The sequence below is a fragment of the Papilio xuthus genome, unplaced genomic scaffold (assembly GCF_000836235.2).
Source record: "Papilio xuthus unplaced genomic scaffold, Pxut_1.1 DF828142.1, whole genome shotgun sequence".
Lineage (NCBI taxonomy): Eukaryota > Metazoa > Arthropoda > Insecta > Lepidoptera > Papilionidae > Papilio > Papilio xuthus.
The window spans coordinates 2,943,338-3,015,426 of NW_013530507.1; the positions used below are offsets into that span (position 1 = coordinate 2,943,338).

A 72,089-nucleotide genomic window follows, 5' to 3' on the forward strand; every position below is an offset into this window, starting at 1 on the left:
AAACAGTGACCTGTATAAAAAGGTAGGTATCTCAGTTTTTGATAATGAGAAATACGACGATATGTTTTTAAATGCGTTTTTATGCAATGAAAACGCACGGTTATATTGACCTGAACTTCTCCATGTGATCAATAAAGCTGAAGTTGGAAGTGTGTGTACTCGATATTCATATTTATTGCGTTTAGTAGAATATTATTAAATAACTTGAAATATTATTCGTTTAATATTGAATTTTTCAATACAGTATCGTACAATTGCAATATAGAAATATTTGCTATACTTCAATGTATATTGCATACTTTTTAAAAGATTGATTTAGGCGTGTTGTATATTTTTTTGTATGTAATTTTTATAATAAACCCCTAAAGCCTAGATGACTGAAAACATTTTGACGAGTGAGGTGTCATTTTGTTCATTCTACCCCGGAGTGTCATTTGTTGCATACGAACGGATAGTCATTATGTCTTGCATACGAAGCTTTGCTTTTTCCGCAATGCAATCCACATCTTGAATTCTATTTAAAAAGAGAATGTTTTGTAGAAAATTTTACGTTACTATGAACATTTAATTCGTTTTATGATAAAACTATATTTATTTATTTATTTACACAATTTGCATTTTTCGGGCGTTGTGGCATTTAATTATCTCATAACAAAATCCTTAGACAAACATATTATACAACAATAAAAAAAAACACAAATAAAAAACACTAACATAATGTTCTTATTAGGTTTTAGTTGAAGGATATATTTAATATTTTTAATTTCGAAAGTATTTCAACTTATATGAATACATAGCATTATAACGTTTGCTTTGATCCCTACTATGATATATCAACTACTGTGACATGATTGGTTTACAAAATATTATAACAATGGAGTCTAAAGTATGAAGTACACATAGAGTAGCTATAGTTATAGAAGCGATACAAAGAAAGAAATCGCCAGTGGTGGGTTATCTGTCGGGCGTCCCGGAGTCTTTACAACGACGTTCATACAATCTGTTGATATGTAGTTTCTTATTGTGTCTTGTGTTAAACTTCAATGTGTTAATAAAAGTGTATGTAAGTACATTTTTTATCACGTGTGTTGTCTTCTTCATAATAATCAATTCAATTATTGCCCAATAGGGCAATATCAAACACTTATACACGTTGTAAATAACACGAAGAAAATAACAGAAAACAAGCATTAATTTTATAGCATGGAGATTCATTGTAGTCGTCGACATTGCGCGCAAATTTGTCTATCCATCCAACTTCAACATAATAGGCGGAATGCCACACGAACGTGGAAGAGAATGTCTAAAGTTTTAACTATGTGTTGAACGGATCATCGTTTTATTGCCGATCGATATCCATTAGTATTCGAACCCACTTTTTCATCTCACGATTTTGCAAACAATGATCTTAGAGCAAGCGAATTATCTTGATTATTTGCAACATTTTGCTCTTTGTATTCGAATGCATGCAACAACGTCAAAAACATTTCTCTTAAATTAAGTAGTTATTACAAAACAATATTAAGTAATACTAATTGTATTATAGTAACGTTAGCTAGACAAAGATAAATAAGATGTATAATAGTAACTCATAATCCACATTTAGCTTTTACGATTTATGCATGATCGTTTCAAAGATTTAGTGGCTGTTAAAACCATTTTTGGGTGAATTTATGAAGCAATTATGTGATATAACATTTAGTCGCCACGCCTTTTAACGTACTACCTACTTTACGAGTATTTAATGTATACTGCTAAAAATAATATTGCAGAAGATTTTAGAGAAATTAGGTAAAAGGCCAATAGATTGATCTTTAATTGAGTCTAGGCTCATTCATGTTACAGGGGTGCTTAACCTTTTCTTATTGTTAAAACCCTTTGAATTTCAAATTTGATATTTTAATACTGTTGTATTCACTGACAATGTTTTCGTTGCCAACATGAATTATAATTAGTCAGTGTTCTATAATCATGTTATGATTATAGAACACAGATATTTATAGAAATACGGTAGATAGGTTTGTTATTTGGAAATGACAGCTATTCTCTCGCTCTCAATTAAACGTCAATTTAATTTACTAGTCTGCTAATTATATCTCTTAGTTCGAGTTACAATCAGTGCTACCAACTCCTAAAATATGCGCTAAAATGGCGAGAATTAAATAGGTTAAAAGTTTCGCCTGTCCAGTGGAAAAGACAGTTAAAGATTGACGGGATTGATGGTGATTTTGACAATGTGTTATAATTACAATATTATACTTTTCTTTTATAACTGTTTTTTTTTATGATTTTATCTAGACATGGAAAAGAACTTTAATTAGATTGTGGTTTGAGTAAAATGCCTTAGCTCTGACCTCTTAAATTGCATGAATATTTCCTTTGTTCTGAACAGCATTTTTAAGCATCTTTGTTAGCCACATTAAAGACTTTGTTATGAATAAAATATGAATTTAGTTTTCTTTCGATATCGAGCATTAATTTGCGTAAAACATGAACGTTTGTTTGCATACGCACAGACTTTTTATCTGGGAACAAATAATACATTGCAAATAAGACTTGTCTGGTCTCATTTATCTTTGTGTACTTTTGCTTTTATTATTCGTATAACGAATCAATAATGGGAAACATGTAGTAAGTAATTGGAAAATTAATTAACCATAATGACTATTATATTATGAATTTATCTTTATATATATATAATTCTTCTGTGAGTGTGTATGTCACTGAACTTCTCTCAAACGACTGGACCGATTTTGATGAAATTTTTTGTGTGTGTTCAAGGGGATCTGGAAAGGTTTAGATTCAAAATGTTCATCAAATATTAACTTCAGATTAATTTATTCAAATTAAAGACGTGTAGACAGGACAACGTCTGTCGGGTCCGCTAGTATATGATATATAATTCATATAACATGAAGGAGAATGCCATCCAAATGACACCTGACATTTCAAAATCGGTCAAGTATTTTAAGCAGCAGAAACAGCTAGTAGGACTAATGTGTTGGAACATTCATTCAAGCTTGAGTTTTCACTGCATTGAAACACACAATACACTATCATCGCAATAATTTTCTTTGAATAAAGGTAAGAGTGAGCAACGCCGACACTATTTAAGTTCCTCATGTACTCGATATAACATTTTTGTATGCCACATTAGGATTTTTAATTATTATGTTACCAAATTTTCTATTTTTCGACAATTTTTTCGAAAATTTACAAAATGAAATGTTTTGAAAGTTTATTCTTAGTTTTAACATTTTATCGTACAAGTACTGAAGGCATCATGATTGGAGAGGTAGCATATGCAAAATAAATAACACTACGCCATCTTTTTAAAAAAAATTAAAGCAATATACTTAGAATAGTTTTGAAATATTAGTTATATACAATAATTTGGAGCCCCTTCTGATGGAACTGTTACTAGACAAATGACGCGTTGATTGTAATTCATCAATACTAAATGACCATTTCCACTGACCGAGAGATTCAAAGCTCTGTCAATGTCGTTATGTCATCACTAATTACAAAGCATTTTACCTGCATATCTTGCACAAGGCTTCTCTTACAGTAATGTTTAGAAATAGAATATTCTTTATAGTAAAAGGTAACTAACGAGTCAGCGGCTACTTTATTTCGCAAAAATAGCGAAGTGACCTCTGCACGTAGATATCTCCAAGCTAAGAATTTCCAGATATGTAGGCAACATAACCTTTGAATTCTTTTTTTAAACAGAAATAAAAATTAAATCACATCCGATTCATATATTTTTGCCTTCGTTACTTATCTCCCTCAGCTGTCTGCTCGCGATGTTCTTGTTTCGTAGTTTTGCTTGTACCAGACAGCAATTCACTTTTATTCAATATAAATAAAATAATGTTAACAAAGCGCTATAAAAATATTTTTCATTTCTTAAATCTTTCCATAATATTTTTTTATCTATTTCCATCTTACTTTATATTTTTCGATGCACTTTTCTTGCAGTTTTAATAACGTTTTTAATTTATTAAATTGTATTAAGTAATTGAAGTCTCAAACTTTAATCTTACTTTTCATAAAAAGGTCGTGAATGTTTCTATTTAATGATAAACTTTATAATTGCTCCTGTGTCTTTTTTATCATCATCAGCTTACTATACATACGTTCCTACTGAGGGGCTCGGATCCTAAGTTGGGGGTAACCATGCTGGCCCATTTCGGGTTGGTTGTTTTCACACATACCTTTGAATTTCTTCACAGATATGTGCATATTCCATCTTGATGTTTTCCTTTACCGCAAAAACTTTTTTTATACACATTTAATAGAAATTCTATAAGAACGTATTGTAACTTTTAATATAGCTAAAAATAATACTCGTATTTGTATATTGTTGTTAAAGCGCAACAGTTTTAATGTATTGTTTAAAATAGTTAGTTGAATATCTACTATAATAGTTTTTTTTATTAAGAATTTAAATCGCAGTGTATGATAGTGTGGGGAAGGCGAGCCGCAGCCAGTACGGCAAAGTCTCTCGTAGGAATCGCCGTTTGCTACAACTAGCCAGGTTATCGGAAACTTTGTGATTGAGTGAAATTGTTACGTCTTTTCCTCGAACTACAGGAGTGTGTTAATCTATTAATAATGCTTTAAATGTCACTCGATCGATGGGAGTATATTGTAAGTAGAAATCATTTTTTTTTTAAATATTTTTAATTGTCTTTTTTTCACGTTCAGTTTCCAAATCCAGTTTATTAAGGATGTATTTTTTTTTTCATTTGAGTCCTTTTCCATTAATATATACTCATCAAGAATGACTAGCGGAAAAGACTGTTTATATAAACTATAACACTACTGGAGTAGATTTAATATTTAAAAAATATAGCTTATTTTTATTATCATAGGAAGTGTCAAAAAGAAGGAAAAAGGCATATGATTTCAGATAGTTAATTTATTAATATCTATGTGAAATATTATGATTTAACTAATAATATAAATGAGAAAGTTCGTATGGATAGATGGATGATCGTTGCCACGTAACTTCAAAACTGTTGAACGGAATGCATACGCTACTACGTTTTTTTCATTCCAATTCCGTTCTATGTTTGTTATTAATCAACTTTAATCGCTTATCGCACGAGCGCTTTTTTAACGCCGCGTTCAACCTCGGAGTTGGCGGCCTTTGAGTGACGTTTTAAAATCATACTTATTTCGTTCGTCTAGGACTCAAATTGCAACAATATGCAATTAAAGTCATCGCATTTTAAAAGCGCCGCCGTATGAAATGTATTTCTTCAATTCAACGCTTTTTTTTGCGCGGTAAAAAAGCGCTTGTGTGAATGAAGGGAAAACGCTTATACTCATCGGGCTAGTAGTAAGAACAAATATAGTACACAGCCTGGAATAGCGTATAGACTGTTTTCAACGGTTTCTTTAAGATTAACTCAATAATTCCGCGATGTAATAAATGTTTCCTCAATTTAGTTATTTTTTATGACGATTGTATAGTTTAGACCACTAAAAACAACGGAACTGATGTTAATAATGAATAACGTTTTTATTTAAAAAAATACTATATATTTTAAGAAGGTTGTGTTTTCATGTTTTATAAATGTTATTTGAAGTTTATAAACAATGTACCCTAATTAGCTTACGTTGTCAAGTTGTATAAATAAAGGTACACGACGCTTGTTTACCTTTCTTACCGCGCCTACTTTTTTGTGTGTTCATTACTCCAATATTTTTAGTATCAATTTGTGAAATGATTAATCTTTCTTAAGGCGATTCGCCTAAGCTTTTGTGTAAATTGATGGAAAATATATTATTGTATTGATATATTCAAACACAGGCTGTTGTTGAATGGTAAATTAAAAAATAATAATTTATGAGTAAATAGACAAATCATATTTTAATTTTATGGGTTTATGATAAAAAATACAACAAGACTATCATGATTTTACTCGATAGAGCTGAATTGAAATTTTTCTTGAAGTCTAGAAAAAATAATGATTCAAATCTCACTACTAGCTTTTGTTTAACTTTTACTAAAATATGCTTTTGTTTCTACGACAGATGTTCAATAGAACCTCACCTCAGATATGAATTTGTTGACATGAGCTTGTCAGATCGGGGTTGACATAGCTCTTCAAATGTGGTATTCAGTCATGTAGAAATGTAACGTAAGCCACTTGTTCTATCCGCTTTCGATGCAATCTGATGTTTCCTCATCGTAGAATTTGAAACCCGTGATTTGTAGCAATACATATTTTAGTCTCTGTCATATCAAAGAGAACAAAAGGGATGGCGATAGATACATACCGTAGTGTAGTTACATATTCTATACTATAAAATATTCAAATAATATTTTATTACTACAAAATATACAGTTAGACTTTGTTAAGTTAAACACGTGTTTTAACCCTTTGGCAGCCGGTGATTAATATTATACAAATCAACGTGGTTATAAAAGAGAATGTTGTACCCTTAAATATGTATTTCTAAAATAGATACCGGTATAAGAATTTCTTTCAGCATTTCACAATTGTTTGTTTTCTTGAGTAAATATCATTTACTGCTGAAACAAGTAATAATTTATTATGTCCTCTTTTAAAATCAGTGTACATTTTCATAAAATTACCTCCAGTGTGTTATCAATGCTAACAAAAGATAATGAGTATTTGCTAGAAACATTTTGTCAATACATTCGTTTATAACGTGCCCAAAACGTGAGCATTCGAGTAATAATCATAAGCCATTTTTAGAATTTATGGCGGACCGACTGGTTGCTACGGCTGGAGCATGTCTAAAAATAAATTAAAACAAACATTTTAACAAATGTAGGAGAAATGTGCGAGCTGTTCTGAACGCATTCAACTAACACGTTCATCGCACGTGGCTATGGTTTACGAAATGTCATTAACTGCCGAGAATTACACCTAAAATTTAACTCATCCGGGACAATATATTTGAATATACAATATACACTGCTATACAATGTTTGGACATTGTACGTTGTCTTTTACTGATGAAAAAGTGTTCAAAAACAATAGTTAATTAAACAAATCAATTGAAGATAGTAGACTCTACGACCCCGGGGAAGAGATTGAATTGCATAACATTTTACTCTTTAAAATTATTTGAGTTTTTAGAATGATTCTACCAGAACGGAACATAATAGTAGTTACCTGCGATTTTGGCATCAGGGGATTTAAAAAGATCTAGTAATAAATATAGCTTATGTCACCCGAGCATAGTGTAGCATCACAACGGTGAAAGAATTTTTCTAATCCGCTCAGTACTTTTGGAGCCTATTCAATGCAAACAAAAAATTAAATATTTCCACTTTAGTATAGATAATACTTATATATCTACGGTTACGCGATTTCTAGATAACGCGATTAGAAAAGTTCAAACACAAATATATATTGGAAAATTTACAAGATCCCTCACTTAACAAATACATTTGAACAGTCTTAGGCGCAGTTATCTATTCTCAGATCGCTTAAATTAACGCTACGCGTTTTCGGATTCGTTTTTTGTGCTTGGCTCAGACTGCGTAAGGCATTATCGCGACGGAAACTTTGAATTATATTTAGGTTGCTCTGTCATGATTGCTTTAGTTTTCATAATCTTACTAATATAAATGCGAAAATTTAAATAGCTAGATGGATGTTAAAAGGTATATCTCTGAAACGGTTCAACGGATCTTGATGAAGTTTGGCACAGATGTAGAGTACATAGGTAACTAATTAAGGTTTTTTTTTAATCCACGTAGACGGAATCTAATATAATTTAGCAGAGTTATTTAAGTGAAGGTTTGTTTTGATTAATTCATTACGCAAGTGCTACCGTTCCTTGTTATTCAATAATCTCGTATGCCTACGTAACATGTTGACAATGGAGCGTGAGACAATCCCACAAGTGTTCAGTTCTCTCATGTTATCCTGTCGTATTCATAACATTATTGTCTCCGAAGCTACTTCAAAGCACGTACAGAAATTATACGCCACATTACGTAATGCACATAAATTCCATGCTATTATTATATTAAAAACTAGCTGTCGCCAGCGACTCCGTTTGCGAGTAATTAAAAAAAAATATGATTTGTAGCCTATGTAATCTTCCAGACTATGTTCTACATTCTTGCCAAATTTCATTGAGATCCATTCAGCCGTTCTGGAGATATCTTCAAACAAACATCCATCCATCCATATAAACATTCGCATTTATAATATTAGTAAGAAGTAAGATTTCGAATATCATTTTTTATTACAATTATTACAATACGTACATTTTAATATCGTCCATAAGGTAAAATGTCATAAACGAGTAAGCGGCCACCGTAATTCGAATTTGCATAGTTTCCTGAAAAGCTATGTTTTATTTAAGATAAGGCTGGGTAGGTTTAAAGGAAAGTTGTAATTATAAGTCTTTGTAATAGAGCTTAAAGTTTCATTTAAGCATTTATTAGCCAAGCACCAGTTAAGTATTTAGTATCGCATAAATTTTAATTAAATTTACCGTAAAACTTTTATCGTTTATTCATCGTTAAGTTGAGAATAACCTTCGATAACACGATTTTTTGTTCAATTTCACCTAGAATATCTTGTCACTTCACGGAACAAAAAACTTCAAAAAATAATTAATTAAAAGTTCTGGCAACATTTTTATTAAAATTAGTGAAATACGTAATAAATTTTAGACAGTTACTTATACTATAAAGTAAAAATTGATCGTCGATTGAAATAATTATCTACTTTTGGTGGTGAATTGTCTAACAGTCTAGTAAATTTTAATAAAGCGGTGGCAGACAATTTCAAACAACGACTTCCTGCTAAGCTTTGTCAGGGTATTTAATTAAAGTAACTAGAGGCTATGAAGTATCAACTTATATTTCAACGCTGTCTTTTATTTGAAAAAAATTGCTTCAATTATCACTTCAATTTATCACTTAAGAATAATGCGAGAGAGAAATATAGACCTTTATTATGAATTTTTTTTGATATATTAAAGAAATGCTTAAAGCAACAAAAACGATATTAACTCAAAACATATTTTGCTTTTAAACTCAGTGAAATTTTTTGCAATGAATGACATTTTAATTTGTGTGCATTTTTTAAAGAGTTAACTGGTGATTTTGTTGTCATTTAATAGCTTAAGAAATAGAATAAATCAATTTATTTATATAAATTAAGAAAGGGTTTTATTTTTAATTATTAAAGCACAAAATTGTCATAATTTCTTTTTAATGATAAGGTTATCTCGGACTTGATTTCTAGGTAAGATAATTTGGCGTTTTTATTCGTAACAGATTTTAAAAATGTATCAATTAAATGTAGATCTAAGTACGTATTATAATAGAAAACGATAGGCTACAGAGTGTATCGCCAGTAATAGAATAGAGCGGGTCAGTACGACAATATCTTTCGCGCCGACCGCTCCATTACGCCTCTACAAGTGTGTTTTCGCGCCATTTTACGATTACAAAAATGTTTTCGCGCGCGTCTTAGTGACAATTGTTTTATTTTTAAATGAAAGGGCTGACGACTTCTAATGTAAGTAGTTTTAATTAAATATACTTCTATGAATAGCGATGAAATAGCAAAATTTTAAAGTATTACTATGGATTTGTTTATGATAAAATTAATAATTTAATATTAATTTTTCGCATATAATAAAAAAAAAACATTAACTACTGTTTAAAGATCGTGTTAAAAGTTGAAATATGATAAGTTTTTTTATTGTTAAATAAGACATTTTATATTTGTTTAAACTGTTATATGTCGCTTAAACTATAATCAATTTCTTAGAGTAATTAGCTAATTAATAATTATTTCATTTAATTAAGACAATTAGGCATCGGTCGCTTTGGTATTCCTTCGAAATCTGATGGCCGCTTGCTCGTTTGCCACCATATAATGTAAAAAAAATTGTTGGCAATTAAAGTTATCCTTCCTATAATCTGTTTACTATAATGTTTTAGATGGAATATATTATTAATTAATATACCTACTAAAAGATGAATCATTCTGTATTATTTGCAATGATCCGCTTTTATTTCGTCCGACCGTCAGACCATGGTTGTGCCTTTTTATGAAAATATACTACATAGAGAAAATTAATTATGCAAAAACATCAAGATAATTTACACTCATAACTAAGATAGGTAGAGATTACTGAATTTCATTTGCATAGTTAGGCAAATTATACGAGTTGATAGCATATTACTATAGAAAAAGAAAATTTGAAACAGAATCTTTAGTGCAAACCAAACAAGTGTTTTCATATTTATTTAAAGTGTGATTAACACAGTCAAGAATCCTGTTAAGCATTTCTATAGCGTTTAATTAGTCAAGCCGTATGAAGCATGAATATCTGATTAATACACATCATAATAAAGTGTCGTCGTGCTTTATATATGCTACGCAACGCTATAAATTATTCATCGTAGAATAAATTGTTTTTTTTTTAAATATTAGCAGATTTTTTTGTAAATTTACTAATATTTCTTTCACCATTCCAACTAAGTTCTAGGCTTGTGCTAGGATATGGTTTACGACAATAGTCGAATGGCGGGATTCGAACCCCCGACCTCATGATCGGAAATCTGTACCCTTAAACATTAGGCTATTGACGCTTAAGTAGTGAAAATAATCTTTAGATATTTTACTACCAAGAAACCATGAGACTTTAATGGAACAGTGGGTGGACGTATTGTAGGCATCCGCCTACAATTTACTCCTAAAACTCATAATACTTAAAAAATAAAAATTACCAAGGATAGTAAAAGTTCATTGAATTATGAAGAGCTTATTAAAATCACGAATACTTAGGCCGCCATAAAAATATACAAAAACACATTGTTGTTGTTTCTATTAAGATTGGATACAATAACAGTTTGGTGGAGGGGCCTCATTATATGCAAACGAGGATAAGTTGGCGTCTCAGTGTCAGCGGCATGGCTAATATAACTCTCAGTATTCCGCCAATGTCACCGACCTGACGCCACCGTAAGGGTTCCTCTTCAACTCACGATTCTTTTACTCGCGTGATCACGATCTAACGCTACTGAATCACTTAACTCGTACATAAATAGGAAATAATTTTATGCTGGCCACTACTCTTGTATTCAGACTCGTCTAGTAGCCACCCCTCAGTGCTTTTATTAATTTTTCAAATTAAATGTACACTTCGGGATTTCCGTATTTGACCATTTCATCGAATACAACGGTGAGCGATTCGAATCGTCAACATCCAAGCTCTTACCCATCGGCTCGACACTCTGGCCACGCGGAAGGACAATGGTTCCTTATCTCTGCATCTTTTACCGCATGTACCACAGGGACTTTTTTTAAATTTGTTTGAACAATTCCTGCCTTCGATTTAATTTATCGGATGACGCGACAGGCCGCCAGGTACCATCACACACTCTCTTTGGCTGGCAATCCATTACCGTGCGCTTTTCGCGTGTCAAAATCAACTCGGTGTTCCAGCTGTTCAATTGCCCCCTTCTTTATTTAAAAATAGAAAACTTACAATTCTGAGTATAGCAGTTGTTGTTGTTGCTACGGAAGTAGTCCGCAAACAAGAAAGTGGGTGAGTTAATAGTAACCGGTACCTATAGATATCTAAAACAAGTTGAAATCACCAGAGAAATAATGACATAGGGACATAAAAATAAAATATCATTACACTTATACATTTTTGCAATTATGTTAGATGGGTTTCAATGTTTTATTCATTACTTGGTCCTCTACGTTAGGGACAGAAAAGATAAAACTATAAATTATTTATAACTTTGCAATCCTATATTTTTTATGTATGTTATAATTTATCACACGCTACTTTGTCAAAATAATTCTGGGATTACTACGAGTATTAATCCTTGAAAACCAAATTATACAAAACTGGGCTGTATTTTTTTTTTAATTTTTATGCTGTATTATTGCAAGTCTTCTGGATTACATTGTATGTAAAAACCGACAATCGAAAATATGTACCACATAGTTAATATTAGATGTTCATTTAAATTAAATTAAGATAGTATTTGAATGGGGAAATTGGTTATGAATGATGATATTAGTATCCCAAAATAGACCTTAATCGTATACACTTCGAATTCGAATTCATTTTGCCGGCTTGTTAATCAATGCATTTGCGGATGATCCTGATTGCAAATAGAAAATGTGCAAAATTATCTATCATATATGTGCAATGTTATCAACAATGTTGTCTATCAGAATTGCTCATTCTAATCATTAATTTATAAATTGCCATGCATTGATATGCATGACATATCAGAATAATGCAAATTAACATAATGATGAATGATATTATACTTCTCCGTGGAGATTTGATTGAAAAAATAAATAGATGTCACTTTAATATTATTTTTTGAGCTTCATTCTTTTGATTTTAGACTGTGTTTACAGTGTTACAGTGTTATGGTTTAAATTCTTTTGTTTAAGAAATTATTAAAAATGTTAAACAATTTTTGTATAATAGAATAAATAAAAGAAACAAACTTTATCGTCTCAAGTCGTAAACTCCGAATGAACTTTTTAATTGAAAAAGTTTAACAAAATATATTTAAGAGACTTACTGATTGTCTTAATTGACCTGATTTCGATATTAATAGATAGGTATAGATCGATTTATTAATAATCAATAGCTCATATTTCTATACTACTAAAATAATAATAAATGGGAAGCTACTTGGATGCATACACTATTGATATTTTTCCCTTTGAAAATATGTTTTTTTAATTTGTTTATTAAAAAGTTACAGCAATTGCATGTTCAACACGAGTATTTACAAATAAAACACAGATAAAACAAACAGAGGAATATACAGATGACAGGCGTACACAGCATTCAATTATAGACAAATATCTGATCTGAAAAATTTCTACGGGAAAATATATTCGTCTCTTTTTTTCTTTCTTGAAATTATTGAGACAGTAATAAGTATTGGTAGTGTAAATGTAAATTACTGTGTAATGGATTCGCCCTATTATATGATATGCTTAGGTGCTTTAGAAACTGTCTGTCTCCGGGTACTTCATATGCATAATGCTATTAAACTGGTTATAGACTGTCTCCGTCTATTTCGTCCGGTTATGACGTAGTTTAAGACTATAAAACAGTGGTTCCCAAACTTATTTTGTCTACTGCCCACTTTGAGAATAAATATTTTTTTAGCGCCCCCATATTTTCACATATTTAAAAACCACTATAACTCTAAATTAATTAATGATTGTGACCTATATATGTATAATATATTAAAGGAGAATTCTAAACGAAATTTTTACTATAACCCGTAACTTGAGACCTGCAGCGCCCACAAGGGGGCATTATCGCCCACTTTGGGAAAGACTGCTCTAAAACTAAGTATGACGTACATTGCTACATTATTTTCCAAAACAATCTTAACTAAATTTATATAAAGTTCGTTAAAACTAAAACATTATTGTTTAAAGTTCGTTAACATTGACAATTGTCGTTATTTTATCGTAATCAATGTATACCATTTCGGTATTTAAAACAGATGTAAAATTGCGATAATTTAATATAGACAATGAATACTTTCTTTCAATTTGCATAGAATAGACATTGTAGTACCTAAAGGAGGATAACCAAAAATAAGGGTCTCACTTTGAAGTTATGTAAGTTTTTATTAACTTGTATAGTTCAATATTTAGTTCAATAGTTTTTGAGTTTATTCTTTTTTACGATTAATAAACTAGCGCTTGGTCACGACCCCATTTGATATTAAGTGGGTAACAAACATCATCGTCTGAACATAAGGTCTACATCGTTTGTGGAGCAATTTCCAACATTCTCTTGACCTCTTGTTAACAAACATACAAAATTATTAAAACCTTGATTAAAAAAAAAACTCGACTAACCAAAGATTCAATGTATTAGGTTACGCCGTCTTTTGGATGTTTTTCCAAACAAAGATTTTTGTACTCTAAACTACGTAAACTTCAATCTTATATATATCATTGACTTATTTTAGAATATTATAATCTATACTAGTTTTTCCACTAGTATAGATTATAATGTAATTTTATTTCCTACGTCAACTACGTGTGCTTTGTAATATGATATTCGGGAAAGGAACACATATCGATTGATATCTCAGTCGTCAAAATTTGCTTAGTCATTCAGTTTCTAACTCTAGGTCGTACATATAAACCTACAAACAAACTTACATAAGGACTAATTTTTTTTTTATATCACAAGGTGGCAAACGAGCCAGCGGCCACCTGAAATCGCTGAAATAGCGAAGTGACCGTTGCCCATAGACATACGCAATTGCATATGCGTTGCCTACCTTTAATCGACGGAGGAGAGGATGCACAGAAAGAAAATATTTTCTCTTTCCATGCATCCTCTCATCCGGAAAGTCCACTTCCACTTCCCATCCTTTCCTTATAAGAAAAAGGGTGGGAAGGGAAAGAGAACTAATGTTGGCCTCCGGGACGCACACTCATCAGACGAAAATACATAACCAACAAGAGGGTTATGTATGCATGGATTATGTATGTAGCCTGACGAAAAGGAAGACCTTTTCGTCAGGCTGGTAACAAAAATAAAATCTTTATAATATTAGTGTAGTTGCAATAATTGTATAGTAATATTCTGTCATGTTTTTATATCGTTATCATTTATATGTTCACATTCCAAATGTAAAGACCGGCGCCAACGAATCGCGCCGTCATTTGATATATTACGTCTATATTTCATTATGGTTTTAAAATCTTACAGATAACATAAAATATGAATAAATGAACCTGCTTTTTAACTGCTTTTTAAATCTGTATTTTTATTAATATGGACAAAAATTACTTAAGTTTAGATTGTTAATAAATGGTAGACTATATATTTTAAGGACGAATTTCTGTTGTAAAGACGCTCCACAGTTTGAGATCAAGGTAGAGTGATGCGAGGGTAATGAGTAACAGGATTAAAATTAGCTTGTTAAATAATTTAATTAGCATTGATTAACTAACTTTGTAGCAAATTATCAAAGAATAAATATAATTTAAAAAAAATAATATTAGTAATGAACACATAAGTTGCATTTATTCAAGCGACGTGTTATTCTACCCGCGTAGCACATACCTTTTCCCCGTCGTTATTTCAAGTTGTCCCAAATTGTACATTTCAAACATGTACAATGTATGTAACAATGACATATAATGACAATAATATTAATACACGAAATATTATTAACAAAAGAATAGATCTTAGACAAATTAAAATAAATGCCATGAATTTTTTAATTACGTTTCAACGGAATCGATTGTTAAATATCGTTTTACGCTTTGCCATTTAGATTTCAAATTAATTCCTTTGTTGCTTGAACAAGTAAAAGAATTCTCAAATAATAATAAAGTCTTAAAAGCCTCCTACGAACTTATAAATAAAGTTTCTTCGGATCTTATTTCTGTACATTGAAATTTCGAGAACAAAACATTTGATTCTTAATGTTGGCTTTTTAGAAAAGTTATAAAAGAGAATTGAGCCGTGCTCTCTTTTAAATCTAATTTTATCAAGGATGTTAATTTCCAACAGAAAATTGATCATTAATATTAGGTTTTAGTTATAAATTGTTTCACAAAGATTTCTATAGGCAACGTATGAGTTCTGGCAAGAGATACAAATAGTAAGCTTCCAGTGCCGAAAATCTTATACAAAAATATATTGTTTTCTTACTTTTTTGCTAATGAAATGAAAATAATAGCAACACATTGAAAACAAAATCAAAATATACTCTTAAAAATTGTAAGATGTGTGTTTATGAAAGTTAAGCGTCAATAGCCTGATGGTGTGGGGACGGATTTCCGAATTTGACGTCAGGGGTTCGAATCCCGCCATTCAACTATTGTCTTAAACCATATCCTAGCACAAGCCTAGAGCTTAGTTGGAATGGTAAAAGAAATATTAGTAAATTTACACAAAAATCTGCTAACATTTTTATAAAAAATATTTTAATGGTGTTTCTTAGTATCAATATGAATAACCTTTATGACAAAGGATTCTAGAATAGTGTCATTAACTTGTAGTATTCAAATATCATCTCGTTTTACATCGTATTTACAAAACGGGCTTTGTGGCCCGGCCCGCTCTATTTAAAGCAGAGAGCGTTGATTTTACTATACTATAGTTAATTTATACAGCGTGGAGTAAAATGAGAATAAACATCATATGACGTTTTAAATTACAACATTTTCATTTTATCGAATGTCGCATTATAGAAATCTAGGTCTGAAATGTATCTAATATTAAATTTAGCTCAACTAACCTTATCATTTACTCAGCGTAATCTAAGGGTTATAATTTATTGTTTAGTTTATGTTGCAAATACGTCTATGATATGTTGCCAAATAACATTTTGTGTAGGTTAGCTATAGAAATATATTAATACTGTTATAAACATACTTGATAATATAAACAAATTTGTGATCTTCCTAATATAAGCGAATTTTGGAAGTATTGATGGATCTTTGTTAGAAGGTATCACAATAACGGCTGCATGGATCACGATTAAAATTGGTATGATACACATTCTGGAAGAGCACACGTACCTCTGTTCTTTGAAATGTGATAGGTTCCCGTGGGATATCTTTGATTCAAATATTTATTCGATAACTCCGCAACGGTTCAACACGGTGAAATTTGGCACAGATATAAAACATATTCTGAAGTAACACATGAAATTTTAACCTTTTTCTGCGCAGACGAAGTCACAGGAAAAGCTAGTGTGAAAATATAATTACGGACTTTCATTGCCGAAATACTTGTACAAAACAAAGTATTTAAGTTAAGCTTGAGACAAATTTCCTAGAATACAAGTCATTAAAAAAAACAATTCTTATCCTAAACATAACAAAAGTGTAATATTAAAAGCTATTTTTAATATTTTGGTAACATGAAGGTTTGAGTCCTTGTTATTATAATATTACAGAAATAACTCAAAAAATTCGCGTCTACCAAATTTCTATATTAATTTAGTATCTCATTTATATACGTACTGAGTATATTTATAACACTAACGTAGTTATTGATTATAAACGCGTAATTATAGTTCAAAGGGCACAGCCATAAATTATTTGTAATCAAATAATTAGCAACTGACTGCTGATAAACTTTCAATATCAAAAGATACATTGTCTGCTGACTTAAACAGTGGCTTATTCCAGGCTTATGTAAAGGTACTTACGTATATAAGTTACGTCATATTTAAAGACATTCACGTAAGTTTTCAATGTCCAAACACTTGTGTAAAGGAATATTTAAATAGGTATATATCCCCTATACTTCCTTACTTAAATGCAAAAGCGTCTGTCTGTCACACTTTCATGTCAAAACTACTGAATCGATTTAAATGAAATTTGGTACATAGACAGTCTAGAATCTGAGAAAGGACGTAGGCAATACTTTTTAATGCGAAAGGAATGAAAGGGTGAAGAAAAATTGTATGGATCAATAGAAGTTACAATATACACGGGTGACTTAGTTTATGTTAATTAATAGATTTTTTTATTCCGTGGGGACTAAGTATAGGTCAACTGCTAGTGATAAATAAATACGCACCCGAGAAAACATTATTTTCCGATGTGTCTGGTAAACATGTATGAATTAATTAATTAGTAATTTCACTATAGTAATTACGGTTGTGTAACATGAGATCTGAGAAATACTCGTATGACTAAAAAAATAATATAATAATTATATCTAATGGAACACTAACTCAATAGGAAAAATATAATGTTACTTTTATAAATACGCCAGGGAAGATTTGTATTGAGAAATAAAATAATTTCTTTTATCAGATTTAACGAAACTTTTTGCTTCAATTGTTTATCAAACTGAAAAATAAAAATAATTTTCTTGATGTCACTGACATGACTGAGATGGACAGGCTATAAACCATAGTATTCTGTGCTTATTTGATCTTTTCCTTAATTATGAGGAACTTCAACAGACGCATTTAATTCGAAACGTTGCAAAAGCTGTCGTTTCCAACCTATGACCTAGTGTCAACATGCCAGGGGAAACGAGAGGGTGGCATAGCGCCGTCCAAAAAAAAACCTATGACCTATCCATTTATAGAGATCAATGCTAGATGTGGCGTTGCAATGCGTGTCGGGTTCAACTAGTAGTAAATCTTACCCATATTAGATATGCGAAAATTGTTTGTTACTACACAACTTTGGAACGGTTGGACGAATCTGGATGAAATTTGGAATAAAGATAGATTTTGGCCTAGAATAGCACATATGCTAGTTAGCTCATTTTTTACTGTTGTTCACTGCTAGTATGATAATACCATAGGTATTGGTATATGTTTGAAGAGTGTTGATACTGCTCTGGTAATGAATCAAGGAAGAAAATTATATCTGTTGTTGTTGACATTTCCGATAGCACGTATTCATAGTTATATTTCGATATGAAAATTAAAGAAAAGGTTTCTTTTTTACCATCTGGATAAAGTGTTTTTAAATAATGGATAGACAAATTGCAACAAAGCAAATTATAATCGGAAAAGAAGCAATTAAATATTTCCTAAATATTACCATATCAACTACATACATGCATGTTTGTAATCACTCTGAACGAATACAAACCCATCTTTGTAAATGACGTCAGAGAATGTTATATTTTCTAGTTTGTTAATTAAACGTTCTATTTGCATGCTTTTTAACATTTTGGGTTTTCACGTATTGCAATGCATGCCATGTTCGACTAGTCTTACTTATATTATAAATACGAAAGTTTAAATGGGTGTTTGTTAGAAGGTATCTCCAGAACGGGTCAACGGATATCGATGAAATTTGGCAAAGGTAGAGAACATAGTCCGAAAGAAGACATAGTCTACTTGATAAGTTTTTTTTTTAATTTTACGAGGACGGATTCGCGGATAAACGCTAGTACTAAATAAAATAGTATGACATTTATAGTCAGTCATTATAAAAGAAAAGAATAGTTTCAACTACTCCAGTGTTTTCCTGACGGCCGCACGAAGCGTCGCGTCTGTTCGTGGCACTAGTTTATAAATAAGTTTGCAAATACTTTCATATTCTGACAGTGTTTCCACTTAAAACACGTATTTTATTGGGTACGTAAATCGATACTTGGAATATAAATTAAAAAAATACATTTGCTACTGCTAAAGGTACGTATAAGTTTTTATTTACACTTAATATAAAATTTTTGGTTTAAGGAAAGGATGGGAAGGGTAACTGAATTTGGCGACTACTCCTCCTTATAGGTAGGGGAAATATCCTCTTTCTGTGCGTCTGCAAATTTTGGTGGCCACATGCTCGTTTGTCACCTTATATTTAATATAAAAAAAAACTCTAAACGAAATGAGTTAAATAGAGGTAGAAAGTAATTTATTATAAATTTAAATAAGTAAATAACGGAATCGTCATTAGCGTGGAGCGTCGGTGGCTCAGTGGTCAAGCACTTGACTTGCAATCTATAGGTCCTGGGTTCGAATCCCGCCATGTACCAATGTGTTTTTTATATTTATCCGATGTTCTTACGGTGAAGGAAAATATCTTGATGCAATCTGCACATATCTGAGATGAAATTGAAACATATGTGTGAAGTCAACCAATCCGCACTTGGCCAGCGTGTTTGACTATGGCCTAATCACCCTTAAATTAGGGTAGGCTCCGAACCCCTCGGTGGGGACGATAGTGAGCTGAAGATGATGAATAACGGAATCGATATTTTACTTATTAAAAATTTACTTATAATTCGGTAAGCGAAGCGCAAATACAACAAAATTTATAACGCTTTTTGGTTAAACGGTATAAGTTAAATATTATGTGGTTAAATTGTAACTGTTAATAAAGTTGTAGTAGGTATAGTGAATAAATATTAATTGGTTAAGATAAGATGATTTAAGACTATAAAATTTTGTTTGGATTAATATAGATTTACAGTACTGAAAATATTCTTATCTTGAGACTGCAATATTGTGCTTAGACTTTGAATCTTATAATCCTATTACTCACATAAATAATATTCTCTCACAAATGGAAACACGTAGTCAGTTGTACTATTTATCAGGCTTTTCTATTGCTTACACGAGTCGCAGGAAGTGACATAATATCAATATGACTGTTTATATTGAGATATGTACAGGAAAAGACCTAAAAAAAGGACAAGCTAACAATAATAGCGTATTTTTATGATATTATAATAATCTTTTAAATAAGTAAATAAAAGATTTGATGATGCTTTTTAAACCAACAATACATATGTAAATTCAGTTACTTCTTTAGTATTTTAAGAGCTATCGCCCGCGTTTAGCCTGTGTGTTCTTCCAGACTATGATTTACATCCATGTCAAATTTCATCGCGATGGAATTTCTGAGCCGTTCTGATGATTCAAGGAAATAAACTCCATCTATCTATTCAGCTTAACATTCGCATTTATATTAGATTTAAACAGAGATAGATTTTATAATTATTTTTAAAGACTATGTATTTTTTTGTTTGATCGGAAAAAATTTAATATTTGAAATGTAGTTGAATCCTTATAATTTTACTCCAAACTTTTTTTTACGTAAAATCTTGTTACAATAATCTAGATATAATTCTAATACCATCTTTATACTTAGTATTAAAGTACAATGTGCTACAATATATTGTATAATAGCTACAGTATACAAACATTAGTTTGCGTAACATCCGTCAAAGAGATTAATTGTTTTGGGTTTGATTAATGTTCAGCTTATTAGTTATATTGGAAGCTTAAGAATAGTTTTAGATTTGACTTATTATTGTATATTGGTAATAAACCTTTAGAAATTCATAGTAAGGCAATATAATTATGATTTATTAGTTAATTGATTAATTGACTACAAATTTTAAATCTTCTTTTATCTTATTTCTTACAAGAATAATACGATAAAAACTGTTTAGAAATAGAAAATATAGACATAAATGTAATTTCATATCGTAAAAATATGATTGTTACATTTAAAGCAAGTAATGATTTTATGTAACTTAGTAACTTGGTGTTAACGAACGAATAAATTTATTTGTTCATTACGTCAATTGGACAATCCAAAATGTACAGTCGTGTATGAAATTGCATTATATAAATTTACTCTTGCACATGTATGCTAAAATATGTTATTGATAATTTGAACAACGTTCGTTGTAGAAGGATTTTGCGTTATATAACTACAGATTTTGATCGCATTGACAATTGTTGTCATCCCTTACGTCCTCTTTGATTAAACGGAGACAGCAATATGAATTAAAAGACACGTCAAACGAATGTCACAGTACGTACAAACAATGCAGATTATTTAATGTATTTATGCTAACGATATAAAAAGAGAACAGTTGACTGTTATCACGACTGAGATAACCACTGAACTTATTTAAAACATTTCTCGTAGTGAAATTATTTCTTGGTAGAAGCAAAAACAGAAATATGAATTTCCCAAGTTCATACCGGTTAAATTTGTAAACCAAATGATCCGACAGTCAGGAAGGAAGAAGGAACAACTGTGCAGGCTTTTCGTATTTTTAATCTTACTTCTTACTAATAATATAAATACGAATGTTTGGATGGATGTTTGTTTGAAACGCCAGAACGGCTTAACGGATCTTGATGATATTTGGCATACGTATAGAATACAGTATAGAAGAAAACATAGAGAGGATGCATGGAAAGGGAAAATATTTTCTTTCTGTGCATCCTCTCCTCCGTCAATTAAAGGTAGGCAACGCATATGCAATTGTGTATGTCTATGGGCAACGGTCACTTCGCTATTTCAGCGAATTCAGGTGGCCGCTCGCTCGTTTACCACCTTATTATATAAAAAAACATAGGCTACTATCTATGTTTTTTTTATTCTGTGCGGAAGGAGCAGCGTGGGACAGCTAGCATTGCATAAATATTGTAGAAGAAGTAAAATAAATAAATTGCTTGTGGATTTTATTCCTTTGTAAACTTTGTTCCTGTTGTACAATAGGAAGAGAATTTTTTCTCATAGTACTTACTTTTTATACTTTCCGTCCGCATGACTTCTCTCATATTATGAAATTCACCCACAAAGTATAAGATTTACTAGCAAAAGATGCAGAATTTACATCATAACATGAATAATTTGTAAATCCTTTCGAGATAGACGGAGCGTACTTGAGCAGGGGTTTTCATAAAATCTCAAATATCTATACTTTCTTCTTTGTGTTTATTCATAATTCTTATTTATTTACTTTAATATCCTCCTATTTCCTAAATATATTTAAAGGATGTATTATATTAGTAAGAGAACTTTCTAACATGATCGTATTTCGACGAAGTTAGGTATACGTAGAGTTTTAAAGCTTTTTAAAAAATAAAAAGCAATAAAATCATTTTGCCATCTTTTTGTTACTTCTGTATTATATAATGTTATATTTTGTACAAAAGGAAGCGATTTCATATTGTTTTAATTATTTATCAAATCATAATAATAAAATTAACGTGAAAGATGAACAAAATGTCTGTCTTCCGATACTTGTTTAACTTAAAAAAAATGTTCTTCCTATCGAAACATTATGATATATTACACGCCAATCATGGAGAAAAGATGTATTGTTTATCTGACAATAAGAAAACTCATACATCCGAAGTATTTTTCATATTACTATGAATAAAATGTGTTCACTTTGTTTTAATGATTTAAAGATTATTCCCTTAGTTTTTTTTACTTATTATATTATAAATAAGACAAATAACCACACAAATCTTTTATCGTTATTTCATTAAAATATCTAGTTAACCTTTTTTTTATATATTTTTATAAAAATTTTCATTCATTCTTTCAACATACCCGAACTACTGTAAAAACAATTTAATTTTATGCATTTTTACATTGTTTTTAATAAAATTAACTCAGTCTTTTAATTTGAAATTTTCTTTATTCTTTTAGTAACTTTATACATGTGAACGTACAAAATGTGTTTCGTAACAAGATAGCCTCGCAGCAGGGGTTTACAATATAAGAAAGAATGATGCAACTTTTAAAAGCAATGTTAAAAATATCTAATTTAATTAAATAATATACTATTATTTAGCGTTATTCAAAAAGAAATAACATGTATTAATCAGTAGCTTTTACCCGCGACTCCGTGCGCGGAGAATTATGAAAAACTTGTTAAATAGCCCTTAAGTCCTACAGACTTTGTTCTAAATATGTGCCAAAATTCATCGAGGTTCATACAGCCGTTCTAACAAACATCCATCCATCCATCTAAACTTTCGCATTAATAATATTGCTAAGATGAGATAATAAGAAGTAAGATGTCTACATCTTATATATAAAATTCTCGTGTCACAATTTTCGTTCTCTTGAATTCTCATGAAATTTTCTGAGCATATTGAGTAAGTCTGAGAATCGGCCAACATCTACTCTTAATCCCGCGGACAGAGTCGCGGGTGACAGCTAGTATAATATATAATTGGTAATTTATTATACTGCTTTTATTCAAAAAAATAATTGACTACGCAATTTGCATTAAGCGCGTGTTAAACGAAATTAATACACTCCTAACAGTAGGTAATTAATATTTATTGGTTGGCTCTTTCATGAAGCAAAGCCTTTAAATATCTGCTTTTGCTCATTTCATTTCTGTAATAAATGTGCGTTGAATTACACGGGGTGTAGTCTTCAAAGAAGATTGGAATTTATTTCAATGGTTCCTTAAAAAGGATAGAGAGGATGATACCAATTAATAGGTTAATAACATTCTTTTATTATAATGAAAAACATATTTTATTTTGTATTTATATGGTTACGTTATTTCTTATAACCATTTAAAATAAGCTTAAAGTCTGTTAGTATATGGTCCACGACAATAGTCAAATTTCTAGATTCGAAATCACAACCACGTCATCGGATGCTTGTACTCTTAACCAATAAGCTTCTGGATCTTCCGACGTAACTATTTACTTTACACTACTGACGCAAATCATTGAACTTGACAAAATTTTCCTCAAAAGACTGGCAAAATACGAGTAATCAATAAGCGCCTGACTCAATTCTGTTCGTCACGCACCTGGGTTTTAGAGTACATCAACTTTTTCTGCGTATACAATAGTGACAGAGAGTTAGGAATATATTGTTTAATTGTAGTATTTAATAATTGTAGTATAAAATAATTGTTTCATCATATTATGCGAATGATACGTACTCGTAAAGAACTTTTCCTCAAAAAAGGCCCAAGTTCACTTTCAGTTATATGTTTTTTTTTACAATATATTTGCGATATCGCTAATAGATTTTGATTTTGTCTATGGGGCAAGATTCCGCGACCAATAATTTTATTATCTATGGTCTCTATCTAGGCATAATATCGTATGGTCAAACGTCATAAATAGATGTGTTTACGACTTCCAAACATAAGAAATACGACTATGCATTCATAACAATAATGATTGAACTGTAACGACATCTTTCACGTTCGGGAAAACGTAGTTCAATATATTGACTTTGTCAGGTTTCCAAATTCGAAATCACGCCTCGATAAATAGCCATTATTTAATAATCATATTATTAATGAGCCGGTTTATCTCTGAACTGCTTTTTCCGTAAACCTCGATACATATTTTTCATCAATATTACCCACTCATATTAATGTTATTAAATTAAAAACGGTTATTATTAACTTTGTAGATAATATCTTGAACACTAGCAAGCGTTAATGCTGAAAATTACATTTTTTTTAATATTACCAGATTTTTGGTAATTTACTAATATTTCCGGTACCATTCCAATTGAGCTCAGTTGCTTGTGCACAAGGTTTACGACAATAGTCGAATGGCGGGATTCGAACCCCCAACCTCGTGATCGAAAATCCGTACCCTTAACCACTAGGCTATTGATGCTTTGAGTTTGTTATTTAACATTATGTAAATACTTTTAAAGTGACTAACGTAGCGTTTCCGAAAGCTGTACTATCAGTAATACACCTATGACCTTGTTTATAACATTAGATGTTTCTTAAATTGAATAATTTTGTTTATTTAAAGAACACGTTCTGAATTTGTTGATAAAAACAAAATTTTCTTGTACGCTTTAATTAGTTTATGAAAACTTCATTAGTTTCTAGTAAATAATCTGAGTTCATTTAAACAGTCATTTGCAGATGTTAAATAGGTTAATGGGTAAGCAGAGGCCCTTGGGTAGGAATCATAAATCCTGCACGCTGTTGTGACTCGGCCGTGAGTACGACGAATTTAATTCGCAATACCTTTTGATTACAAAGCGGCGACCTAATTTTAATGGTTGCATCAATTTTATTGCTTTTACACAATTACATTTTGTTTAGGTGAAGTCGACCGCTCCGTGTTGACCTAATTTTAAATCTTTATACACATTAATAGCGATTCCAAGCGCCAATATTGATCATAAAAAGAATACGACATTTATTGATTAATCTTAATAATATTATTAATGCGATAGTCTAGATGGATGATATTACGTCTCTCCCTGCAATATGGCATACATGTAGAGTATAATCTGTAAAAACACATTCTCAGTTTTTTTTTATTCAGCACGAACAAAATTATGCAAAAGCGTTATTATAAATAATTCTTACTCGAAAGAAACACGATTGCTGTAAAATCAGAATCATGTTCAGTCGCTTTTGCGAAAAATGTCGTACGCAAATGGATTTTTTTGTTTCATATGTAATAAATGTTCAATATATTAGTAGCTTTTTGGTGCGTTTTATTACTTGTTCAAAACTGCAATATTAAATATATTGTGTACTAGCTGTCACCCGCGACTTCGTCTGCGTGGAATTAAAAAAAAACTTAATTAGTAGCTTATGTTTTCTTCCAGACAATGTTCTACATCTATGTCAAATATCAGCAAGATCTATACAGCCGTTCTGGAGATACTTTCATACAAACATCTATCCATCCACCCATCTAAATATTTGCATTTATAATATTAGTAAGGTTTGGCTGATTAGTGAATATTTACAAATTACTGCACGAGTAAATATAGTTTACATAACATCGATACCAAATGAGTTACTCGTTAGTTAGAACGTTACTGTTTTGTGTTTTACAGCAAACATTACTATTTTCATTGCATAATGCAAACATTACAGAACAAAAATAACAAATAGATGTTTCAAATAAAAATAGTTTTAAGCGACATCAAATTGTAGACAATAGAATAAAAACCCTTTTACTTTGATGCTACCACAAATAGTTGTTGAATACTTGAATTAACTAATAACTTCATAAACAAGGATAATAACTCGTTAACAGTGTGTTTACGCTATCTAAAAATTTATACGAATACATGGTAAGTATCAGTATAAGTACCTTTAAAGAACTACGATATTAATATAATATGTTCTTTTATGTCGGCAGTGGAAGCCGATGGTAACAATTTACGTGGAGCATATTGTACGAAAAGCATAATCAAGTAGTCAAGTGTCATTTAAATACATATTACTACTTAAGTAGTTGTATTTATTTAAAATATTTAGTACGTAATTCATAGAGTTACAAGTTAGTTTATTGGTAATTTTGTTTATGTGAAAAATATTAGTGAATTGTGAAGAGACGTGTTGTGCAACAATAATATATAAAGTCAAAAAAAGGTAAAGATTAAGTTTTAATTTACAGTTTTCATTTCTATGTGTTTGTAATAAAAATCATAAAAAAGTTACTACAATGATGTTAACACATAATAGATATTTAAAAAAGATCTAAAACGAAGTTATCAATTTAAACGGTATAGAATTATAAAGAGCAATTTCTAGGTTAAAAATTATGTAATTCTAACATTTTATAAGTTTTTTTTTCTATAAACTAAAAACCTTATTTATTATTGATTTTAACAATAAATAAATTATGAAAACATCTGAAAATATGGTATTATGAGAAAAGTGAAATTGACTTTAACAGTGTTTTTTTTCTTTTTATTAAAATATTAGCAGATTTTTGTGAATTTACTAATATTTCTTGTACGGTTCCAACTACGCTTTAGACTTGTGTTAGGACATGGATTCGAACTCTCGACCACGTGATCGGAAATCCTTATGAACCATTAGGGTATTGACGCTTAATTGTATGATATTACTTACTTTTCTTGCACACTTTTGGTACAAAAAATATTTCTTCTCCATGGGAATCTATTTTATTGATATTATTATGTAGTATCCCTTCGAAAATAAACATCTGAGCCTCCTATATGTCGTCGAATTCGTATCTTAGCCACGTACTTACATTATTTTACCGTTGAATAAATCTTACATATACACAGACAAAAAAATATAAATAAAATAAAATGTTAGATTAAATAAATAAAATTAAATGTTTATTTCTAAGTAAAATATAAAATACTAACAACAATTTTATCCGTCATGAAAATATAAGCTAGATTTTTATGTCTAAAACGTGTATTCTGAAAAGAATACGTTGAAGAGATAACTTCGCTAATTAAGTTAAAGACGACTTTGAGACTAGCTAGTTGTATTTAAATTAAGTTAGGTTTAAAATGATGTTTGGTAAACATATCTACAAATTATAAGTATAACATAAATTTTCATGTTTCCATCTTTATTACTATACATAGGTATATACATAAAAATTTCCGAGTTAGGTGGCTAAAGTTCTCCGCAGTTATGTAAATATATTTGTGTATTGAATGTGTGTTTTCGATTAGATATATTAGAAATTAATGTTGATCGAGTTTTTCTAACTTTGTGTATCTTTAGGTTATAACCTAAGAGTTAAAATGTTAATGCTAACAAAGATATATTAGCATTGACGTCATCAAATAAAAACTATACTTATTTTAAGCAAATTAAAATAATATGTTAATATTTTTTAAATAAAATATTTTTCCATGACTTTAAAGAGTTCAGTGAAGTTGCGGTTGTGCTCGCAGCATTTATAAAAAAAAGCTGAGTAAAAAAATTGACATGCAGTGCAGTCACTAGTATTATCTTTCTCAGTTGCAAAATGAATCCAGATCCGTTCATACCTTCTAGAGTTACGTAACTAAAAACATACATCAAAATACGTATTTTTGCATATATTATATAATTTAAAACTATTAAACATTATATCATTTTGTTACAGAATAAATATAGGCACGGACCAACATCCACAAGGATTTCTAAAGAACAAAAAACTATAGTCATGGAAATAATTGAAAATAAGAAGTGATAAAGTTTTAGCAACGTCAAAATGCTGGCTGATGATGATTCCCATAACAGATACGACAGTGGAGCTCTGGATGATACATTCAGTCTGTTCGATGATAAACAATTAGTATCTATATTGAAACACGGTAACAATCAGAGTATAAAAATCAACGAATTACTCCGGACTTTAGAGGATTGGAGGAACAGATATAATATTACTGTGATCAAAGAATGCGATCGATCGGACTACTGTTCTGGTGAATTCCGTGACGTCATCCTCGGGTACAACGCCATACATGGTTACGTCAGTTTATTGGTAAGATTTAAATTTAATATCGGGTAAAAAAATGAGAAGGACGTGTTTATTGAATCTTATATTGTAAATTTATCCAACGTTTTTATGGCGATGAAATACATGATCTGTATGAAGTGAAAGGAAATCTTAGATATAAAAGTATTCGATGTATGGATACACTTGTTTATTAATTTTGTTTTTAATTTACTGACACTTATTTATGATACCTTTGAAAAACGATAAGTTGAACTTGTATTAATTGTTTCAGATTTGTCTTTTCGGTAGTTTAGCGAACGTTTTCAATGTAGCTGTACTGACTCGGCGAGACCTTGCCGCGGCTCCCATCAACCGACTTCTGAAGTGGCTAGCTGTTGCTGATGTCTTCGTCATGATGGAATACGTACCCTTCTCCATTTATAGATATATGGTTAGCATGGTATTATGTAACTACCGAACCCGATAATCGATCCTTAATCGGTAGTAGAATTCAATCGCATACCACTTTAATTGCTTGTGTGAGAGTACAATAAAATCAGGATAAAATGTTCTTTGTTTATCTAACTCTACCCTCGCAAGAGTGGATTATCCCTAAGACTAAGAGCAATATAAGTACGCGGCTAAGGCACGAGATAGTCAAAGGCGCGCTTCGCAGCAATTCTTTAGCCTGGAGGTAAGGACGTGATAATTGCGTTTTTTTTTCACAACAGAGACAAGAAGAGAAAGTTTTTTTTTTTTTTCTATCCGTCTTCTGTTTTACTTCTGACGCTCGGTCAGAATCCTTTTTTGCTCTTATTTATTTACATACATTTTCTTTGCTTACAATGTTATGAGAAGAGAAAGGTTACCGCTAAACCGCGTCTCTAATCTTTTTTAAATAATATCTTTACTTGACTACGTAAGCATAGTAATGTATATTGCGTGTATACAAATGTATAAGAGTTTGTAAGCTTATTCCATTGTGACGGCCTGGAGCCTAAACGATTGACCCGAATTTGACGAGTGTTACACAGGCTTACAGTTAGTCGAGTTTTTTGGTTTTTACGTAACAAATAGTATTTTTTGTTGATCATAGAATTAAATATATCTAAAAGTGTCTCAACCAGCCTTACAGAATTGTGCTAATTGAATTTTTGTTTGCAGTTGTTGCCGCGGCAAGAGGAGCGGCCGTACGCATGGGCGGTGTACATGCTTTTTCATATGCACTTCACACAGCTGTTCCACACCGCCTCCATACTATTGACGTTGTCTTTGGCTATTTGGCGATATATTGCTATCAAGTAAGATCATTGTTAAATTTGTACTGTCTTCCAGTGTTTAGTTGATAAATATTTTTTTAAAGTTAATTACTGAGACTGAAAGATTGGAATATATCTTAGTAAAAAGATATACTCCGATAAAAGCACAAATAAATTATTATAAATGACAATATTTTTGCATTTCCTATAACTCACAAAATTTATTTTACCTAAGAAATTAGTTGAACGTTTCTCAAAGCATCGTAAATTGAGTGGAAACATGTCAAGAACAGACTTTACCGTTTCTATTAATTCTTTTACTACTCCGTGATTCAATGTTTATGTATATTTGCCTAAGGACATTTTTGTTACAAATAATGCCTTGTAATAAAGCAAACCCAGAATACGAAGATTATTTTCGTAATTGTTACCTTAATTTTTCATATTATAAACGGGTTGTTTTTTTTTATTTAATTGGAATTTAATAAAGGCTTATTACTACCGCGCTGTTCTAGCCGCGAGCGATCGTTATTTTGTATAACCAATTGCGAACGCATCAGAACACGCGGGGCCTTACAAACGTTCGGCCATTCGCCTGGTGGAAATGAGATCTAACACAAAGTTTTATTCCAAAGGTACCCATCGTACGGACCATCGCTGTGTACCGACCGACGCTGCTCGCTGGCCATCTTCTTAAGCTTTTTACTGCCACCTATTTTATGCATACCTTCATATTTTGTAAGTATCATATAATAATGTTATAATAAATAATCTGTTTTAACTTATTTTACTCTCGCGTTTTATTCTATAGTAGCGTTATCAAATTTAAGAAAAAGCGTTTACTCTTTTTAGTTTGAACATGAAACATGTCGTGTACTAAAGTTTATATGGAAGTTTGTAGGACAGTACATTTATTTGTAGCAAAACGTATTTGTTGTTACTCAAGTACATACGAAATTCCCCGGAGCTAGAATTTTCCTTTGAGGTAATCCCATTTATTCTGACTTTTGCAAAGTTCTCTGTAAAAACGTAACAGTCGCAACTATGATTTGGCCTCTATATCCACAAATTCTTCTTCAAATTCATTTCTTTTGTATTCTCTAGAGTTCTAGGGTATCGCACTGTACAGTCAGCTGCATAAATATTTAAACATTTTTAAAACTTCATAAAACCTTAGTTTCGTAAAATATGAATGCACTTATCCCTCCGTATACTACCAACTATGGATACATATTATTGACAAATACCTGCAAACGTATATTTGAAACTGGCCGCCTATATAAATTTAAATTTGTTTTGCAAGTGTAAATAATTATGGAGCTGACTGTACTAGGTGTAGTTAGTAGTATTAAATCAAGCTTGTTACTATTACTTTTAAAACTTCGCTCTTGAATATAGGTCATTATTTAGGTTGCAGGTTTAATAGAGATATAGCATATGTTTTATTGCTGGTTATGATCTAAATCTATGAGATGCATTAGTAACATATCATATCTTATTAATGCGATATAACGGTGTGTACACGTACATCGCATCAATAATATATATATATAATTGATGCGATGTACGTGTAAAGTCTTAGTTCGTAAGCTTTGTTCCTTAACAATCTTAACTTGGGAAAGCGTATACTGTTTGATAGTTTTAACAATGTGAGATGATTAAGGCATAATTTAATTTACTATGCTCGACTGGAGTGTAATATTCTCATGAGGCAATTTATGTTCCAGTATTTGTTATATATTTCGGTTATAATTACTACTCGTAATTAGATGATTTGTAAACAAAATGTTGATTTGAAATGTGTTTAACAGCCTGTCCATCACACCTGAAAATGGATTAATTTTCGCTTACGAAATGATTCCGCATTAACGGTCACGACATTAAGCAATAAATTGCCATTTTGTTAGCTTTTTCACAAATTATATTATACACGCAATTTTGTTTTCTTTTGATTCCAGTCAAGTATCGTAATACAAAGTCAAAAAAAGCAATATCAAAATGTTTCTAAAACCGATAAGTTTATTTACACGATGCATAAAATAATATTAGTATGTTTATTAAAGGCTGACAATTTTCAATAATATCTAACGAAATTATATTGGACACAAAACTGGACTATGGTCTAGTCACCCCTAACTTAGAGTAGGCACCGATTATTTTTTCGTCTATTATATTTTTTTATCTATTATAAAATTTAACTTTCCAGGTATTCACAATACATGAAGAGGTATCATTCGACAAAACCGCAAGCAAAATTGCATCGAAAGTTTACTACGTTGATTCCAATTACGAAGGAGTACTATATCAATTAAACTTTTGGGTACATGCGGTGTTCATAAAACTGCTGCCGTGCGTTATATTGACTATCATCAGTGCATGGCTGATACGAGTGTTGTATCGAGCTAATAGTAGGAAGAAAATGCTAAAAGGTTACAATGCATGTCCCGCCAGCAGTGTAGTGGCTACAAATGGAAACGTCTTCACTAGAAAACTGACGAAGCGATCCAAAGCTGAAAAGAGGACGGATCGTACTACCAAAATGTTAGTAGCTGTGCTACTACTTTTCCTATTGACAGAATTTCCTCAAGGTATTCTAGGTAAGTTTTATATGTAGCGTTTACTACATCAAGAACTTTAATAAGACTAATATACAAAGATAATAAGAATAGACAAGTCACACAATGTTATATTAGAGTTGTTATATACGACTTTATAAAAATAACAATAGTCGTTTCCGTTACTTTTGTTCGCTTTATTGACAGATCCTAATGACGTTCGAGCTGTCAACGGCAAACTTACGATTACGGCACTACTAAATTTTATAGGAAATTTCCTCAGACTAAGAAAATCGATACAATGTGTACTGGTCAGTACAATAATGTATTGCATTTTCGGTGGTATTTACGAACTATTAATCGTCGCTTTCTGAGACCAAAATCCCCGTTTAAAAAATATTGTTATGTCTGTTTTATCAAGGATAATAACAGGAATGAGGATATTTTATACTATAAAAATTTTTTTGGTCTAAGCTAAAGTTAAATTATCAATACTTAGATCATGTTAGATGATTAATAAATATTGTAAACTTTTATAAATTATAATTAAAACAAATCAAAAGTCTTTATCTTGTGTAAAACAATTCTTTTTTTAAAAGTATTTAAACTGAATTACTTTTATGTCAAATGTCTGCGTCTTATCATTTTCTTCTCAAGATTTTCTTTTGACCAAGATAAACTTGGGCTTTATAAAATATATTAACGTTCAACTTGATGCCGTGAGACTATTTAATATCCTTCCTCTTTAATTTCTTTATAGCTGTAAGAATGTTTTAATTAGTTAAAATTTAATGTGTAGTCTACATTTAATAAAAATTGAATAAACCAGTTTAATTTAGTAAAATTCCATTAACTATTGTCATTGGCACTGACATTAAACGGTGTTTAACCATCTCATACGCGTGATTATCGCGTCAATGTCAATTTTTTAAGCGCCGATAGCCTAATGGTTAAGGGTATGGAATTCCGATCACGAGGTCGGGGGTTCAGATCCCGCCATTCGACTATTGTCGTAAACCACACCCTAGCACAAGCTTACAGCTTAGTTGGAATGGTACAAGAAATAGTAGTAAATTAACATGAAATCTGCTAAATAACCTAACTGCTAATGTAACGATAACCTTAAAATAATTATTAACGGATTAAAAATCTTTAACAGGTTTGATGAGCGGCGCGCTGGGTCGTTGCTTCTTTAAGCGATGCTACGATCTGTTCGGGGAACTAATGGATGCGCTTGCGCTACTGAACGGAGCGATCAACTTCATATTGTATTGCTCTATGTCACGTCAGTTCCGGACCACATTCGGCCAGCTCATAAGGAACCGCTGTACAGCAACGCCACGCGCAAGCTCACACACTGAACTTCAAACTACATACGTTTGAATGGAAGGTCTACTAATACTACGAGTATTAATTAAATAAGCTAGAAACCCGACTGGGTCTCTATTACGCTCTGAGGAACACAAATCGTGTGATAAACCTTTTGAAATCGGTTAAGTTATATTGTTATTCGAATGTTGCGAATTTCAACAGACGTACTCGTATGTTGTGCTGTATCTTTACCTCGGATCTTAGCATTTATATACAGAAGACTTAGTAATTATTAGTTTTATTTGCAATACGTGCACTCTATGTCTAAATAAACGCTCATTCTGTTATAATTGAGACCAAAGAAGCATGGTTACAAGAAGATAAGTTAAAAAATACTTATTTCTGAAGATATTAAATAATTTAAATTAAATTGTAAGAATTATTGTATAATATAAAAACAGAATCTTATATATATGTATATAAGGAAAAATATGCATTTAAAAAAAAAACAAGAATTAATGGCCAATGAAAAGTATGATTTATGTATTATTGCCGAAAATTTACTAAATATGTAATGTAAAATAAATAATTATAGAGCTTTAAATGTATTTAAAATGACAAAAAGTACTTCAAACATATTAATTTAGTTTTATTTTTTCCAACCAACAAAATATTAAAATTTGAGACCTTGTCAAACGAAATGTAGAAAATAGTAACTGAACTGACTTCATAATTAGCTTACATTTTATTAATTATAAAAAGTTCTAACTGCTATTATATTTTTTTTACTGACTACGTTTGCCCGAGACTTCGCCCTTAATGAAAAAAATGGAAAAGGAGTTTAAGAAAATAGCCTTTGCGTTCTTTCCAATTTTGTTTTACATCTATGGCCAATTTCATCGAGATCCATGTAGCCGGTAAATCCATCACTCCAAACTTTCACCTTTATAATATTAGTATATTTAAACGTAGTTTTAATGATTGTCTGATTACAGTTTAATGTTGGATATTAAAAGTAAATTTTTATTAATATAATGGTTATGAAAAAAATATTCGCTTCAGAAACAGTTCTTAAATATTTTTTTATCAACCAAGTGATGAATATAAGGAAATAGAGTAGAGATATAAAAAGGACATACGTGGGTTATACCGACCCTTTATAAATAAGGCGAGATATTAAGAGATAAAAGGGATTTAAGTAGATTGAGTCGCGCCGTTGTATTTTCTAAGTATTTATGACCGTGTTTATTTTTAGCCAATTACGTAAGCAAAAGGACCCCCAGCGGGCTTGAAACTAGTCAGAGCTGACAACGAATAAATGTGTAAGTTAACCGTTTTTATTTTTAGTTTGTAATTACGTAATTCATTTGGGAAACAACATTCGAAACAAACGAAACTTGCCCTTAGAATGTCTAGTACAATAGACATTCTCAATAATAAGAAATTAAAGAAAGAATATAAATTGCATACAATATTATGAAGATTAGCAATTATTGGTCATCTGCACTTAGTCCAAGGCGGTTTAGTTTTTTAAAAAAAAAACAGTAAGGCTTATTTTCACGTTTTCTTCTTATTTAAGTACATAAATGTTTTTATTTTTTCCATAACTGATTTAAAGATGACAGAAGTTTTATTATTAAAAATATATTTAACATTGATGTTATGAAAGTATAAGTAAACTGTTTGAGGTGTAAACTAAACTAATACTTCGTTTTCTTACGATTTCATTTCATTCAGTCACATCGCGGTAATGAGATTGCTCAAGATCGTCTCTACTCAAGCATTTTATAGCTCTTGAAGACATCTTGGTTAGATAAGATTCTGACGACATAAAAAGATAAACTGTAATATTTTATTGAAAAGTCCTAGTGAAAAGGATTTAAATTGTATTACAAATTATTTGTCAAAGGCAACTTAGATGCTTTTTGATTCTTTTATTTTAAATTATGTAGTCGAATAAATGTACGCGTATACTAAAGTTTTAAAATCTACCACTCTCTACATTCAAACCCTAGAGTCTGCGGTGAATAGCCTATTATTGTGAAAAATCATACGTAATACATGTACGTTTTTGTGTTTGAGGCACAATCGTAATTACATAGGTTTTGTAAGATATTCATTCGTAACATTTTTATCTAAATTTTTTGTATCAACAGTCTAATCCCACGAACGAAAAATGCATTTTGAAATACGCTACGAACGGTTTGAATTTCTAGTACTATAGTAGAGGCAAACAGAGTTAAATTATATCATAACGTAGCTCCATATTATATATTATATTTAAATATAGTTAACATAGTAATTACCTAGATGAAGTAAGATTTTATAAAGTGGATAAGTTTTTTTTAATTAAATATATTTTATCTCTATAAATTTTTATGTATTAGTACATAGATTGCAACGCCTAGCGACGAGATTTTCAGGTCCCCATCTCAAGTCTCACTACATCTGTCTTATACTCTTACACTTGTCTTATATCACGATAAGATAAGGATACAATTTGTTCTTGAATCCTTCCTCATAAATCATGCTACGTTGAAGGGCTACGACTTTGCTACGAAGGACTAAGTGAATTGAGCTACACGATTCACTGAAAAGGGACTTTTATATAAGGGATTCTATTGAAATTCCCATAATATTTGCAAGGGTTTTTGTGGTTAGTATACTTATAAAAGACCATGGGATATAGTTTGTTATAAAACATGAATAAAGGTTTATTTATAAGGAATACTTACGCACATAGGAACGATCAGGGTACGAAATATGTGGAAAGAAATGCTATGTATTTATTTCACTCGATTGTATAAAAAATATATATTATCCATTTATTTTTACATAGTATTCAAGGCAAGATTGAAGTTTTTTTTTTAGAGTAGAGCACGGACACTGTAATTCTCAAGCTAAACAAGCAGCAATAATCTTTCTAGATGATTTAGGATGTGTTGATGTTCATCACATACCCTTATATGTGTACCTTATAAACTTAAGTAAGATTTTCCTTTACTTTGTAAGTTCAATAAGTATTTTCTTAATCAAGCACTCAAAGATCCTGCGAGATAAAGTTAACGGAATCCTTACATTAATTACTTGTGAATTTAATTACAGCTACAACAGAGAACAGTTTCCTGTTTAACTAAGATTAATGTGAACGGTTGTTCTGACCTCTTATTATAAAGAGATCGTGTTGACGATAAACATATCTATCCTAGATACCAATGCCTCTACTACTGGCAGTGGTGCATTTTGACACAAAGTTACCTTTGTTTTCAATAGTTTACTGATCTATCTATGTTTAGTATTTCGTAGTATTGTAACCTTAATACTACGAAATACTAAAATAAACCAGTGCATAGATACAACATTCAGCAGTGGTAGAGCCCGCTTTAACATCTTCGCACCAATTGGCCCGGCTCGTCTGGTGACATACCACGACCACACAGAAGACAGGCTTGAAGTGGAAGCAATTCCGCGTTTCGTCTGATGATCGTGCGTCCCGGAGATCTAATTTAGTCCTCTTTTCCGAACTTTAACGAATACAATGAATCGAGGAAAACAAAAAGAATATATTTTCACAAAAGTATAAAAATATCCAATGTATTTTTCCATAAATATTGTATATAAAAATGATTGATAGCAGGAGTCGAACAATATTACGTGTGGTGTTAAAATTTTCAAACAATATAGCACAAAAGTCTATTGAATTCCATAATGATTGATTACCAATAAAACCTTTTATAATTATAATGCGGTTATCAAATTACAACAACGAATTCCAATAATTTTTAACACAACGCATAACTTAGTAACTATGTATGTATGATACATACAAAATGGTATATTTGACATCACAATCATTACTTAAAACAATGATATTGAAATTTAAACCACTTTAACTATGTTGACCACACTATAAAAATAACTCAAAGCTACTTACTACTTTCTAGAGCGTGGTGGCTCAGGGGTCAAGCACTTGACTTGCAATCTGCAGGTCCTGAGTTCGAATCCCGCCATGTACCAATGTTTTTTTCGATTTCCGGTTTACAGATATACATTTATCCGACGTTTTTACGGTAAAGGAAAACATCGTGATGCAAACTGCACATATCTGAGAAGAAATTCAAAGATATGTGTGAATTCAACCAAACCGCACTGGGCTAGCGTGGTTCACTATGGCCTAATCACCCTTAACTTAAGGTAGGCTCCGAGCCGATGCGATAATATAAATTACGGTGTAACTTGGTAACGTCATACAAATGTATATTATAGCTGCGTGTTCGGTCACTTGAATATTTATATAGAAAACATATCGTAATATGCCTTGCTACAATTTATATCTATACATCTATACACATAAATATAATCGATGTGTCTGTAGGGTATATACACCAAAAAAAATTGTCTGTCTGTATGTTCCGGCTAATCTCTGAATTGTCTGGACCGATTTTGATTGGACTTTTATTATCAGGTAGATGATTAATAAAGAGTAACTAGTGCTACGGTTATTTAAGAAAAAATCTTTTATTCTAGAAAAATAAAGTAATTTTGCAATGTCCAAGTACTGTCCATTACCGTGCAGCTCAAAGTTAGTATTTGACATGGACGAAGTCGCGGCCACATCTAGTAGAATTATAATAGACACGAATGTGAGTGAATCGATTCTATTTATACCTGTACAAGATCCTTTCACTGCTAGAAGGAAAAGCTTTTGAAATAACAAACGTAGTTGCAGTGGTACCACTTTTCCACTCGAGTGTAGGGAAACTTCGCGTGTGTTGTTGTTCCCGCACTTACCAGTATCCTTTGTCACAATACAAATACCTGTGTTTATTATGTTTATTTGCTTTTAATTCCACTTGAAACACATAAAATATAGCAGAATTCAAATTATAATACATTTTACATTTCCATTTAGTGTATAAATATTCATGAGATTAAAATTGGAAATGAATTAAAAATTATATTTTGTTAGGCAACTTTTGCCACGATCTCTTTCAAGTGTAGTTTCATTATTTTTATAGATGATAATGTTCTCACAAAATAAATAACAGATTGATTTTCCAATAACGAAATTCCTTTCAATTGTTTTCCTTTCTCAGGAATATCTTTGTACAATACTAACTTGAAGATACTAAATATTTTCTGCTTCAGCTGTTACGTTGTCATTTAGAAGAATATTAGAAAATTCTTGCTGTACAATATCTTTTATTTCCTATTCACAATTGTGTAACGTTTCGATACTAAATTCCCTTTCGAATGGTCTATCTGTCTGCTAACTAGATATATTAAATACATTTACATTTTTATATTTAATTTTAGTTGTTTACTGAACCGATCTGAATATGTGAATAGGGAGTGAATGTTTACAGATGACGGAAGATAGAGATGTATGGAAAAGTAATACAGTATGTGCCAACATTCCATACGAAAATGGGGCATTCATCTCACCCTGTATTCGATGATCGTCGTGTCGTTTGTTTATCTTGAAGGAGATATCCGACACGTGTGTTATCCGCCATTATAGAAACTGTATCCCCATCCCTGAGAAATCTTACCATTGTCATTTTCCTTGTATTCTGTAAGTAATGTCCAACGGCATGATTTTTGTCTCTCCAAATTGACCTTTAGATACACCCTGATTCTAATTGCATGAAGTTTTTATCACGTTTAAGTTGACTGCACTCACACTTTTATAGCGACATATTGTCATCACATACATTATCTTTAAAAAAGAAAGACAACAATATCTGTCAATAATTGTGACAGCAATCGACACCCACGGGACCATCCTTTACTAAACAAGTTACGTTCGAGTATTCTTTAGTAAACTGACGATAGTTTTGTTTTCTTTACTAACCATATATTTAAATATACCCCTATATGTATTATTTAACTGTCTTAAAAATTATATTTCATGTACGATTTTTGTCTGAACTATAAAATATATGACTGTCTCTAGGGACGTATCTCAATTCAAACCTTGTTTTATTTAAGTCTCAGATTTATGTAGAGTGACCCCTCGACTCTGGATACGATGGTAAAGATAAAATAATAATATTTTACATGAGAAAACAAATTTAACATTCTACAAACCACTGTTTGTTTTACATTTTGCAAGTTATGAATTTTAATTTAGGAAAACACAGTTCAGAAAAAAAACAATGATTGTTGATTTGTTATGCGTCCGTAACCCACGGGATGGATTTTATATAGACCAGAAAAAGTGGTTTGAAACGAAATGTTGTTCGCAAAAAAAACTCTATTAATGAAACTGCATGCCGGGTTTGTCTAAATAATATTACCACTGAACCGAACTAAGTAAAATTTGCTACATATATAATCTACAGCCTGAGAAAGGACATAGGCTACTTTTTAATGCAGAGTTTTAGAGGCTACAAGAAGGGATGGATCTGTATAAAATTGTTGTCATATAACTCTCATCTTTAGTAAACTATGTATATCCTAATCTTTATGTATCTTTTTAAGTACAATACAAGGACTTATATAAGTATATATTATAATATACAAGAAGCACTTGTTTCTAGTCCCGTATATAAATATTATTTATTCGATTTGGCGTAATCATTGAGCCGCGAAAAATAGTGAACCCACGCAATCGACGTGCCATTTACATTATTGTTCTGAAGACACGATACTCGTATTTCGTGTGACACGAATGAATCCTTACAATACGATTTTTGTATTATTTTCCTAGTAATAAACAAAATTTATTAGTCAATACCAAACTTAGGGTAGGCTTGCCCCTCAGAGTGGACGTATAGTGAGTTTATGAAGATGTGATGAAATAAGATTTTAACACTTTATATGCTACTACGATTTACACGTACGAAAGTGAACTTACAGGACGATTCTGTGGCAATAAACGTGTTAAATTATTACGAACCGTACAATGATTAAACAGGAAAATAATAATAATTATTAAAATCATTTCAAAAATTTCCATGAGCATTATTATTATTTCTGAAATATATGTAAAAGCATTTTCTTTGCTCATGAATGAGGAGGACGGAAAAGCAGTTCTCATTCAGTTTTTCTTTACTTTAAATACAACTCTTCGCTTTCATTCGAAGTAATATTTTAGCGGAGCGTCGGTGGCTCAGTGGTCAAGCACTTGACTTGCAATCTGTAGGTCCTGGGTTCGAATCCCGCCATGTACCAATGTGTTTTTCCATTTCCGATTTACATATGTACATTTATCCGACGTTCTTACGGTGAAGGAAAACATCGTGATGCAACCTGCACATATCTGAGAAGAAATTCAAAGATATGTGTGAAGTCAACCAACCCGCACTTGGCCAGCGTGGTTGACTATGGCCTAATCATCCTAACTTAGGGTAGGCTCCGAGCCCCTCGGTGGGGACGTATAGTGAGCTGATGATGATGATGAATATTTTAACTTCAAATGCAATGATTAAATACCGCTTTGTTTGCGCCAAGAATATATTGATTTTATACTATTATGATAAAGTAGAGAAATATATATTTGGAGCCGGTTTAAGAAATAATGTGCATTGTTGAATTTATCTTCTCTATCAGTGTGAGTGGAATTCGTAATAATGAACACCTACGTCTTATTAACATAATCCTTTACAGTAGATAATTCGACATGACATAATCTATGTATGGATAACATCATAATGACGTCATCGAAGCAAACGTTTTGATGTGTTATCTTCACTTCGGCCAGTAAATGGGAGATCCGTAGGAATGTATCGTTTATACAAATAAGAACAGTCTATCCTAGCTTAACAAGACTATGGCTTCAGAATCGAAAGATATTTTAGTCTATTGAATAGATTTCTTTATAGTAACTCTATTTACTTTAAAAAGATTTAACATTAAAGTTAATAAAACACATTAATTTTTAATAATAGTAGGGTGTCGCTAGTAAACAAAGATATGTATTAATAACTAATTTATTAGTATCTCACATTACTATTGTATTATTAAAACGTTTTACATAAGAATAGTTTTTAGTTTTGTCTTACCAATATTATACATGCGAATGTTTGATGGATGTATGTTTGTTTGTTCGAAGGTATCTCCAGAACGGCTGAATGGATCTCGATGAATTTTGGCATACATATAAAACATAGTAGGTAAGAACACATAGGCTATTATTTTTTTTAATTCCGCGCGGACGGAGTCGCTGGCGACAGCTAGTTAAAGTAATGGAAGTAAAATCAAAACCTTATTTTGCCTTCAAAACCTTGTTAAGCGTTCGAAACGTTGTCAAAGAACGGTTCTAAAACGTTTTGACAGCTTTGTACACTGCAAAAAAAGAATTTCGACGAAATAAATAGAATTACGCATGATAATGTTAACCTACTTACATAATTCCTCTTCTACTAACATCTACATTGAGGATTTAAATGGAATAAAGATGACAGCGTAGGGTATTTGTAACAAATTGTAATTTAATTTTACTTATACTAAAGTTATATGGCGCTTACTAATACTAAAGTATTCCTGATTAACCAATCCATTTACTGAATTAAATTACCTACGCTATAATTGTTTAGAAGCTTCAAAAGCTCATATTTCATAAACGCGATGTATATAAATTTATCTTTATAATAAACATAGTTATCGTTATTTTTAGCCCACTTCAAAAAGAAGGAGGAGGTTATCAATTCGTCTGTATATTCTTTTTTTTTTCAAAAAAAGAGATTTACAACTTAGTTACTAATTCCATCAAAACCGTCGATCTGAATTTGAATGTGTAACTTAAATAAGTAAAGTAATCCTCAATTTGTGCTTCACGATAAATTTTTATAGACGTGAGAATAATTTGATTTATAACATGTTAGGAATTCAAATTAAATCTCTTTAGTTAGAATTGCACGTACTCCCGTCTTCTGAGTCTAGACGCTGGGAATTCGCTCCCTAATTTATATAAATACATTTTCCAGGTAATACAACCTTTAAATGAATTCGAAGTAACCACTTTATACCTATTCCTTCAAATGTATTTCTTTATTTCAAGACTCACTGCCATCACCAACCAGCAACTTCATCCTCATGAATATTGTCAAAATTTACAAAGTATAATATATATGTTTATTTTCAGGTAATTTTGAAAGTTTATATAGTATATAGTAAATCTAATTTCTACAATTTTTCTTTCCTTGCATCAGGCTGCTAAACAATTCAACTAAGTACATTTGAATTACTAAGTAAATTTTTAATATAAATGTATTTTTAAATCTATGTGTATATTTGGATAGTATAAAACTATTTAAAAACGTACGAAAAAAACTATTTGTTATTATATATATTTATTGGCCATCGCTTAGATGTGAATAATAAATGGGTACTAACAGGCAGTGATTTACGCGAAATTTCTATCAGAACTTATTATTTTGATTTCTTTAGGTCAAATGTATATGTTAAATTGGACATATCGTCGACCCTTACAATATCGTCCTCTTTGACAAAAAAGAGACTAAAATATGTCCTTCAAGTTTGAATGCAGACTAACTATTTTAATGTTTTTAGTATACATTATATTATATAACCATTCATTATAATTATAGTATTGTTTTTGTGGAAATGTGATATACGTTGTGTAAATTGAGAGCTTGTAATGCCTCTCATGTCTGGCTGTTGAACCGTATCCACCAACGGCGCTTGGCTTTGTTTAATATACAATACCAGCTTTGATAAAGCTATTGTAAAGTGTATCCATAATCATTTCATTAGATTCAAAAATAGAATGCTATCTTACTGATATTATATATGCGAATGTTTGGATGTATAGATGGATGGATGATTGTTCGAAGTTATCTCCAGAACGGCTGCAGACTACTTATTTAGTTTTTTTTTTAAATTTAAATCGTACTTGTGGGTGACAGCTAGTTTTTAAAAACATGAAATTAAATTAATTGCGTTAGTAAATATGACAACAAACAACCTAAACAACTAATTTTGCTTTACGTTACTTAGAATTCGAAGTTCTATTGATCTTGCAGTGGAATGCTTTTGGATCCAAATACCCTGAAGCTGGGTATATTTTGGCAGTTTGCCTGAAAATGTTCACCTGAACTCCTTTGTTACAATGCGCAAACATGCAGCTGTATGTACATATAATCGCCAACACTACGTTCCACTTAATACTAATTTTATGTTTCAAATGATTGAAAATTCCTGAGAAAGATGAGAAGAAAAGTCGTGAGAATTTTATCAAGCTCTCATCTAATTATTATTTGTTAAAGTTCCAGTCGCCGTTCTAATAAATGTAAGGATAAAAAAATCCTCACTTAATAGAGATTTTATATGAGACTCATTATCAACTTATATCCGCTCAGCTTAGTTACGAACAAATTAAGAAATCAAAAAGTCTGTCTGACTGAACCCCTATGAATATGACGGAAAATATTAATTTAGGTTAAATTACGTAACAATTTATATGTATATGGAAGTCGTATGCATAAAAATCACAAACAAACCATTACATAACTGCGAATTTTAACAATATATCAGACAAACAAAAGTAGCTTCCTTGTCTTTGTATTGATAATACTCGTATTATTCTACAAAATGCAATGTTTATTTTGTTGTTCGTTGAATATTTTGCCAAAAATTTTGAACATTTTTATTTTTTAGTAAAAACTAACACCTTAACCAAAAGGCCAAAGTAACAGCCAGTCATTAGTTTGAATTTTTATTCACACTAGTGGTACAATTTGAGTGCCTTACTATTTCTTCTTTTACACAGAAACATAATATTAAGCCTAACAAACGATCTCTGTTTACCCCAATTGTATTGTAAAGGTACCATACCTTTATTATAAGAGTAACATCAAGCAATAATGTGTTATCTGAAGGGCTTGCGACTGTAGTGGGCACACGAGCGTTGCTATCACATGTTTTACGATACAGGTGTAAAATAAATTCATGGAAAAAAACGATTATTATTTTCGTGTTTATGAACCGATAGCCACGACAATGTCGTTGCACTCTAATTGATACGAAATATCGTACAAGTATGCTAATGAATCCAAATTGTGCGTTACGTTTTATAGTGGGGACAATTTTTTACCAGATTATACACCATAGCTAGTCGATGTTTGACATCTTACTAAAATTAAAAATACGAATGTTTGGATGGATGGATGTATGTTTGAACGTATGTGCGTAAGGGTTGCATGGATCTTGCAGAAATTTGGCATAGTTTGCTTTTAATTCCTCGCGGACAGAGTCGCGGGCGACAGCTATAACATATAAAATTGTGAGCTGCAAGTAAAAAATACACATCATTATTATTTTATTTTGTTTTAAAAACCAAATGATGCAAACAAAAAATGATTTTACGGAAAAAGAAACAGATCAGAATATTTTGTTACATCTGTATTGAGAATGAAATGTCAATTTTAAACATTTCATTCTCAATGTATTCGCAGTCGCAATTCTCGTAATAAAAATAGCAAAATCAGACGTACACGGAATATTTTAGTTTTCAGCTTTATTATAAACTAAAAATCTTTAGTATTTATAAATATTGAGAATTACAAACAAAATAACTTTTATAAAAGACTATGTAGGATTACGTGCTTGCATTCTTATCACTAAGTATAATATTTAATTAAAAAGGATTAATAAGATGTTAACGCAAACATATGTCGATTACGCGAACTCCAAACTAATTTTACCATATTTTGTGCTTAATCATGAGATTATTAAAATGAGTATATCGCGATACAAGCATTTGTAAAGTACTATCAGGGAATCAGGTGGTAATCTAACTTCGTTACCTCAAAGCGACTGTTGTTGGAACGTATCATTAGTATTGAGACCACGACGCGGAAATTATAACCAATAGAACGCAGCCTTTAAGAGTGTACGTGTACGTGTACGTAAACAGGTCGGTCAGTGATTTGCGACTAATATCCTTTTATTATCACAATCTAATTGGTTATTTTGTAAGAATAGGTGAATTTTGTCATGTTGCAAAAGACAAAGCAACTTTTCTGTAAGTGGAACACCGCGAATGGCCCTGATTGTACACATGTAACATACAATTTAAATTAGCTTGTTACTCGCGCTAGTTGGTAAATAATAACATAAATAAAGCAAGTAATAAATAGAAATATTTGTCAACAAATTAATAATCACCTTTTTCCTTTAGGAATAGACGTAGACTCCTACCTGAAAATTTCATGTTAGCTAATAGTACGACGAGTCATGTTACTAACAAATTATCTGATATACTTAATTACTGGACCTACAAATAACTGACCTGGTTGAGGTCAAATTCACTGTAACCATACTCAACCTTACTAATGTTACAAAGGTGAAAGGAATGTATGGATGTTAGTTACCAGTTAAGAACTTCTGCAAATATCTGGATAACATTAGAAGCAGCGACGCGTTAGAGACTAGAAAAGCATATTGGCTAACTCTGTTTTTTATTCTAGTCGGACGAAATCATGAGCAACAGAATGTTTTGAGTAAATAATTATAGTAATTACTTGGTTTTGTCACAAAGTGTAAAAGTAGAAGTATAGCGTATAAAACAACGGCGAGACGATGTCGGGAAACATTTTCTTGCACCTTGTTGGCTTTTATCAGATGTGACAAAACCGAGAGCATTGTAACTGGTAACTCCAGATCCACTAAATTTGAGAGATTTCCTGAAAAATTGTTTAAACTATTTACGTTTATTAGTATATTATAGTATAAAGGATTGTTAAACAAATGTTATAAATTAAATATTTCCTATTTACAATATGTTTAAAAAATAATCATATCACATAAATATGTGGTCACAGTATTTTTCTCGATAAAGTACCATTCATATATGCACGACTACCTAAAACAATGGAAACTAAATTATTAACATTGTAAATCATTTAAAGGATATTGATAAAACTGTCCTGGAATAGTATGACTAAATGGTATCCGTACGATTGTCCCTTTCCGTCCTTGTTTCAGTTGCGATCGTGTTCCCCGACTAAGTGGTCGACTTCACCAAACTCGCGATTATATCAAATATATTCTGATTATAAGTTATAGTAACAATATTTCGAATTAAATTTTAATAACAATTTATTTTTTTAATAAAATCTAAGTGAGATAAAGTGACTGAATTTTGGAGTGTAATTCTTTTGGTATGTAGAAAATGTTTCTTACTTTTGTAAAAGTTCTACCAAATTACAACTTCGTAACTTACAACTTATGAATGCTTTTGATATAAGTTTATTTCATTTTAAGATTAAGTTTTAAGTACGAAATAAGCTAAAACATGAAATTTTATTAATCATATGTGTATTCCTTATTCCGTTGGCTTAATTTTGAAAGTTAAAGTATTAAGTTACAATATTTCACATGTTTTTTTTTAATTCATTATGTTTGTTACATATATTTATTCTCATCACATTTATATATCATCATTATCATCATAGTTATTCTCATCATTAGCACTATCGATCGGCCTTAAAAGTATAGGATGTTATATTTTATTCCAATTTAAATTCTTCTAAAATTTAGTTATGGTACAAAGTCAATATTTTTAGAACTAAATATTTTCTGCTGGCTATACGTTTTGCAAATCGAATTTCACGTTTTCCATTCCACTCGATTCGATTTAATCAGCATTTATAAATGAGAATTTCATTCAAAATAACAACATATCTAAGTCGTATAATTTAACTAGAAACCGATGTATAATGTTTTAATGTTGTTTGTTGTTTATAGCAAAAAAATCTTTGGTAAGAATATTTCTAGTTGGACCCATCGGCCGCTAATCACAAAATCTATACATACGAAAACATTTACCCTCATATCAGTCAGGTAAAAAAGGCAAGAGTATTATCATTTCAGTTTTCTGTAAGCTAATACTTCTTTAGCATTTCCCTCGTCTTTGTTATAAAAAAAACTGCTTATATCACAAGGATTTGTGATCAAAGAAAATGTTGTTAAACATTCCATTGTTACCTTTATAAAAGCTTAAATAAAGTTTATTAAACAGAGTTCCTGGTAAGTGTGTATTTCGATACAGTAATGGAAATATTTAATCTATTTCTGGTACACATTTAACAAAAACCTTTGAACGATTTGAAGGATTCTTTATTATTATTTCAGACAGCAAAAAAAATAAGTTGCGAAAACTAAGTATGTTTTTATTTCGAATCTACTTTTACTTCGCTTTACAAACGTATATCTTTTTGTAGCGTCTTGTAATAACATTAACGTGTTTTAAAAGGATTAGTACTTTTATTTATAAAGTGGTATTTCATATGTACCTATATATCAAAAGCGTAAAAATAAAAATAATGTACAAAATATTATTTAATGTGAAAAACATTTCTATTTCGTCTTTGTAGGTTACAAATCCTTTCAATTGTCCTACCAAAGTTCTAAATAAATGTGTCCAGTGGTTTAGTGACAAACATAAAAGCAGCTATCCAATATACACATATATAATTTCTATTCAGTCTGTCTAATAATTTTCAAGCATTTCTAAGCTTTTGAACCCCGGTAAATATACTTAGCACATATTGAAATGCTTAGAAATCTTACTACTTACTGCTACAAGATAGAGCTATCTGAAATAGTAAGGTTGCGGAAATCTTGTAAATAAAGACGATAAGGTTATTAGTGACTATTATAGTATTCTTGTTTCTAAACCTACGTCTGACGGTTACGTTCATTCAAGTGTCCAACGCAAATTCATACCCTTAAGTTTGAGACTCTGGTAGCACAAACAGGTCATAGAGCGTCGTCATATTATGTTAGCAAACAATTATTCCCTAATTAAACATGAATATAACCTGTCACACAGGGTTTAAATACAGTTAAGCAATAATAAGGGTCTTTATTCATTATTAGAACTTAATATCGATTGCTACTTCAGAAATTGTCCGAAGTAAAAACATCAAAATTTTTAGTAGAGCAGGTTCAAGGTGACGGAACTGCTTTTTATATCATAGCTAGCTGTCGCCAGCTACTCCGTCCGCGCGGGCTTAAAAAAAGCTTAAAAAGTAGCCTATATGTACTTTCAGACTACGGCCTACACTTATGCCAAATTTTATTAAGATCCGTTGAACTGTTCTGAAGATACCTGATAATTTATTTTCGAAGTAGAATAAACCCCTTTTGGTAATAATTGGAAAAAGACTTAAGCAGCAGTTCCACTCCTATACGTAAGAAACCATTAATATTGGTCCTTTAAAGTCCAATTAGTGTTATATGTTAGGGAATATTTGTTGGAAATAGACATCGGAAATACCCTTTAAGTGGGCTCCTAACTTTGAGTAGGTAAATCGTAAATTCGATTCCTACTCCATTTTAGGGACATTTAATTGATTTTAGAATGAGTTAAACGACGACCCTTGACCCGAAACGTTTAAATTGATAATTCACAAAATGAAACGGGAACGAAAATATTAATTAGAAATTTAATATTTTACAAAGTGTCATTTTCTATTGTTTCGTCTATAAACATCTTATTTTTAAAAAAAGAATAATAGGCATATGTAAGATGAAACCCACCATTTCTAAATCTATTCATTAAAGTCGCTCATTGTTATGGGGATTTTCCTCCATAAATAGCCATTTTAAGCACAACACATAGAATTACAACAATAATAAAACTTATTCGGTACCACGAACAATGTCTAAGGGACGTAAAGGTTTTATGAAATGGAAACAATTCGTACCAGAAACATCTTATTTAACGTTAGATAGATAGATGAAGCCTTTGTTCACTGACAATATTAAATGTAGTATTACAATATTAACAAACGTATTTTCTAATAATATTAATATTATTAACAGCATCCAGTTGCGTGTCAGGTTGTACCTCGACATAGGTCTCCCCTAGTCTCTTCCACACCACTCTATCGCGCGCTAATCTTCGCCATCCCTTTGGTCAGTCGTCTTCCCATCTTTTAATTTGTCGTCCTCTTTGCCGTTTCCCTTCTCTGGGATACCAATCCATGATGTCTTTAGTCCATTTTCTTTTCTTTGTCCTAATAATGTGTCCTGTCCAATTCCACTTGTTTTTTTATTCCTTAATATTTAACGTTATTGGAATTTATATCACGCGTTCACGCTACCATAATATTAGGTTAAATTCGGATAAATTGATTGAATTCAATATGATTGCTGCGCTTCGGTGCATCCAAACACTTCACTGTTCAAGTACAGATCATTCTGAATGTATTAAGTTCTCCGAAATACAATCCAATATCAGTATACTTATGTGTAATCGATGATGCGTTATTTAGTTCCGACAAGAATATATATCAAACATAATGTTACCTCAAAATTAATAATGGTAATAAGCACACAGATGCACATTGTATTACGTTATTTCCACATTCATTCTTTAAATAAAAAATTTCTCCACTATAGTAGTCGCTAATTCTTTAACCACTGCATACAATATAGTCTTTTTCTATTGTTCCAGATTTAGGACAAGTAAAATTAACAATGGGGATGGGCTGAATCACTTACAACTTATTTCAACAACATTATTAAAAATAAAAAATGACGAACAAATCGCAGATCCTTTATAATATATTTCAAGAGATACTGGCCGCATCCGGCAACTCTTCGGATAGCCAGAGTATTAATGAGACCAAGATCTTGTCAGTATTACGTGAGCAGGCTACCAAAGGGCAGGGTAATAACTTGGGTTCGATTCTAGTGAAAGTTGTGAGTGATGCACAGAGCAAACTGAACCTCAGCATCAAACCCGACCCCTGTGGCTACTGCGATGGTGACTTCAGGCATGTAATAGAAACATACAATGGAATTCACGGATACGTCAGTTTATTGGTGAGTACATATCTACTTATCTATGTCAATCACACGCTTAAGCTGTTTGAGCTCCTGATATTTTGTTACACTTCCATGCGCTTTGATTACGCTTTGACTAACTGCAGTCAACCTCAAACAGCTTAATTTTTGTGTAAATCCTGTTTCTTACGAATTATTTGAAAACTATGAAAGTTTAAAGTTAAATATCTATCTATACAGTTTATAAATTTGAAGCACATAAGTATTCGCTTTACTTAAACGAAAAACTATTTTTTTTTATTTTGATGTGTCTGTCCACAAGCCACACACCAGCGCAAACGCGCCCACGATACAACTGGTAATTGATGTATACAGGACTAAGCAAGGCTACTTTTTAATCTCACGATAATAAAGTCGCGGGGAAAAGCAAGATTATAAAGTGTGGTATGAACTACGATATTGATCAAGTTTTTTTCTAAAAATATACGACTTCAGTTACCAAAGTAAAAACCATTTTCTTACATTTACAGTAGCTGTGCTCATAGCTTTATCCTACTTTCCGCATGGCTCAGTTTCAAACATCTTATTACTTAGGTTAAGTAAACTTTATAATTGAACTGTCAAATGCAATTTTATTGGAATAAAATCGAATTAGTAGATCTTAAAATACGCGCCTTTATTCTCTTCAGCTCCTATTTATGTTATGTCATATATATATATATATATATATATATATATATAATATTATGAAATGCCACGATTCGCTATTGTAAAGCATTTTCTTAAAAATTACGTGTCAGTAAAGGAATAAAAAAACCTTTAACAATGCAAATAAACGTGACGGTAAGTCTCAGACAATAGATGTTAACAATTTCCCTTTAGTTTAAGAGCATTCTTCAATATTCACATAATCTCTATTAGTTTTCATAATAAAGCATTTAGTAGAACCGAAAACATTGTTCGATATAATAATAAAGATTTATATACGAACCAACGTTGCGAAAAAATCAAATTGACGTAAAAGCGTTTCACGCCTCGCGACTCACTAATTTGTTTCATAAATATGTCAATAATAATTTATGCCGCGACACCTAAATTTAGTTAGAGCATAAAATATTAAATCATTTAATATTGTGTACAAGAAAGAAACAAGTAAACATAATAAGGTAATAATTATTAAATTTACAATATAAATACAAAAATGCATGCCCAAAATATTGGCAGTTGTTAAAATAGTTATACTGGTTGACGACGATGATTATTAAATACTCATAATATAAAGTTTACAAGTTTTCATTTAAATAACAAAAGAACTTAAGTATTAACAATATTTACAATACTTACAATTCTTAGATGGTTCCTATTTATGGTGCCACTGTTATAAAGAAGTTCTACTTTCATTCACTTTTGAGATAACTTTAAGGTGTATTTTTGTCCACTAAGTGATTGAGGTCATTCAACTTTGGTAAAATCGAATCACTTTTTAATTTGCATTCATTTTTATTGTCGAATTTAAATTACTCTTTGTTACACTTTTAAATGGTTGTCAAATTTATTCAAACTATGCTAATTGACACTACACTATGAATACTCCAAACAAATATTGAACTGTCTAACAATGAAATATTAAAAAGTGCAATTGAATTAACACATATTTCAACTTATTTACGATTTTTAACACACATATTTAATTTCTGTGTTAGGGAACAATTCTCGCGGGAAAACTAGTCATATGACAGTCTTATGCTTTTACCTACGAAGTACCGTCTTTTTTTGAATTAAAAGTTGCGTTCCGTTCAACGTTGAAGAAGCATAATATTATATTGAGGGTTTTGCATTTTATATTAAGTTTGTCTTATAAATATTATAAATATTGTAACGTTCTTGGGAAAGTCCGTTCAACCGTATAAATATTATCATACTTCATACTAATATTATAAATGCGAATGCTTGGATAGATGAATGGATGGATGTTTGTTTGAAGGTATCTGCAGAACGGCTTAACAGATCTCGATGAAATTTGGCATACATAGTCAGGAAGAACACAAAGGCTATTAATTATGTTTTTTTTTTCAATACCGTGCGGACGGGATGGTATGGTATAATCTCTTTCTTGGTTCTTGGTTACGACTTTGACTTTATTCTTTTATTATTGTTACAGGTGTGTACTATTGGTGTTCTGGCAAACTCTATGAATATTGCTGTACTCACTAGGAAGGATATGGCTGCTGCACCAATCAACCGTCTACTGAAATGGCTTGCTGTTGCTGATGTTTTTGTGATGGTCGAATATGTACCTTTCTCGATATATAAATACTTAGTAAGACATCACTTTTTTTTAAACTTAAAGAATATTTATTATATATATATATATATATATATATATATATATATATATATATATATATATATATATATATATATATATATATATATATATATATATATATATATATATATATATAAAAAATCAATTGCTGATCGTTAGTCTCGCTAAAATTCGAGAACGACTGAACGGATTTATCTTATCTTGGTAATGAAACGTTTGTAGAGGTCTAGGGAAGGTTTAAAAGGCGAGAATAATTCGAATAATTGCCGGGAACTAATTGTTTTTTTTTCATAACGCGCGGACGGAGGCGCGGGCGACAGTTAGTTTTTTAATATTTTTCAACCTAAATTTTAATTTGAAAAGAGTCATACACTGATAACATTTTACGGTATTGCTTATTTAATGGTCCGCAAGAATGCCCAAAGATCAAAGTTTGTATAAAATGAAATACAAGAAATTATACAAAGTTAATTAAAATTAGACAGAAGTAATTGAAAATGTATCAAAACAACAAACGAAATAACTTATTCCAAAGACTTTGTACAATTATTTTTGGAAACTTATATATTTGGTAAATTCTATATCTTTTAGAAACAAAAGCAGAAGTTTTCTTTTATAACTTGACTTGTTTTTAGGTTTTGCCCGAAAAATTAGATTTTCCATATTCTTGGGCGATGTACCTACTATTTCATATGCACTTTGCTCAAATCCTACATACGGCGTCTATCTGTCTCACACTCGCTCTGGCCATATGGAGATATGTCGCCATTAAGTAAGTATTACTAGTTTCTTCGAAGTTTACTAAGCTTAGTACGAAAAGGAAAAGTGTAGGTTAGAGTACTTTGAACGGTTACGGTTAAAAGAAAGGTGGTTAATGTTAATAGAAATAAAATGATAATCTCCAGCATGCATGGTCTATAGTATCTCTGTACCTTTTAAATCGCGTATGTTAACATAACCTATGAACCTTTACTTTTATGATGTTAAGTGGTTAACGTGCGATATGTATTTTATTTTAACCCCAATAATAGCTTAAGCAAATTACGCAGACACGCTTTGAATTGAAATTATTAAAATTGAAATGAAATTTACGAAATGTATAATTAAAAAAAATTGTTAATTACAAACTTTATGGCTGCCTTGATTAATTTTAGCCTTTGATACATATATGTATGTGTACTCTAATGTGAAATTAATTTTAGATACTCCGACAGAAGCCATATACTTTGCACAGAGCGGAGATGCAGCCTCGCAATCCTTACAAGCTTCATTCTTCCGCCGATATTGTGTACTCCGACATTTATGGTATGTTCAGTTATACCCGGTTTTCACTAAACTTAGGCTGTCCTGGTAATATTTTCTAAGAACAGTATATGAACTGTTTCCACTGGCGCGAACGCGATCACCCGTCATAAAAATAGCAGTTGCACAAGGTCAGTGTAGTGCGACTAGTCAATCAGTGGAAAATAGTATAAATTTATCTTCATTTCACTCATACCAAAGACATTCAAGATCGACTGATCGAACCTTTGAATAAACAAATTCAAATACATTTCACACAATTGAAATTACCATTGAATGTATGTTTGTAATTTGTCAGGTATTTGATATCCATACAAAGAACGTGAGTGACGTCAACGGCAACCCTGACATCGCGTACCACGTCGACTCTGACAGTCAGGGCACTTTGTACCAAATAAACTTTTGGGTGCACGGAGTTATCATCAAACTGTTACCTTGCTCGATACTAACCGTTATAAGTCTGTGGCTTATCGGAGCTTTGTACAGCGCCAACCAGCATCAGAAGAATTTGAGGAACTACAGCGCGTGCCCCTCAGCAGAGAAGATGGTGAAACGTCAGCACAAAGCAGACAAAAGAACTGACAGAACAACAAAGATGTTACTGGCAGTGTTGTTACTGTTTCTCGTCACAGAACTTCCTCAAGGCATCATGGGACTGATGAGCGGTTTGCTCGGGCCCTGCTTCTTCAAGCGATGCTACAATTTATTCGGAGAGATCATGGATATGTTGGCGCTGGTGAATGGAGCTATCAACTTTATTCTGTACTGCTCGATGTCCCGTCAGTTCCGGCAGACGTTCCGGCAGCTGCTGCTGCAGCGACCTCTTGCACGATTCCTGCCGCCCGCAGCCTCGCACTCCGAGTCCCACAACCAAAACACGTAAGTTTCCCGTTACTCTCTCCTTTCCAGTACTTCATCCTTTCTGTAAGCGATTATATTTATGCTAAACAGTTAATTTATTTTTTTGTTTCTAATTTTAATTTTTGTTTCACTCATAACTGATACTCCAACAGGTGCTCCGAAAAGATAAAAAGATAATTCTGGAACAACATCGTAACCTGTCGACGTAAGTATATATGTAAACTTTGCATGGGCAATAATTTATAGCTTACGTTTCCTGATCGTAATCTATATCGAATTAATTACTTACACGACTACAGCCTTCTTTATATTTTTTATTTCACTGGTATATTTATAAAATACTCTTTTTTTGGGTTCTGTACCTCATGGGAAAAAACGGAACCCTTATAGGATCACTTTGTTGTCCGTCCGTCTGTCTATCAAGACCCTTTTTTATTTATGATCTTAACATTTCATCAATGCTATAATGTGTATTGTTTCAGAGCGAAGACGTCGGTGCCTTGAGGTCGGGTTCGCCAGGCAAATGTTCCCGCTGTGTGCGAACATTTCCTTTAAAAACTGTCAATTGTCGCAAAGACTAAGTAGCAGTGGAGGACTTTTATTTCCTACCCATTTTGGCGAAGTGATAACTTTTAACCACGTAAAATACTAAAGTGTGGTTAAGTCACTACAGTGGTGACAGTGACAATATTCGATCCTAAATGGGAAGTGAATTTATTTCTTTTGCTGTGAATACGTTAAATAACTTGCGAATATTAATGTGTCAGTGCTTTTTAAACTTTTGTAAATGTTATGTACGTGGTACGTATTTATAGCTAATCACGTGTGGAATGTATCCAAGTTACAAATAAGTTTGTTATTGTCACGTTATTTGTATTAAACTATGGGATTGCATTGTATTATGGTTAAATATATGACCATCACGGACAGGCCGACGCAGCGTGGAAAGGCCTCCCGCAATGATCCGATGATCTGGTCACGGTTACGGGAGCATCCTGGAAGCGGGTATCTTTGGGGGAGGCCTATGCCCATCAGTGGGCGTTATATGGCTTAAAAAACATGTATAAATATATACGTATAATGTATTGTTTCTATTTAATAAGTACATTTGTAGTAATTATAACAATTGATGTCATTTATAAATATATTAATACGCCTTGATGTGGAATCGAGAACATAAATAATGTACTCATAATTTTTTTAAACGTATAGATAGTGATATTGGATATTATATAATTTAGTTAGAATACAGTCGAACCTGGATAATCGAAAATCAAAACGATCGCGATATTTTCGAAACTGACTTATGAAGGTTGTCGCCTATCCAGGTTCAACTTTGAATTAATTTTACTATATAAACACTAGGACTTTGAGTATAAAAATGTTTTACAAATTGAAAATTGAATAGCTTGTATTTCATATAATGAATAAACATATTTACTTTTAAAGTTATAAAAACTTGATCTCATATATGTTTTAATTAAATATTTATGTAATTATTTTTTATTTACATTACAAATATAACAAAATACATACAATTTAATGTAATATTTACTGTAATGTAAACTAAATGTATTTGGAAAAATAAATGTTTGCAATTTACCTGATCTTATTTTTAACATCGCTGAATCGTCGACTACAGTCGATCAGTACAAACATATCAACTACATGTCAACTATATAGATTTGCTCTGCCATATTGAAAATCGCTGCGACTATTCTAAAGACGATTTTAACAAATATGTTGCAAGCGACTGGCTTTAGGGACTAAGACCTTTCGTAGACAAGGCAAAATATATATAATATTTAAAAATCCGGTAATACTTGCGTAAGTCAGTCAAAGTCTAAAAATAAATAATCGAATAATCCAAATGCTCGTTGGAATAATTCGTAACTAATGAAAATAAATTAAAGAAAAACATACAAAACAAAATCTTAACTGATTTACCATCTTAATTGCTTTCTCGTCAGCTTTCTCTCAAGTTTTAAACTAACAAAGCAAGCTGTATGACTGAGCAACACTATTCATTATGTTGTAATGAAATAACTCTACTGAATTGCAATTACTACGAAAGATTGTTGGCTATTTAACATTCCGCTACGAGTTTTATGCTACGCTATAGGAGGCACGAAACCGTGAGATGTATAAAGGTAAACTAATTTTCAGAAGTTTTGGATGAATATCAATGGATCATTTATTTCGAATACTTTATGTCAATTACTGTCTATCTTAGTGCGTGCTTTTGTGCCTTTTATTTTTATTAAACAACAAGGTTATTACCCTGACACTTTATTATTATATCATTTGTATAGCTGAAATGTTACTAAGGCAACAGGGATAAAAGGGCCTGTCAATCTTACTTCTTAACAACAATGTAGTATGAACACGGTGTACAATTTACCAAAGATCACGTAACTTGATATTTGCTTGTTAAGTATTGTTAGAAAATGAATAACCTTATGTACTATAGATATGACGAGTGATAAAATAAAAGTTATAACTTTTGTACTGTTTGATTTACTGCTATTTTCAGCCAGAAAAGGTTATTTTTCTTTTGTATCCGAAACTAGGGAAATATTTGTTCACGAGATTATATTTTTATTTAAGCTGGAATATGTCAGTTTTTACTTTGGCTTTTTTAGATTTCCATATTAAAATTTAATCTTTATATGAAGCAGAAATCAAAAGGTTTATAAATACATATTTTTAATAAATTTATACTAGTAGTTCCTTATTGAGCGTCGGTAGGTCAGCGGTTAAGCACTTGACTTGCAATCTGCAGGTCCTCGGTTCGAATCCCGCCATGTACCAATGTGTTTTTCGATTTCCGATTTACATATGTACATTTATCTGACATTCTCACGGTTAAGGAAAACATCGTGATGCAACCTGCACATATCTGAGAAGAAATTCAAAGATATGTGTGAAGTCGACTAACCCGCAGTGGACCGGCGTGGTTGACTATGGCCTAATCAACCCTAACTTAAGGTAGGCTCGATCCCCTCGGTGGGGACGTTCGTCGTAGAGAGCTGATGATGAATTCCCTATTCGTCAAAATTAGACCATAATTCATAATTAGAGGAATTGTTAATTTTTATTAAAAAGGGAAACAGAATTTTCACTTTAATTATTGATATATAGTTAAAATTATTAATATACCAGTATTCTGCATTTATAAATAAATCTTGGAAGATGTTTACAAATTTCATACATTTATATGTTTATTCTTGACCGCTTTTGAATATGAAACAGAATATGCGAAATGTATGCAGACGAATATAAATCTTATCTTACAGTTACGACACCGAGATTCGTGTTAAATATAATTCTATAATTATCTATATATGTAAAAATCAATTGCTGTTCGTTAGTCTCGCTAAAACTCGAGAACGGCTTAACGGATTTATCTTATCTTGGTCTTGAAATGTTCGTGGAGGTCTAGGGTAGGTTTAAAAGGTGAGAAAAATTCGAATAAATGCGCGGATGGAGTCGCAGGCCAAAGCTATAGTAATAATATAAAAGATTTATTTCTATAGTTGATTTTGTAATATGATCTGCAAACTGTTTATGTTCGATTAACAATTGAAGAACGATTTTCTCGTTTCCTTAAAAATAATTTCGATTGAACACGCGTTTACACATTTACCTGAAAAGTAAAACTGGGGTACATTTCATGATAACCAAAGTCGTTGTGTATTTAGCAAAATTTACGAACGTAAACACATATTTTTGTCAACCCCGAGGGCGACTTGCGACGTAATGAACCAACAAGCTACAGGTAAGGTATAAAAAACGACAAACAATTGTGAGCGGCACTTACCGTTTTTTTTAATATGCCCAATTTCTTTTAACATGTTTTTTTATACAAGAAGTAAGGAAATTAAAAAAATAAATGTATGTTTCCACTTCTTACTAATATTATAAATGCGAATGTTAAGAAGGATGGATGTTTGTTTGAAGGTATCTCCAAAACGGTTGCATGGATCTCGCTGAATTTTGGCATAGATGTAGAAAATAATCTGGAAGAACATATAGGCTGCTTAATAAGTTATTTTTAACTCGGCGCGGACAGAGTCGCGGGCGACAGCTTGTATCATTTAATTAAGAAATTTTGTCTATTCTTTCCTACTTCGTCTTCTTGCTTACTGATTAAATAGATTAAGGCGTTTTTAAGACAAGAACACAGTTGCCTTACTCGGCGTACTTCTAGAAGCGTATTTTAATTAGACGGCGTTTGTGCTAAGCTCAACATTAACGACAAAACTAATTGACATAAGCGCAATATTTAAGTAAACTTAGGATTATGCTAGCTTCACAGGAGGGCGGAATTGTGAGGCAGATTTGAGGACCGTATCAAAACAGTTTCTGTTCTACTTCGGTTTGCGTATTCGTACAATAGTAGTACTGAGCTGTGTACTGTCCTAGCTCTTTCTTATACTCTAGTGTATTATGTATCTGGTATTACGTCTAAACGAGTCAGCGTTTCTAAATAACGTTTTCGTATTTTTTTTAAATCTTAGTAATCTTATCTTACTTCTTATTAATATTATAAATGTGAATGCTTGAATGGATGTTTGTCTGAAGGTATCTCACGAACGGCTCATCAGATCTTATTGAAGTTTGGCAGAGATGTAGAACATAGTCTGGAAGAGCACTTAAGCTACTCATTATTTTTTTTTAATTCCGCGCGGACGGAGTCGCAGGCGACATCTAATTTTTATCAAATAAATGAAACGAGTCATTTATATTCGTTTGTTGGAAGGTTAAACTGGAAAAGGAGTAAACTGGAAGAGGAATTAAAAAAACCTGAAAAAATATTTCATTAATAGTCGTTAAATATTAAGAAATTAATGGCGCGGAAGTAAGTGCGTCGTATTATGTAAATTTTATAGCACTTCTTTATTCTGCACTTTTTTATTGCTAACCCATTCACCGTGACTTCTAAAATATGTATGATAAACATAGTATATGGAATATTTCCAAGTAAATCCACCGATTTAAATAAATATGATTTAGTTAATTAGAAAAATATACATTTCTTAAAAATAATTGATAGCCTAGGAGAAGAAATTTAAAGTGGGGTTCAGATGTTGTTGCAAAAAAATATTAAATACGAGTAGGTTTATAACGGAGGCCTTCTTAGCGGAATTGGATGAGGATGTGGAGGTGAATGCCTCCGATACAGAAGTGGAAAAAAATATTAAATCGTAAGCGAACAACATTTTAATATCAAATGATATTGTCGTGCTAAAATTCCACGATTCAAATTATTTCTACCCTGGTATATGATATGACTATTTTAAGAATTATGAAGCTGCGAGAATTGATTTTATATTATTAGACGTAATTAGATTTAGAAATTCATCATTTGAATCTCATTTTATATTACACTTTATTATTTTCATTTCCAAGAATGACTGAATGTTTCAAATAAATAACGTTTCAAGTCCTTTGCCACTCGATCTCATTATAAAGCACTTTAAAGACAGTATAAACTTTGTTGATTCAAGTTACGGCAAGTGTTGAGGAGTGGTGATTATTCCTCTGTGGAGGATAAAGTGAAGTGGCCAGGACGTGACTGGAAAGTATTCGTTGACTTCTTCTTGTCACCTACACCGTTTCTGAATAAATTGAAATATCGCATTTGAATTTCTAAAGAAACTCAAAAACTTATTTGGCGGCGACACTTGCTCGTGTACGAATTTCTATACTGTACAATACAATGTATTGCAAACTCTTGTATACGAAGGGCGTAAGAATATCGAATGTAATAATTATTATTGTTATTGACCTAAAGGCCGTCGTATCCATGGCAACGTAAATCGTCGGAAGTATTATAACATTGTATGGTTTTGTAGCGAGATTCCCGTACCGCACGCTCTGTATACAAAACGGTAAATTGTCGACGCGCGGCTATATGCTCAGAACAGGCAAAAAGAATACATGTCAACTATATAGATTTCCTCCACCATCCTGAAAATTGCAGGAACTTTTCTCCAGATGAACTTGACAAATCATTTCAAAGGTTTGACGATGAAGACAAAAATGTCGACGCGTGCTATGTATGCCTTTCTATAACATCGTATTGCGTAATGGTTTAGCCACTAAAATCAGCAGGTTTCGTTGATTGATGCTTCCATGCGTGAATTTAAGATCGCGTTACAACCTGCACATACGTGCTTAGAATGTAAAAAATAATATTGTGTATATAGTCAACGTACTGGCCCAGCGAGATAGACCTAATCACACCTAATTTAGGGTGAGTTCAAGTCGGTCGATGGAGAAGTATATAAGTACCTTTAGGAGTTGTTAAAATACTATTATTAATAACATAAAATATAAGATGTCGAAGCTTAACATGTATAACTAAGAAGGTAAATATAGTAGAGATCGGTTGAATTAATTACTTCTTTGTTCTTCAACTTATATATTTAATTGACATCTATACTTGGAACTAAATTTATTTGGGTGCATATTTGTCGATGAATACTGTAATATCCTTAAGATTTTGTCCTTCTTCTTTGTAGATCTTGACCAGTTCGTCCCACTCCGCTGGAAGCAGTTCTATGATAGCCTTTAAAATTTCGGCGACCATTATCTTTTGTTTCCCCGTGCACTTCCCGCATTCGGTCTCAAGTGCTTCTGGGATCCGATCTAAAAAGTAACAAAGAACTAATTAGTTAAGGTCATTTAATATTAGCTTAAACGTCTAAAACCTGTTTACATTATGGAATTTTAAGAATGCTCGATTATTTATCTTCGATGTGAATCACATGCAGAGTTAAATGACGGGATTAGAATTCATGACCACGTGATTGGTCGTTCGTACCCCGTTGCTATTGGTGCTTATGTACATTAAGCATTTTTAATTAAAAGAATACAAATAAATCATATTTTATTCAATAAAATATAATCAATACCACTAACTTTTAAATACGGTTCCCTCGGGTGTACATTTTCCTTTTGATTGGAAGCACAGCACGTACGCCCTCAATAGCCGAACGTTGCCGGTGAGTTCCTTAACGTTAAAGGAGTCGTATTTGTCGTCATAGAAGCTGTCCTCGGGGCGCGCCAAGGCCACGGCCAACACAGTTAACAAAATCACCAACTTCATGTCTGAAAATGAATATGGTACTTAAATAAAAATAAAACACTATCTATAACATGCTGCAACGTCACATTAAATCAATCAAACTGCAAAGTTATTTGCAACGGAGAGATTCGGACATATGACCGACCGGACCGAGGCGCAGATTAGAGCTTTTATCGCAATAAATTTGAGCTTTAAATGATGGAAACGAGTTTTCATTTTAAAAGTAAAAGATCAAAAAGACGCGAAAAGTAAAAAAAGTTGAAAAAAAAACCTACAAACACGCCTACAACTATTTTTTTTAGCAGGAAAGTTCTATGTTACCTTGTTCTCATACTTGTAATAAAAACCTAAAAAAAACTCCTCGTTACTTATAATTAAACATAAACCTAACAAAAATTAGCATAAAAAATGTTTTTAAAGTGGATGAATTTTAATTGTTAGAAACATTTAAATTAAAATAATTACAGTTGTTCTCTAATAGTTCCGTAATTGCTTATTATATTTAAGTAATAATTACCTCTTATAACTTTGTTCCTACTCAACGCTCATTGTTAATTAAAGATTTTTTTTTTATTTAAACACATACTTTAATAAAAATATTTATAACGATATGTTGCCCGTGACACTGTCCACACGGAATTTAAAAAAAAAACATAATAATTAGTCTACGTTACTTCCAGACTATGTTCTACATGAGTGCCAAATTTTATTAAAATCCGTCAAGCCGTGTCGGTGACACCTTTAAACAGATATCCATCCATCCAAACATTCACATTTATAATATTAGTAAGATTAGTAACATTACGGCATGATATTCTAGATATATCAATGTTTATAACAGCGTAACGTTGATTTTCTATTATAAAGATAAAAATAAAGTAGCTATTAGTAAAAATTTCGCCGATAAATAAAAAAAGGAAGAAGACTAAAATTGCTTTATGCATTTTGAAAAACTTTTAAGTATCCTCCCTAAAATTTCGAGAACAATTCAGATATTTTTTTTTTTATCAGAATACTATTAAATTTTTTAATTCAACAAAACAAGGAAATAGATATACTAAATATGTGATAGCTGTCTCCGGGACTTCGTCGTTCCCATAGTAGCCCATGTTTTTTTTTAAACTATTTACTACATCTGTACCAAATTACAACGAAATTCCTTTAACCGTTCTGGAGATATAATAACTTCTAACAAACATCCATCCATCCATCCATCTAAACTTTCATTTGTAATAATAGTGAGAAGTAAAAAGTAAGATAAAACTTTTCTAAGGAACGGCAGTAAAAGTAAATATTATCAGTGACTCACCTAATGTTCACTTCCTAACACTACTCGATTTAAACTACATTAAGATTTTAATGACTCCACTTTATATAGCATCAAAATAATTACATCGTTGAGGTCATGTGTACATAATTACTCAATATAAAAACAAAAAAAAATTAAACATACAATTAGTATATTAATCCATTTTATTTATTGTGGCAATCCGACATCTAAACCTTATATACTGTAATATTTTTATTCTTATTTTATTTAGTATATACACGATAAATCGTAAGAAAAATTAACATAAAAAAATGGCGAGTGTGATTTGATCACGTTCTTTTCACTAATATTGTAGAATCTTGTCTACACATGTGTTTTGTGACGATGTAATATACTGTACGACACTCTGGGGAAGTAGATAAATCGAATGACACTCGCTCGTCAAAATCAGTTCAGTCGTTGTAACTCTAGGCCGTCACAATGGAATTAACTTACATACAAACCCACGTACATAAAAACTAACTTAAATACGCGCGAAAAAAGTTGTCCTCTTTGCTACATAGTTGGGTATTAAAAAGTTAGCAAATTTACAATAATAGTGTGAAAATAGTTTTCAAGTTAATCTCATGCATGAGCATAACATCTCTATCGTGCAAAGAAACATCAATGGAAATATTAATAAAAAAAAATTGTAAAACTTTTTAAAAACCTTATTAGTTTGTAATGTGATTTAGTTCGTTTGCAAATCCGTATTTTTTCCGTATATTGTTAACATGAATTTTACATTTTATGTAAATATAAAAATCAGATAGCTTGAAAATGGTATAGAACATATAAGTCTTCATCCACTGATATATTCGATTCCACAACAAAATCAATAACAATCATAAAACTAATTTCAAACCTTCTATCATATTCATAGACACTTGCAACTTGAAAGACTCAACTGATTTGAATATAGGACACTTTAATAGAGCAATATGATTTGTGTTTTTACAATGTAGTTTAAATTGAAACATCTCCAGTACTTTTCCAATGTCATTATACAAAGGAATTGTATCGCAGGGTGAAATTCAGACGGTACCGAATGTATCTGATACTTAAAGTATTAATGAAGAGCTAAAAACTAATTGACACTTAGGTCGATTTATGGTTACTAAGACCAAAATCCGTGTATAAAAAATCTCTGATATGTCCAAAATAAAAGGAACAAACCAACAATTAGTCACAAAGGACAAATCATAGATATGGGAGTCTTTTTTAAGGTCGACGTCTTACGACGTCGTGAGTCTGTTTACCAAATGTTATAAATCTATGAGTAAAATTATGTGATCGATGTTTTTGTATTTATCAATAACTCCCGCGTTAATTGGTACGACATGTTATTTTTATACATTTCCTTATTTTTAGACATACAATGATTCATTTTTACCCCAACGTAAAATTAACCATGTCGCTCGTACGAATAAAGATTAATGTCCGCGTAACAAATTCCTTTGACGTCACATAGTATAATGAAAAAACGTAAACACCTTGTTATTCACGTAACATTTATATTTTTGTAAGCAAAATTTTCCTAAATCGTGGTCGAAATAATAAACTACCGATTTATTTTGAAAGACAAAATACAACAACCAGTACTTTACGACTTTAGGTTTCGTTTGAAAAAAATATGCTCTACTTCCAATTTTACAGAATGGCTACATCTAACCATAGATTTAGATCAAAAAACATGACAAAACCACATGACACGCACTACCTGTCGAATAAAAAAAGAATGATCAAAATCGGTCGCCCAAGAGCGGAGCTTTGAGGTAACAAAACTAAAAAAAAAACATAAACGAATTACCAACCTCCTCCATTTGGAAGCCAGATAAAAAATCACCAAATAGACATTTCATAGAATCAGTTGGGAATTCAAATTGTGGTTAGGATCAAATTGAGTTTCACTAGGCATACTAGTTCTATAACAATTAAGAGAATACATAATTTGGATAGATTTTTTATTGATTCACAAATCAATATTTGTTATTGGCATTACTGACGGTCCTTTGTGTGTTCGTTTTATTGTATTAAAGCGATTTATAAGCCATTTGGTGTGGCTTTACTTGAATTGTTTATTGATCCCTTAGGAATTACGAGCCAAATATTTAAGGTGCTTTTTATTGCTAAATCAATCGTGGGTTATTAAGTCAATACTAAAGGCTATATTTAGATAGCTAGGACATTTTTATGACCTTAAAGAAAATAGACAAAGTATTAAAACCTTAAGGTCAGATACCAAACTATTGTCCCCTATCATAATTCAATGGAGTGGGTAAAGTGTATTACTTAAATTATTTATTTATGATTCGTTTTTGTCTTGTTTAATTCTTAGTCTGCATTCGTTTTTATTCAAATAAACATTTAATGTTTTATAATATTAATTTATTTTCGTTATTTCAAAATCTAAATTATTCATGTTATTCGCAAAAGTAAGCCTCGAGTTATTTTTTTCATTTATCAATTTTTAAAATCTCATTTGCTTGAAAATAGACAACACACCTAATGTAAGCGCCTGTTGAAGTTTAATTAGGTGATGTTGCCTTGTAGTTATTCTTTTGTTTATAATATACCTTTTTTATCATAAGAAACAGTCTCTGAGGAGGGATGTAAATCGATTGCCTTATTTTTTAAATTCAAACAGTTCGGTAAGTTTTATACTTTAACTCACAATATCTGTCTTAACGTGTCCCCATAGAACAAGAAACATAAAAAGTACTAAATATGATTATATTTCGCTTACTAATAAGGCTGAGAGCCATTCTTCTGAAGCAAAGACATCATTAAAAAAAATTAACATTATAATTGTAATATTAAAGATTTTAACAGAATAAGCGTAATACAGTAATTATAATTAAAAAAATATTTATTTCGTTTTCTTGACCTTGCTCTAAGACAAGTAAATATGATAACGTAAAACCTCTATCCGTGAAGAACTTTTTTTTTATTTTTGTTTGTCTAACAAAATTTTATGTTAATATGAGTTTTCTTTTCCTTGTAAGAAAAGGGTATGGAGAGGTTTCCTTGACTCCCTACTCTTCGGAAGCCTACATAATTAATTAATGGCACATAGCAACATTGCTTAAATGCTACATTAGAACTATGTTATGCGAACTTAGAACCATTAGTTAAGCGGGATTATTTGTAATCGTTTCTTATATCCATTGAGAATTTTGGTATCATGATTTCGCACACTACCAAAACTTGTGTCATTTTAAGCCGACTTCAAAAAGAATGAGGTTATATTGCGACATTTTACTAACTAAAAAAAGTCCAGACTGTGGTGCTAAGTACTTTTGGATCGTATCAAAAACTCTCTTGTTTCTTCGACATGCATCGTTTACACCAATGGGTATTACTTCACTTCACTTTCCAGAAGCTCTGATGAAAAATTCTACTCTGTGTTCACTAAATTGAATTAAATGTAAATCGAAGCGTGCTCGGAATGTTCAAGTCGCTCGTGATTCGAATGTTATTTGTAACGCGCACGATTTTCTACCTGGCTGATTGAAATGTTCCTTTAACAATATACATAGATTTTATTCAGAAGCGGTAGTTAATTGTTTAGGTCATTGACCTCTTATTGTGTTGGAATAACTCTACCCTACAAGTTTTTGGTGTTTACAAGCATTGTTTCAGGGTTAACAATAGCATAACAACATCATTACAATGATACCTCCAGGTTTCTACTACAAGTACTTACGTTTATTCGGTACAGAGTTTTTCATTCAGTCGTTCTTTTTTAAACATATTAAAACAACAATTTGTCCTGAAGTAAGTCCTATTTTTATTGTATATTTTCATTGGAAAACTGAGAAGCAACATTTTAATTAAAACTTCAATAACTTAGTTTTGCAAACGCTTGTAACATTAAATTAAAAAGGCAAAGATGAGAGAACCTATTATGATTTCACACTTCGATGGACATCGCTTAAAGGGAAAGGAGATTATTATTTTTTGTATATGTAGCTATATCTGTTCCTAAAGAATAGAGTTTTATTAAGAAAAAACTACGAATACATTCTCGCACCATTCTTAAAAGTAATCGAAAAGTATTAAACAACTTCATACATTCAAACGATAAATGTAAATGAATGACAAATAAATAATAATTTTCGTAACGACTAGAAAGGACTTTCTCTCGTCTATCCTTACTGTATAGATTTGTTATAAAAATAAATATGTCGTCGTTACAATATTTGATTCTTTCATGAAGGTTTTCCCATTCCAAGGGATGGTAAAAAATATTTTTTTTACTATAAATTTTTTAACGAAAAAGAAACTTGATTTTTTTAACGATTTTACGCGATATATATGTACATACAATAGTTGTGGAAAGAGAAATTTGAGGGACATCAAATGAAACTTAATTACTCTGTCGATAACGGTCATTACATGAGATTGTTGAAACGACTTTTAAATTAATTAAATCATTTAGAAGCAAGATTCACTTTGTAAAGGTTAATGTTGAACGACACGACATGGTCATTTTAAAATTTTTGTTAATTAATTCTTGTTAATTAAACGTGAAAGAAGCAATTATAAATAATTAAATTAATATTAAATCTAACAGAATAGACATTTCTTACTGTAACTGTATATCCACAGTTGTGTAAAATATGATGCCTATTTAATAAACTAGAAACAAGGATTTAATTTTTACGACAGTGTTATTGGGGAGAAAAAACTGAAAGCTAAGCGGAAAAACGCTAGCATCTAGAGTCATCTGTCATCTGTCATTTCTTTATTCTCCAGATGAGCTTTTAGCACTATGGTAAAGTAATAAAATATTACAAAGCTCCAGAACATGGCACTGTCAGGCTGCCGACACGAAATTAGCGAAGAAAGGGGCGGCGCGACGACAGCGGAGCGTGGCGATGTATTATAAACAAAAGTAATACTTCGCTCCCGTTCATGTTATACGCGTCGTTGTACTGTGATATATTTTTGATTACATCAACCCGCTGAGTTCGTCGCACCGCCCCGCTTGTCGCTAATTTCGTGTACGCGGCCTTACACCTACGCAGAAATAAATTCGCTTAGCCCTGCTTCGGAAAAGCGACCGGGAATAAAAGTAATTGAATTTGCGCCATTACCACACTATTACTCAGTGTCTGCAACCTAGAAGTAAACAGCTCGTGGACTTAATACAGGATTTAACAGCGATTGTTTCTTAAATATACCATTAATCATAATAAAATATCCACTAGATAATAAATAGTATGCGGAGGCAAAGAAGCAAGCGGCCACCTAATTTCGTTTAAACAGTTAATCGGCTGCTTCCAATAGACTTTTCCAACAAGTTGTCATGCGTTCCCAACCTACCATTAACAGAGGAGAGGATTACACTTAGCTATTTGCGGGGAAACTTGGATTTTTAAATGACGCCTGTCTCCTGAATGGTCTTGGTATAGAACCGGTTAAGCAAGCCACTACCCAATCGGTTTATAAGGACCGACGTAGTAGAAGACGATATATTATGATCTCCGATGTTTTTCTATTTAATTGTAATTCTATTTCCACTAATTACTTTTTTTTATATCATAAGGTGGCAAACGAGCGAGCGGCCACCTGAAATCGCTGAAATAGCGAAATGACCGTTGCCCATAGACATACGCATTTGCATATGCGTTGCCTACCTTTAATCGACGGAGGAGAGGATGCACAGAAAGAAAATATTTCCCTTTCCATGCATCCTCTCATCCAGAAAGTCCACTTCCACTTCCCATCCTTTCCTTATAAGAAAAAGGGTGGGAAGGGAAAGAGGACTAAATTATGCCTCCGGGACGCACACTCATCAGACGAAACGCGGAATTGCTTCCACTTCACGCCTGTCTTCTGTGTGGTCGTGGTATTTCACCGGGCGAGCCGGGCCAATTCGTGCGATGATGTTAAAGCGGGCTCTACCACTGTTGAAGCTACTTACTACTTAGCACAAATCTTATATTGCGTCTAATAATTGTACCGTTTGTGGCATAAAGGAAAAAAAAACAAAAACATATTTATTTATTATTTTAATATTAAAGTATACTAATTAATTACAATAGTTAAGACTGTAACAAATTAAATCTTAAATAAGTAAATGGACTTTTATTCAATTTTAAATTCTTTAAAAATTGATAAGATTAACATCCTCATGAGAAAAATCTTAGATTCAAGTTATTATAATAATTAATCAAACAGTATATTCAAATTTTTCTGTACAAATTTTACATTGAAGAATTTGTGTAAATATAATTAACAAAGAATAAAGTTTAACTCAATAGGACTGAGTAATAAAAACCTTGGACAGTATTTTAATGAAACATTTTTACTCAAACATATTTCAACCCTTTTACCGTATTGATATTACACAATACAAATATCATTATTGTTGATATATAATTATACGAAGGTATCCGAATTACGATTTAAAAAAAAAGGAAATAATCATACTGGAAGCAGTTTTTAAAGATATTTAATTAAACAGTGCCTTACTGTATTTTTTTGGAGCAATACAAAGAAACTGACTACAAAAAAAAATGGTATTATCATCACGTGCACGAAATATGATTTTTTTATTATTATATACATGTCTACGAATTAAACATTACGTTTATACGAACGTTAAAATTGTCCAAAATATTTTGATAGCGTGAATTTATCAAAATGATTTATGGAGAGGATGCTTGAAATATTAATTCTGGTTCTGGCACTCCATGTGTAAGTACTAAATACGCGTAAATGCTTATCCCTAAATGTATTTATGTTACACTGAACAATGTGATATGTTAAATGGGAGATCGTATGTAACACTACTAAGATCCGCACCAAGAAACCTTGAATGTTTATTCAATTACTCTGAGTGCAGATTTTTCGAACTAAAACTACGAGTTTGTATGATATTATTACGTCACGATATACGTGAGTAACTTATAGTGATAATATTTTCCATTTTATAATACACTATGGCTTTAATTTCGCCTTTCTTTTTTATTGTAAAATTTGGCAAACAGGCGCCTGATATAGCTAAATAGCAAAAACACTGCTGCCCACAGACATCGATTTTATCGGACAGAGAGAGATGTATATACATGCTATATAAAACGGATTTTTCATTTTCTATACAGCCACTCCCTGCCAAATCTATTTATAATTTATAAGATATACAAATAAAATTAACACATTCTTAATTATATATTTCCATATAATTTAATTAACACAAAAAAGAGATTTCTGGATATTTTTCCTAGTCTTTATTATTAACATGATCCTAATTATGTAAAGTGGATTTTCCTTTTGGTTTCTTAAATCCATTAACTTTATACAAAATTTTGCATTACAATATCTTCTTTCTTCCTTACATTCCTTCCTCACGGAACCGATGTCTTCACTCTGAAATTAATAAAAACAAGGCTAATTAATCTTTTTACTTTTATTTAACAGTATTTAATAGTTTTTGTCTTGTTAATTTGACTTAAAGTATTCCCATGATTACATTATGTATTGTATTGTATAATACATAAGTATGTGTGCACCTTTATCTTATGTTTTTGTATAATTAATTAAATGTATATAATAAGTGCTATTTCTTCGTATTAAAAATAAAATATTCTAGAAAAGCCTGCCTGCATGTTACACAAAAACATAATAAATTAACGTATGAATTTAACATTCGATCTCAATTTTTTTTGAGCTTATCTGTGTTTTTATCATTAAAGTGTTGAAACCGTCTGAATTTATTTAACAATTTGGAAATGTTTAATAGGTATAGAAAAATATATTATTTATTTGCAGATTATTAATCAAATATATTATTTAAATTACTGTGTATTAAAAATTGTGATTTCCAAGTTTTTTTAGATGCAAAAAAAACTTACGTATTGAGGCCATCGGAATGTGAGGCGAGCGGGGTGGGCCACCTGTGTAAATGCACGCGCCACATGAGCTGGCGAAATGTCATACGGAACTGACGAGACATAGAGCAGTACAGAATGAAGTTAATCGCTCCGTTCAGCAACGCCAGCGCGTCCATCAGTTCTCCGAACAGATCGTAGCAGCCTTTGAAGAAGCACCGTCCCAGTAGACCACTCAAAAGACCGAGTATACCCTGAGGTAACTCCGTCACTAAGAACAATACGAGTACCGCCACCAACATCTTGGTTGTCCTGTGTGCACGTTTGTTAGCTTTGCTCTGTCGCTTCCCAGTTTTATTTGTGGGGCATGTGTCATAAACTCTTATTTTCTTTTGGTGTTCATTGGCGCGGTACACTTCGAATATCAACCAAAGGCTTATCACCGTCAATATGCAACAGGGTAGAAGTTTGATGACCACTGCATGTACCCAGAAATTTATTAAGTACAGCATTCCCTCCTGGTCAGCGTCGACATGGTACAAGATCATCGGTCCGCTGGGTTCTATTACAACTGCAGTGTGGATATCGAACACCTGTACCAAACAGTTTAAAATTTAAAGTCTAGATAACGCAGTTTTTCTGTATTATTAAGTTACTATGTTTTTATATGAAAAAGTATTGAAATGTACTCCTGTTTCTAGCATACAAATGTTATTGCTTACTTTTCATTATTCTTAATATTCAGATGCAGATGCAGAAAGCTAGATTCAAAGACGAAATATTCCTTTGAATATAGCTAATTAGCTTCTATGAGTGGACTTTTATAAAAAATTAATTCTTACTTAAGATCTTAGAAATATATCTGCAATAAATAACTGATTTAATAAAATGGATCATACGAGATGGGATAGAAACTTTTCTATGCCATCACTTGATCACTTGATGTTAATGAGAAAATCACACTATTTCCATACTCACCAGGAACGTAGGTATACAAAGTATCGGCGGCAAGACGAAACTGCTCAATATCGCC

The 72,089-nt window shown here is 31.5% G+C and overlaps 4 protein-coding genes across 8 annotated transcripts in view; 2 read left to right on the plus strand and 2 right to left on the minus strand.

Annotated features, from left to right (window-relative positions):
• The first annotated feature begins 1,005 nt into the window (after positions 1–1,005).
• On the plus strand, positions 1,006–34,015 carry NGR-A20 (neuropeptide receptor A20). Of its 4 annotated transcripts, none has more exons than XM_013307155.1 (7): positions 1,006–1,063; positions 28,103–28,483; positions 28,731–28,889; positions 29,603–29,739; positions 30,333–30,435; positions 31,904–32,294; positions 33,412–34,015. In XM_013307155.1, the coding sequence occupies exons 2-7, from the start codon at positions 28,211–28,213 to the stop codon at positions 33,633–33,635; spliced, it is 1,287 nt and encodes a 428-aa protein (XP_013162609.1). In that variant the 5' UTR covers positions 1,006–1,063; positions 28,103–28,210; the 3' UTR covers positions 33,636–34,015. The 4 variants fall into 4 exon arrangements, with proteins under 4 accessions (XP_013162609.1, XP_013162606.1, XP_013162607.1 ...); XM_013307152.1 differs by lacking the exon at positions 1,006–1,063 and adding an exon at positions 4,491–4,653; XM_013307153.1 differs by lacking the exon at positions 1,006–1,063 and adding an exon at positions 9,400–9,527.
• A 12,514-nt stretch (positions 34,016–46,529) lies between these two features.
• Positions 46,530–56,208, plus strand: LOC106114110 (sex peptide receptor-like). Of its 2 annotated transcripts, XM_013307201.1 has the most exons (8): positions 46,530–46,690; positions 49,993–50,363; positions 52,486–52,644; positions 53,289–53,425; positions 53,856–53,958; positions 54,254–54,834; positions 54,969–55,021; positions 55,299–56,208. In XM_013307201.1, exons 2-7 carry the CDS (start codon positions 50,073–50,075, stop codon positions 54,991–54,993), a joined length of 1,296 nt encoding a protein of 431 aa, XP_013162655.1. In that variant the 5' UTR covers positions 46,530–46,690; positions 49,993–50,072; the 3' UTR covers positions 54,994–55,021; positions 55,299–56,208. The 2 variants fall into 2 exon arrangements, with proteins under 2 accessions (XP_013162655.1, XP_013162656.1); XM_013307202.1 differs by lacking the exon at positions 54,969–55,021.
• Positions 56,209–61,210: 5,002 nt separating this feature from the next.
• On the minus strand, positions 61,211–63,253 carry LOC106114130 (ejaculatory bulb-specific protein 3-like). Its single transcript, XM_013307224.1, has 3 exons — positions 63,219–63,253; positions 61,744–61,932; positions 61,211–61,470 (listed from the first exon to the last, which is right to left on the minus strand). Exons 2-3 carry the CDS (start codon positions 61,928–61,930, stop codon positions 61,277–61,279), a joined length of 381 nt encoding a protein of 126 aa, XP_013162678.1. The 5' UTR covers positions 61,931–61,932; positions 63,219–63,253; the 3' UTR covers positions 61,211–61,276.
• Positions 63,254–68,056: 4,803 nt separating this feature from the next.
• Positions 68,057–72,089, minus strand: part of LOC106113982 (sex peptide receptor-like) — a 9,163-nt gene continuing 5,130 nt past the window's right edge. Inside the window, exons 4-6 of the mRNA XM_013307040.1 lie at positions 72,035–72,089; positions 71,081–71,649; positions 68,057–68,240 (exon numbers count right to left, since the gene is read on the minus strand). The exon at positions 72,035–72,089 is cut by the window's right edge and continues 48 nt beyond it. Coding sequence (XP_013162494.1) covers positions 68,057–68,240; positions 71,081–71,649; positions 72,035–72,089 — 808 coding nt within the window. The remainder of the gene's footprint in view (positions 68,241–71,080; positions 71,650–72,034) is intronic.

Coding starts and splice junctions, on each gene's coding strand:
- NGR-A20 (XM_013307155.1), top strand. CDS start 28,211: ATGCTGGCTGATGATGATTCCCATAACAGATACGACAGTGGAGCTCTG. Junction 28,484..28,730: donor ATGGTTACGTCAGTTTATTG/GTAAGATTTAAA, acceptor TAATTGTTTCAG/ATTTGTCTTTTCGGTAGTTT. Junction 28,890..29,602: donor TCTCCATTTATAGATATATG/GTTAGCATGGTA, acceptor TTTTGTTTGCAG/TTGTTGCCGCGGCAAGAGGA.
- LOC106114110 (XM_013307201.1), top strand. CDS start 50,073: ATGACGAACAAATCGCAGATCCTTTATAATATATTTCAAGAGATACTG. Junction 50,364..52,485: donor ACGGATACGTCAGTTTATTG/GTGAGTACATAT, acceptor TTATTGTTACAG/GTGTGTACTATTGGTGTTCT. Junction 53,426..53,855: donor TGGAGATATGTCGCCATTAA/GTAAGTATTACT, acceptor AATTAATTTTAG/ATACTCCGACAGAAGCCATA.
- LOC106114130 (XM_013307224.1), bottom strand. CDS start 61,930: ATGAAGTTGGTGATTTTGTTAACTGTGTTGGCCGTGGCCTTGGCGCGC. Junction 61,471..61,743: donor CGAGGGAACCGTATTTAAAA/GTTAGTGGTATT, acceptor GTTACTTTTTAG/ATCGGATCCCAGAAGCACTT.